At 42.8% G+C, this 60,948-nt stretch overlaps 5 protein-coding genes across 10 annotated transcripts; 4 read left to right on the top strand and 1 right to left on the bottom strand.

Annotated features, from left to right (window-relative positions):
• The first annotated feature begins 2,110 nt into the window (after positions 1-2,110).
• On the top strand, positions 2,111-3,699 carry arf6b (ADP-ribosylation factor 6b). Its single transcript, XM_079230758.1, has one exon. It carries the CDS (start codon positions 2,132-2,134, stop codon positions 2,657-2,659), a length of 528 nt encoding a protein of 175 aa, XP_079086884.1. The 5' UTR covers positions 2,111-2,131; the 3' UTR covers positions 2,660-3,699.
• A 7,657-nt stretch (positions 3,700-11,356) lies between these two features.
• vcpkmt (valosin containing protein lysine (K) methyltransferase) lies at positions 11,357-12,800 on the bottom strand. Its single transcript, XM_079218969.1, has 5 exons — positions 12,508-12,800; positions 12,166-12,279; positions 11,986-12,058; positions 11,730-11,849; positions 11,357-11,607 (listed from the first exon to the last, which is right to left on the bottom strand). The coding sequence occupies exons 1-5, from the start codon at positions 12,762-12,764 to the stop codon at positions 11,503-11,505; spliced, it is 669 nt and encodes a 222-aa protein (XP_079075095.1). The 5' UTR covers positions 12,765-12,800; the 3' UTR covers positions 11,357-11,502.
• A 2,018-nt stretch (positions 12,801-14,818) lies between these two features.
• On the top strand, positions 14,819-20,160 carry msh4 (mutS homolog 4). Its single transcript, XM_079230260.1, has 18 exons — positions 14,819-14,905; positions 15,004-15,114; positions 15,214-15,329; positions 15,413-15,586; positions 15,676-15,848; positions 15,939-16,006; positions 16,136-16,210; positions 16,339-16,403; positions 16,491-16,660; positions 16,759-16,895; positions 17,045-17,148; positions 17,624-17,748; positions 18,391-18,591; positions 18,701-18,819; positions 18,936-19,064; positions 19,283-19,457; positions 19,540-19,628; positions 19,918-20,160. Exons 1-18 carry the CDS (start codon positions 14,834-14,836, stop codon positions 20,113-20,115), a joined length of 2,301 nt encoding a protein of 766 aa, XP_079086386.1. The 5' UTR covers positions 14,819-14,833; the 3' UTR covers positions 20,116-20,160.
• A 423-nt stretch (positions 20,161-20,583) lies between these two features.
• Positions 20,584-40,156, top strand: ktn1 (kinectin 1). Of its 6 annotated transcripts, none has more exons than XM_079214994.1 (35): positions 20,584-20,725; positions 24,550-25,253; positions 25,347-25,511; positions 25,635-25,748; positions 25,862-25,992; positions 26,120-26,224; positions 26,361-26,501; positions 26,650-26,756; positions 27,106-27,250; positions 27,926-28,022; positions 28,147-28,331; positions 28,490-28,579; positions 28,680-28,717; positions 28,827-28,917; positions 29,223-29,291; positions 29,395-29,432; positions 29,567-29,657; positions 29,798-29,866; positions 29,967-30,007; positions 30,417-30,507; positions 30,616-30,728; positions 31,550-31,646; positions 31,903-31,943; positions 32,046-32,136; positions 34,499-34,588; positions 34,712-34,798; positions 34,895-34,984; positions 35,065-35,157; positions 35,269-35,337; positions 36,044-36,127; positions 36,537-36,620; positions 38,096-38,179; positions 38,723-38,818; positions 38,931-39,041; positions 39,128-40,156. In XM_079214994.1, exons 2-35 carry the CDS (start codon positions 24,551-24,553, stop codon positions 39,155-39,157), a joined length of 3,771 nt encoding a protein of 1,256 aa, XP_079071120.1. In that variant the 5' UTR covers positions 20,584-20,725; position 24,550; the 3' UTR covers positions 39,158-40,156. The 6 variants fall into 6 exon arrangements, with proteins under 6 accessions (XP_079071120.1, XP_079071119.1, XP_079071117.1 ...); XM_079214993.1 differs by having other exon boundaries at positions 25,632-25,748; XM_079214991.1 differs by having other exon boundaries at positions 25,341-25,511.
• Positions 40,157-43,574: 3,418 nt separating this feature from the next.
• peli2 (pellino E3 ubiquitin protein ligase family member 2) lies at positions 43,575-54,714 on the top strand (the record flags this gene model as incomplete). Its single annotated transcript, XM_079224857.1, has 6 exons — positions 43,575-43,678; positions 47,966-48,095; positions 50,403-50,504; positions 51,190-51,387; positions 51,554-51,742; positions 51,928-54,714. 6 exons carry the CDS (start codon positions 43,575-43,577, stop codon positions 52,504-52,506), a joined length of 1,302 nt encoding a protein of 433 aa, XP_079080983.1. The 3' UTR covers positions 52,507-54,714.
• Positions 54,715-60,948: the final 6,234 nt, after the last annotated feature.

Below are 60,948 nucleotides of genomic sequence, written 5' to 3'. Positions count from 1 at the left end.
ATACAAATCAAGGTAAAAAAAACAAAAACATGTAGTGTGCATGCAGGGCAATACAAGACAGTGTCTTTAAGATATTTAAAAAATATATAGATATAAATGGGAGTATAAAAATAAGCGTTAGTCAGTCAGTCGCTGTTTGTGGTTGCCTGAGGATATGTAGAAGTCAGAGAGGCTAGTGGCCTTTCAATTGTTTCAATTATATTGGAATATTGTTTTTGAATTATATTATTATATTGTTTTTCCATGGTACCAAGAGTATTCCAATGATATCAGTTAAATAGATGATTGATTTGAGAAAATTATTCTATATTTTGTTAAAATTAAAATCATTGTTAGGCCCACGAGCAAATACGGTTAGGATTGGTTAAACAGATTAGAACATTTAAATGCTGAATACAGATGATCAAACATCCCCTGTGACAGCCTGACTGACTTGTTTCTCTTTATCTCTGCATACTCATGTGCCTTCGTCTATCTGTTCACTGCCTATGCACAAGCAAATAGTTGAAATATACACAGTATCTCAAATTTGATGACTACATTTGTCATTCAGTAGTAAACTTTACCAATAAAAACACCAGTGGGTTTATTTTTAATATGAATATTTAAAAAAAACACACCAGATTGACAACCTCTCGCCACTACAAAACAGACAAAACTAAATGCACAAAATGATTTGTTCATGGATTGAATGTATAAAGCCTGTAATTACCACCAGGGGGCGGTGTTACCCTTTACATGCATATACAATCACTCTAATCAGATGACAACATTAGATATTGAAACATTACCAACGCTATATTCAATATTATCATGTAGCGAAACTAAACCTGTTCATATTTAATTTCTTTACTTCAAAGAAACCTGAAATAAGACAGTGACGTCGTTAGCGGGCACCGGTTTAAAATACGTTACACCGTTACATACTGATTAGAGTTAACTAATAACTAGATACGTGGCGTACACATAAATAACGCTACATTTGATTTAATGCAAGTTTTAGTAATAATGTCATAGTTGACGCGGGGAATCGTGGATTCCCTAGACAGCGTGAGCGGCGCGAGGCGGCAGCAGCCGGTGAGCGAGCTGAATGAAGTCGACGGGAGGAAGTGGCGGTTGATGCAGCTCCACACCTTTCCGGTGTAGCAGCACTGCGACCAGCTCGACTTACAGGAGAAAGACGAGAGCTGGCTGTATTTATCGAGACAGGAGGGGGAGATAGGAGGTAAAACGCTTATATTTCAACGTTGAACTCAGAAGGCTTGCTAGTCAAACCGTTTGTCGCTGTCGCATATATCTTGTATCCATATATTCTTAGTTTGCGACAGCTAAGAGCCGTTTTCTAGTTAGCCCTGGGTTAGCTTGCTAGGCAACAAGCTAGCTAACGTAGCTCGCTAGCCCTCTTTAGCAGCCATGAGCGATAGCCTGCTCATTTGGCATGTCTGACCCTCCTCCTAAATCTCTTTTTCAGGGGGACAAGAAGTGGAGTTGCATGAGTGGACACATGTGTTGCTGAGTCACCGAGGATTTGTTTTCATAGACGCCGGCTGCAGGGTGAAGTTACCCGGCGCGACGCTTTATGGACTAGCCGCTGAAAGCTGCTTTTCTCCCCCGGTAGCGGTGAAGAGAACAAGGGCGCACCCGATGTGGAGGACCGGACACCAGAAGGAACTCACAAGTACCGCGGCCTTCTCGGGGCCTTATCTACACACGGCGTCTGCTCTCTGCACATTTTAATCGCCACGGCCTGTCTTTGTCACACAGCTTTTTGTCGATTTGGGCAACAAAATGAACGTCCAGCAACAGCTGCTGCCAAGTTCTTAGTCTAACCGTGCCATGTTGCGTGTAGGGCCTGCAAACAGGGTGATACTTTGAACATACACGTCCCAGCACTTCACTGGACGCACATACTTTCAAGCAAAAAGCCATTAAGTACCGTTTGTTAGGTTTTACCATGAGTGTGCATTTTTGACTTTTTTTTTCTTCTTTCCCCCACCACATATGCTCTTCACTGAGTCATGTTTTCTGAAGTAAGCCCATAAACGAAAGCTGTAAAAATTGAATAATCATCAGCTCGGGTATCAGACTTTGTTTTCTCGTTAGTCGAAGTATATATGCACAAGAGTTCAAAATGGGGAAAGTGCTGTCTAAAATATTCGGCAACAAGGAGATGAGAATATTAATGCTTGGACTTGATGCTGCAGGAAAGACAACAATCCTTTACAAACTGAAACTCGGACAGTCTGTCACCACAATCCCCACAGTCGGCTTCAATGTGGAGACCGTCACCTACAAAAATGTCAAGTTCAACGTCTGGGACGTTGGGGGGCAAGATAAGATTCGCCCTCTGTGGCGACACTACTACACAGGCACCCAAGGGTTAATTTTCGTGGTGGATTGCGCGGACAGGGATCGCATCGACGAGGCAAGACAGGAACTCCACCGCATTATTAATGACCGGGAGATGAGGGATGCCATCATCTTGATATTCGCCAATAAGCAAGACCTTCCGGATGCCATGAAGCCACACGAAATCCAAGAGAAGCTCGGATTGACCCGAATCAGAGATAGGAATTGGTATGTTCAGCCCTCCTGTGCGACCACAGGTGATGGACTGTATGAGGGCTTGACATGGCTAACCTCGAATTACAAATCTTAATGATTGAGTGCTGACTGTTTTAGGTCAAAACTATAATAAAGTTACAAGTAACAAATAACTTGTCAAAAATGAATATGGTTAAGAAGTTGATTATCTCCCATTTATTTTTAATACTATGTTTACCCCATGACTAATTTATCTTTAACTGGGTTTGCTGGCTTAAAGTTTGCTTGTACTCTGTAGCAGGCCTATATCACATTCATTATCTTGGGGTTTGCTTGATGAATATTGAGTTAATTGGTCCTATTGTTAAAGCCAGAGAGATCACCGCCTTTGCCTATTCTTTGCCCTGTTTGTATGATTTTCTAATGAAGCTTTTGTCTTCATTCTTGGACTAAAACTTTATTCAAGGTTCTTAAGTCTTTGTCGCATTGAACTTCGTTTTTTTTTTCTTTCCTCTGATGTGAGATCTTTAATGTCACAGTATACTTGAAGGACTTTGACATCTGTTTGAACACAGTACTGTGATGAAAAGTATTTCTTAATGGTATTGACTGCTGCAAGGGGGGAAAACTAAAATAAATCACCATTTCTTACATTACATTGTCATCAGTCTTGACATCAGAGAAACAAAACTACATGAGACATGTTTTAATACCCCTTCCAGTCCTCCTCTGTGGGCTATATATTTTACTGATTGACCTTCCGTGTCATGTCTTCATACCTAATTGTGCTGAATATTCAACAAATAGGCCTCCAATAACTCTTAAACATGCTTGTTGGAATGCATTTTTGATTTTGGGTAGCACGTAGTAAGTTGCCTCAATTTTTCCAAAGGAATGTCATTCAGCTCTGAGCGCTCTAAATCTGATACCACAGTTGATTAGTCTCAGTATTGGGACATTATATGATAGCCTATATCTGTAGCATGAGTACGAAAGTACAGTTACCCTACATCAGAGTCCATCTGTCGTGCAGTCGGAGGGAGCTGTTTACTGGTGGAATGTTGAAGACACCCTGTGGTGCAGCTCTTACTCTTATTTTGACTGGGGTACCATGTACAGAGCAATGTCATTGTAATGTCTTATTAAAAAAGTGATTTTAAATCTGCTATGTCTGATTGTTTGTTCTTTCAAAGATTAAAGGCAGTTAGTTCAATAGGCCTGTGCGTGATCAACATTTTTATTCATTGAAGTTATTCGTTAGTTGTTCAATATATAAACAGCGGTTTTGAAAACTGTGGGAAAGTTTCAAGAATGCTCATAGTTAAAAGTGAAAGTCTGTATTGTTAAAATTCTCTAGGGTTTTAGTGCTATTGGGCAGATTCTTCATAAAGGGTTTATGTCCAGGCCTTAGTTCCCTTGCCAGTAAATGGGGGGGGGAGAATGTACAAAACAGGAAGTCCAACTGCTGGTCTTTTTGGAGCAACAACAGAGCCACATGATAGTTTGCATGAGAGTCGGAGGGGCAGCGGAGATATACAGCTGATTTATGAATTCTTCTTGAATGTTGCGTCTTGGTTGCGAGGCATAGTTGAGCTGTCAGCTGTGACTTGATTAGTTTGCTTTTGGGTGGGACTGGCATTAAGAAGCGAGTCTCAGTTGTTTTTATTCAGTGGGAATGATGTGTGTTCAAGTTGACTAATGCAGAGCTGGTGTTAAGAAATGAAAATGAAATGTAAATAAGATAAACACTTGATTTAGGAGTTGCCTATGAACAGATGTTGGTTGCTAATGAGCCCATTTATTGCACCGTTTTAAACATGGGAGCCACTCAATTATGTGTTGCACCCTTTCCACATAATTAGGAGCATAATGTGTGTGTAATACATAATCTGTGCTTATATAGTCTCTCAAAAGTGAGTGTGATATCTGTCCAATCTTAAGAATGTTTCCAACATGTTAGGAAGAGGAGGCCCACGTCCTTAGGTGTCTGTTTTACTCCCCTTTTCTACTAAAATGCTGACCTCATTTCATTCCTGCTCCTGCTGAATAATCATTTCAGTTGAACTATTTTCGTAAAATGTTCCTTTTAAAAGTTGAATTTGCGAGTTCAAATAGTAATTCTGACACAGATGCCACTGAGGCAGTGGAAGAACGTTTTAGTTTCCATTCAAGCTGATCAACAAGTGTGTTTTCACTCTGGACAAAGACAGGATTCATGGTGACAAATAGTCTGACTACTATGTTTAGGGCTACAGAAGATTAGTCCGTATTATTCCACAGATTTTGGGGATTTTTACACTCCTGTTTTTTTTACATTCACATAAAAACGGGCACTGTAAGCTGCTCAAAAAGCAAAGAGTCCGCATTTTTTTTGTTTGGCATTTACAAGAATAGGAAGCACAGTGTGTCAGTTTGACACTGTATCCTCCACGTGTTTGCATATACCAGCAATTGGCTGTATAAGCATGGTGGCAGATTTGCTGCGTGGAGAACCTGGTGCTTAGCAAGTTGCTGTAGAGGCCTCAGGATGTTTGCTTTAGCACCACAGAGGTTTCCGTCACACAGGTCAGGTGACAAAGATAGAAATGACGCTAAGATGTTTCGCACAACGCTTACAGCCGTGATATAAATCCTCCCATCAGAAAAAGGGATCTATAATCCGAATGATAAACAAAAAGTCCAGAAAGTATCCAAGCTTCTCAGGGTATTTGTAAATACTTGCCTTCTGTAAGGTCTTGGTCAAGGGCCTCCATTAGATGCTGATGGCAGTTTAATTGGGCTGTAATGGCCGCTTTGGTTCCCACCACTTCATTACAACCATATGAGCCTCACAGCTTTATTGGTAACACTGGGGCCCCAGGGGCAAGGACAGAGACTGTAAGCAATGTTTTACGACCTCCCCTCTGTAAAGATGAGACCTCCTGGCCCTTATGTCAACTCCCTCTGTGCTCGGCTAGAATTCCATACACGTTCTGAGAGGAAAGGTCAGAGGAAAGCTCTGTAATAGGTGCTTGGTATAATAGGCATCATTCCTCTTGCTTAATGAAGTCTTCGACCGGTCAGTTTTTACAAAGGTGGTGTTGAATAGACGTGTGTTCCTCACAGCACAGCAACATGTTCATTCAGCATCTCACCAATGGAAACGGATTATTTCAGATTTATAACTCACTGGTGGTATAATTCCGAAAGTAAAAAGGTAAATGACTTAAATACCTTCACTAGTTTGACAGATTTATCTCAGGCCACAACGCCTGTTTGTTGGGGAAGTTCCTATGACAACGACCTGATGAGATCTCTGCCCGTGTGGCGTGGTGTTTTTGGTACTGTAACGTGACTGACTGACTGTGCTACAAGTTCCCTGTCAGTTCCTCTATTCTACATAGAAAGAGGAAGAGTGGGGAGAAACTGAAAGAGACCCTCTCTGTGAGCAAAGTTCTGCATTATTGGAACACCCTCCCCATTTCCCCCCATTTGACGCAACGACAGCTCGCCTGTCATTGGTCAACTTGACAAAGATTTAAAACAGCTCAGGAATAACTATGGTGAGTGGTATTACAGCTGCACGCCTGATACTGTATGCCTCATAAACCCAGCCTGAATTATGCTTGTGGTTTTCAGGGGTGTGGTTTGTCTTCCTCACTGTGCTCACTTCCTCATAACACCAGCTGCAGTGTAACATTTGCGCAGGTAGAACTAATGTAATACTCCTTTCTGACTGAGTTGTGAATAAAGTCATCGTGGCTTAACATTGGCCTACAGTTCCAACAGCCACACCCAGCTGGATAATAGCTGTAGGAATTGAGAGGCCTGCAGTGACATATTCTTGTGCACATTGGCAAACACCGTTATTAAAGCGGTTTATTTATCTTCCAAATAGGAGGGAACACCTACTCTGAGCCACAGCTCACACAGCTTGGTTCAGTGGCTGCTTATCCTCCAGGACAGGCACAATAATAAAAAACCTTTAAACTGCTCTCCCTCTGTCTGCTACTTAAGTTCTCTGCACCTTCAGTAGCCTCTTGGAGTGAGCTGTTGAATAATGAACTCACGCAGAGCAAAGTGTCAAACAAGTCCGGAAGTGGCTGAAAGTTGTTTCAGGTTTCCTGCTGAGGTTAGCGCTCTTGAATGCCACGCTGCATGCAAACCCCTAGTTGCCTTTACGCAGACGCACTCTGCTGTTTATATTGTAGGTGTTGGTTTGGATTCCAGGTGTGTCACTGCAGGTTTTACTCTGAAACAATCTAAAAAACGTCCTGTAGTTTTAGTCGGGGCTATGCTGTGGTATAGGCCAGCGAAATAAGGTTGAAAATGTGAGGCTGGGAAGTCCAAGGTGCACGCTGGGCATTGGTCCAAAATACATTCCATTCATATCTGCAACTGAAGGTTACTTGCTGTGGTGAAATTACAAATTCAGAGAACCATACAATTATTATTAAGTGCTGGGGCTCCACACGTCAGAACCAATTGTTTTTTTTAATGGATAGACGAAGTGCTCATACAAGCATTAACTACATAATTTAAGCCACTAACCATACAATTTTGTTTGTAGAGTCTGACTGGCCTATAATCATATTGTTTTTACACTTTCAACACTATCCAATCTAAGACTTCCATTAAATTTGTTAAGCCTCATGGCCTCTATTTATATTCCATTATGTGAAAACTCTGATAATTGTCCACATGGTTCCTCCTGAGAATTCCAGGATGTTTGACACAGCTGTGTGAGTGTGAACCAGTTTGTCTCTGGACTCATATGCTGTGTTTTCCCAGCTGTAACAGACGGAGGAAAGAGGATCATAGCTGAGTGTTAACCATCTTCAGATGTAAGCAGTGCTATGTATAAGAAGGGGAGGTCATGCATTATAGGTGGTGTTGCAGCTTGAGGTTTCTTGAGGAAAGAAAATCTAAGTGCATCTGTTGCTGAAGCATAATGAAATCAATTCGATGTTTTTGAGATTCTTCTTCTTCATAGAGTATGCAGAGCATGAACGGACCTTTGCCATGTGGCATCTGTAATTTGGATTTACGTAACCTCCTCAGCATGCACAGAAACACTTCAATACCTAAGTATACAGTACTATACAGGAGTCATTTACCCGGCAGCAGCATCCACCAACCACACATATTCACTCAGCCCTCACACACTGACCGACAATGCAAAGCAACCTCAAAGTCAGGCCTCCTTTGGCAGCTTGCCGCCACACTGCCAAGCTCCATGACTACATAAGTATATCTGACACAATCCCTGTTAATTACTGAGGAGACAGTGTTTAGAGTGACACTGCATCCGGATTGGACAACAGTTCGGGCTTGGGAAGAAATCTCCGTTTGAAGGTCAGGTGCTACTACCCACACACAGTCCAGAGAGGCACTGGCTTAGGGAAATGTTACACACTGCACCCATCCTTCTGCAGTTATTCCCTTGGTCCTGTACCACCGCACATTCTAAGGATGACAAATACATCATTGCACTAGAATGCCGTAGGGGCAGCAGTCACAGGCAGTCAAGTCTCCTCAAAACCTGTGGTTTTTCCAAGCAAGGAATCCATACACTATTCCACTTTTACTGATACCATGTTGGAGCCACACTGAACCTATATCACTAATATTATACGCAGTGTTTATTATAACCTAACACTGTCTACAAAGACTAATAGGAGTTGAGCTCGTTTAATTTCGATATGGACAATCACTGTTGCGCCGTAGTGCTAATATGCCTGTACTTAGTCCTGGAGGAGGGGGGCGAGTGTGCACTATATTCTCACAGTACTGGATTTGTGTCCCCTCTCAACTGCAGCACAGCTGTCTTAACAGCACCCCCGCCCTCCCCCTGTTCCCCTGCAGGTTGAGTTGGTGTGAGGGGGGTTAAGTCAGCATTGTGTTTCTTTAAGATAGTTGTCCGGTCGGGATTTGCGTCACTGGCACCATACCGCCTCCTGCTTTTAAATCCAGTTAACAAGAGCGCCAGAGATAATTAGCATTGTGGCATCTGATGGAGATAGAGAGCTGTGAAGGGGAAAAAAACTGATCACATGCTCTGTTTTGGAATGGAGCTCTGGCCCAATGTCTCTTTGTGGAGCATAAAGTGAAGCACAAAGAGAAAAGGGTGATCTCTGTGTGTGTGTGTGTGTGTGTGTGTGTGTGTGTGTGTGTGTGTGTGTGTGTGTGTGTGTGTGTGTGTGTGTGTGTGGAAAGTGGAGGTGGAGGGTTAGACACCTTTGCATGATCAGAGGAGTCACACATTTATGCAGCTGTCTTCTATTTTTAATCAGCCCAGTTTGATGTCTATTCTTGAGCCACTCCCTAATAGTTAGCGAGAAAATGAGTCTTCCTTTCTGGAACAGTGTCTCTTGGCTCCAGGCAGCGTGATGATGGTGACACAAAGGCTCTTCTGTGTCACTTGGCCGTGATGCAGCAGAGTGGTGCGCGCCACACTGGCTGCATGGAGTCAGACTCTCCTCCACCCATCTGGTTTGGAGGGGAGCTGCACTGCTCCCTCATGTTTTCTTGTTTTAAAAGAACAGGGGGGAGGGGGAGTGTGTGGGGGGGGCATGTGAATCTCAGGGACAACAGTACGACTAATTGCAAAAACTAATTTTGTCACCATGCCATAATCAATAAATGGCCTGTGTTAAAGCAGAGCACTGTGTGGCCTATTTCTGAGGACATGAACTGTGTTGTTCTTACTGCAGGCTTTCCACACAGGTAAGAGTTATTTCTACTAATAGCACCATCTGTTGGCAGAAAATGCCCCCATTCTGTCTTGGTGCATGCCACATGTTCAGTACTGAATTTCTACAGCCACTGGAATCGACTGTTCTGAGTTTATGATAACAGATTAGAGACACCACTGCTTCACTGTGGGCTGTCCTCATTTACTCCGAACCTCCCCGATTCCCCTGTAGTGCCAGCCTAATTAGCCAACCACAAGCCTATAACTACATTATATGAATTATTTTTGGGTTAACGTTTAAGGGGGAGAGAACACCAGAGAGACTGTAAAATAAATGATTTGACTTGACAGAGCTATGGGTGGACAGGAGGAGGACACAATAGTGGAGCTCGCCGCTACCCGTCTAATCTCCCAATAACCCCTCTGGGCCCCGTCCTCGCCACACATGGGGACGTGGTCTTATTATCAGCTGTGAGTCAAATTAATTAGCTGCACATATCCTGGTCAAAGCCAAATTAAATCTCAACAGTAAGCTAACTGGGATTGTAGCCTTCCAGCTGCCCCAGGCAGAAGTGAGAGTTCAGAGGAGGACTATAGGGAGAGATTATTGGAAATGATCCGATGTAGTCATTTAAGTAGCTGTAAAAAATAAAAAAAACATTCCTCTTCTGATAGGCCACATCATCAACAAAGACTTATCGAGGGGTCAGATTGTTAAATTATGATATTCAACTACACCTCTATCATAAATACATCTGAACATTCACAGTTGGAATAATTAATCTATGAGTTTGGACAAGAAGGGATTTATCGGTTAAAGTATGTGTTTCCTCAGATGTGCAAACTGTTAATGTTGTATTTAAAAGATGATTTGGCATTAATTAACTTTTATAAAGCGTTGCTTGTTTTTTGTCAAAATAAAAAATAAAAATCATTAAATTCAGAAATGAATTGACCGAGAAGCACTAAGTCTCCACAGACGCACATTTCAGGCAAGGTTAGCTTTGCACTCCTGGATCCATATAGAGAAAACAATTAGGATGAGCATGAGGAGCATCTTGTTGATGCATAATCAAAATCAGCTCCTACTGCATTCTTCTAAAAAGTGATTAGATTATTTTAATGGGACAGTCAGTGTTAACCCCATCCTGTCAACATCAGCATTTTTATTTGGCCTGAGCATTGGAGGCCATCCTGCTCATTACACTACAGCCCCACTGTGTAAACAGAGAGCGGCATGAAAGGCCGCGAGGGGCCCCTGCATGCCTGTGGGAGTACGGGCGTGCTTCATGGTTTATGCTGGAAAAAGAGCCATAATCTTCCAGCTAATCTGGGGCTTGTGGTGGAATTCCCCTTGCACGGAGGGCGCATAGAAACTAGCATAAACAATGATGGCCTCGGTTTTAAAAAAGATGGGTAAACTACATAAACATAAACTATGGATTGAGAAATGTAGTCATTATTTCTTTTCTCACCTCTCTTAACTAATGTGATTCTAATAATGCGACAACAATGGCTTCGCAATTTAAATATTTAAAAAAAGCACAGACTAAACATTGAGACACATCCGAATACTTTTTGGGGGAATTAAGCAACCATTGCCCCCTAGTGCTCCAAATGTGCAATGTCTGAATGGACATACCTCATTCACAACGAGAAGAAATCCTTTAGGTTCCAGTGAAAACCACTCTAACAGCAAGATGGCCATCAGTAGCTACTCATTTCAGGGGGGAAGGTCAACTATTTAAATCTTACATGTGACTGAGTATTATCCTAACTTAATGACCTGCAACAATGTTTATTTAATCATGCACAGCAGAAAAAGGGCAGTGCTCAGAAGCAAACGCAATAGTAAGTCTCGTCTTTGTATTTTCCTGCAGTTTACTCTGGACTTTCACTGTGTTTTGAATAAGAAAACAAAAGATCACAGACATTTGCAAGAATAATCCTCAACCTTAAACATACAAATGAACACCAAAAAAAACAAGGTTCAGTCCCTTACTGGTCTGTTTGTGAACCCTCCCGCTGAGACACATTTTACTAAAGATAAGCAGGTTCTGTCATGTCTGTGCCTGCACATGCCTGCCATCTACCGTCACAGCCCTACAACTGCACAGACCAATGAAACTGATATTATATAAACTTGGTTTAATAGTGTATTAAAAAATGTTTTACAATAGTTTACATTTTCAGTTTTACTTGTATACGTCATATATAAAAGCCTATTTTTTTTCCAACCACAAAACTGTTCAAGAGTGCAGAAATTAACATACATTGACATAACATCAGACTTTTCTCCAGATGTGCAGGATGTGGATGTCTGAACTACTAAACACTGGGTCTTGCTTGTCTGAAGGGATCTCTTCACAGTTGAAGTTTTGTTGCAGCAACTAAAAGATAAACAGAAAAACCCACATACGTACTAAGGGATGATGCCATATATCTCAGCTTCTTAATATGTATTTACCCATTTATCAGTATTAACAAATGGAACACGCAGTTGGACTCTCACCTCAAAGAACCGCCTTTCCACTTTTGGGTTAACACCCTGTGTGCGCTTCTCATGGCAGCAGATAATGCAGGTCTCTGATCCAGAGAGCAGCTTCAAGCTCTCCACCAGTGGAGCAATAGACTGTGTGGACATAAATGACAGTGATTACAACGAGAAATACAGCGCTATCCCCCAGGTTTTATTCGGATTTACAATGATGACACAATTTGCAAAGGGTCAAGTTTAGATTAAAAAGAAGAAAACTCTTGTAAATTACCTGCTCATAATAGATGCAGTCTGCCATAAGGACATAATGTGGGGGAGGCAAGAAGTCAGACACATCTTCACCCCTGGAGTAGAAATCCCACAGTTAGCATGTGGACATGTCTTGCCATATGTTGAACACGTGGCTTGGATATATAAATGTAATCCAAAAAACAAAAACACAAGTACAAACCATTTCAGTACCTTGGCAGTTACTGATCCACTACTGACGAGTGCCTGATTTTCCTGGATGTTCACTCTTAGCAGGGTCTGCAAGTCCTCCAGGTCTGTCACAGTAACTTCAGCTCTATGGGATTCAGTGCACAGCAATGAAAACGGCCCTCTGGCTTTCTGTGTGTTGTTAATTTAATCCTTCTCATATACAGTCTGTGGTTTTAATCAATACAAGACTGTCATGGCTGAAATAGCAAGGGAGATCCTTTAAACTGATTCACGTTGATGATACACGCACATGTATACCAATACTTCAAGGACAGAGTGACACGTAAACACACACACGAAGCGGTCATCTCACCCCAGTGTTGCTGCCATCAGACCAACGGCTCCTGTCCCAGCTCCTAACTCCACAACTCTCTTGCCAGCCCAGACGTTGACTGCTGAGGACGGGTCATAAAATTGTTTCGTCTCTAAATATTTTGCCAGGACGATGGCCGCATCCCACACAACACAGCCAACGTCTCCCAAGTAGCACTGCTTCACCTTCAGGGTGCTGCCGTCGTTTTTCTCAATTTCTCTCACAAAATAATCACCCTCACCTGGGTCCGCCGCCATGTTGGCCGCGGGAGGAACGAGTAGAGGACTTCCGGTTTGATTTTTCCAGAATAAAAGAGCAAACTCTTTATAGCAAGTGCACTGAATGAACACTAATTAATTATTTTTTTGACACATGAACAAATTATTAGTAAAATGCTGCTATTCATTTTGTAAAGTACTGGATGTGGTAATCATTATTCTAATAAAAGTGCCCTTCAGCAGCACTGTCAACCTTTCTGAGATATAAAGTGATGTACAACTCTTTTTCTAATTGATAGAGATGACATAAGGTGTGTCCTAATACACACATACTAAATCACTCATCCAAATTAAAAACTATCATATAATCAATTTAACTGTGTATACTTTTGAAGACCATTTCCCTTTCATGGTCTATGTGCCTCCTATTGGCAGTTTTCTACAATTAGGGTGCTTTCGTTTCAGTTTCAGATGTAAACTAGTTTAAATAGATCTTTAAAAGTTCAATACTAATCTGTGCTGTTTCAGTAGGTTCCCAAAAATTAAACAAAGTTAAACCCGGTAAATCTAAATAAATTAAGACTATCATGTGACTTTTAATATGATATATCTGAGCTCTTCTTTGTGTATAAACTCATTATCAGAGACCATATATACTATAGTCTATCACAACAAATGTTTCCTTTTAATATCCTTCGTTTTCCTTTTACTGTATTATTTTTTATCTCCAATATTTGGTGAATTAAATTGAGTTGTTGAGGCTTTGAGCAATAAGGTGAACACTGTGTAGCCCACTTGAGGGAAAGTGGTAACCTGCATGCACCATAACCAAAGGTGTTGTCAATCAATCAATCAACCAATCGTCTTGGTTTAATAATGTCACGTGACGGATTTGCGCAGACACGGCATTGCATGATCGCGCGCGAAACGAACAGAGGAGCTTTGGTAGCTAAAGCTAGCTAACAGTTAGCGTTAGTTCTTTACGTTCCTCACAGGCGTCCTGGTTTCTCCCAAATCAGGGTTCAGCTGACCGCAGGCGTCTTTTCTCTTTGTTACTATCATTCTCAATGAGAAATGTATTAATTAGTTTGGTGATATTCCTCTGACTGAAATGTTTGGTAGCAGCACAGAAGAGGTAGGCGACACCTCGGAATGTGGGCAGACATGTAGGGCGTCCCCAACGGACCGAAGCCGACAACATGAAAGCACCTCCTACGGTCCCGCGTCAGCTTCCTCCAGTTCATCCCACCAAAGTTTAGGGGAAGGCAGCCCGAGCTCCAGCCACGGTCCGTCTCTGCCCCTAGTGGCCTCAGGTGATCTTCAAGACAGCCAGAGTCGTTTAAGCTAACACCTGCATTAGCATCTTTCACTGTCACACAACAAAATGAGATGAGAGGAAATATATATATGAGTTTATTCAATTGTTTTTGTAGTGGGCTATAAAATAACAACGGGGCCACTTTTGTAATACTTAAGATAAGATATAAGGGAAATTGCAGGTTTACAGCAGCATACGGGGAAAGTGCATACATGGTAAAAGCAAAAACAAGTAATATAAAGAAACAGTGAAGAATCCACAATAGCAATATTACTTACATATATATATATATATATATATATATATATATATATATATATATATATATATATATACACACACACACAGGGTGAATAAAACAATATTTATATTGCACTAGTTAAAGTGATTAAAGCCATGTCTTTGGGCAGGGCAGTAATAACATGACACATGACCCTCTCATTTGTCTCTACATAGGTCAGTTCCATCAAAGCTCAGGCAGGATAAAATCATCCATCCTCGTGTCTACCTCGGACAGCTCCTCCCTCCGCAGCCGTGGAGGAACACCGAAACTCAGGAGGACACCAGGGTTTGCTGGGGCCGCTGGCACGCACCCAGCACGCACACCATTGACTGATCACACTGGTATGTCAGCCCTACGTCACTGTTTGACCATGACTGAAGCTGTGTTTCTAATGCAGATTTCTGTGTTTTTGCAGCAACAAGTTGCTCCTCTGCGACCACAACCTCTGGTGCCTCTGTGATTGTGGCGGTGGTCGAAGGGCGCGGTTTGGCTCGGGGAGAGATTGGCATGGCCAGTCTCAATTTGAAATGTCCAGAGCTTATACTCTCGCAGTTTGCAGACACCGGGACGTACACCAAGGTAAACAATTCATGGTGCAAAATCTACAGTGCTTGATTGGCTGTTAATCATGGCTACACTCAGCAGAGACCCCTGTCTCATTCATATTTACTTTTAAGGTCATAACCAAGATTCACATCTTGGTGCCACTCGAAATACTTATGCCAGACACAGCCAGTGACAAGGGGAAAGGGACAAAGCTGTTCAGCCTCATCACAGAGAACTTCCCGGTACCAATGCAGCATAGGAGTTATAAGCAAAACACACAGGTCATTGAAACAAATGCCTACTTTCAAAGAAGGTATTATTATGTTGTTGTTTTTTGTCAGGGAGTAGCTTTCACTGCTATCCAAAGGAAGTATTTTAATGAGAGGAAAGGGCTGGAGTACATTCAGCAGCTGTGTGCTCCTGAATTTGGCACAGTCCTCATGGAAGTGCAAGCTAAGTACGGCACTGAGTACAATAACGTATACAAATAGATCTACTGTAACACAAAACTTTTATTACAAATGATGATGATTTGTCCAGGTATTATTGCCTAGCAGCAGCTGCTGCTTTGCTGAAATATTTAGAATTCATCCAGAACTCCGTCTACGCTGGCAAGTCTCTCAAAGTGAGCTTTAAAGGGAGTGAGCAGACCGCAATGATTGACTCGACATCTGCCGTTAACTTGGAGTTGGTTGTCAATAACAGAAACCACAGGTAAGAGGGCAAGGGTATGACGGCGTTGTCTTATGTGTAGTGCTTGTATACTCGTGTACAGTAAGTGTTCAGTCGGTCTGTCTCTACAGGAGTGAGCATACTCTTTTAGGGGTACTTAACTACACCAAAACACCTGGTGGTGCGAGAAGGTTGCGCTCCAATATTCTGGAGCCTCTTGTTGATGTGGACGCCATCAACATACGCTTAGACACCGTACAAGAGCTGCTGCGGGACGAGGAGCTCTTCTTTGGCCTGAAGAACGGTCAGGAGTTTATCACACATTAAATAAAGTGCATGCTGGAGATGGGAGCAAAACGCAGTAGTTGACGAGCTGCTCTTTTGCACTCCTTAGCCATAGCTCATTTCCTCGACATTGACCAGCTGCTCTCTGTTCTTGTCCAAATTCCAAAGCAGGAGACGGTATGTACAGTTTTTTTCAGGACTCACAATTGCATAATATGATGTCATTGCAGGGGAATGTCTTGGGGTGTGTGTGTTTTTTCTTTCCCTTTTCATGCACTTTTCATTACTGTTGCTTTGTTTTTACAGGTTCAGGTTGCTGAAGCAAAAATTACACATGTCATTCAGCTGAAACACACATTGGACCTGCTGCCACAGTTGCGGGTCTGTGACATTTATTCAACATCATCCTAGAGCCACGGATAGAATGAGGAAAAAAAGCTTTGTACTAGTTGTTATTTAATTGGAATGTGAATTGCAAGTCCTTTTTAAACATTGTATGTTATGAACAGATGGTGTTGAAGAACTGCAATACAGCTCTGCTCAAGGCATACAGCACATCATTGGAGGACAACAGGTACCAAGCCTTGTGCCTATGTTAGATATCAATGTAATATCATGCACCGTCTACAGACTTCTTCCACCGTATTTGTGTCCTCATCAGGTTTCACGTGATCCTAGAGCAGATCAAGACTGTGATTAATGAGGACGTTACCTACCTGAAGGGGAGCCTGAACATGCGCACTCAGAAGTGTTACGCTGTCCGCCCCGACATCAATGAGTTCCTCGACATTGCACGCAGAGCTTACACTGAGATAGTGGACGACATTGCAGGTGTTCAGTCTGGCCGTTCAGTTGATATCTTTTGGTTTACGATGTTTGTGTATATTATTGCTACATCCAAGCTTATTGAATGTCATTGTGTTGCACAGGGCTAGTGAGCCAGATGGCGGAGACGCATGGTTTGCCAATGCGTACCAGCTACAGCGCAGCTCGAGGTTTCTTCATTCAAATGAAACTCGAAGGAGTGGTCTTGCCTGAAGGGAAACTCCCATCTGAGTTTATCAAGGTATGGTTCACTAGAGGCAGGGATAATGGACTAACTAGGAACAGAAAACAATGAATAAATCAGCTGGGAGTGAAGGAAGACAAATTGCCCCTATGGGGACAATAAAGTTAAATGAAACTAATGAACACTAAAAACCTATGCCACCGCAGGTAACTAAACACAAGAACAACTATAGCTTCACCATTGCGGACCTGGTGAAGATGAATGACCGCTGTGATGAGGCCCTGAGGGAGATCTTTCATATGTCCTATGTGTAAGGAGATCATGATCCTATCGCTTACAAACTTCCACAGAAATGTATTGTAGTCCCTTAATGGCACCGTAATGAATATTGAAAGTAATAATGATTTTTGTGCAAGGACTTTCCTTTACTAGATAACGTCTTAGCTAATTAACCATATAATTTGAAATGTTCCTAAGTTCAAAGATCATCTTTAAATATTGATTCCAAAGATGTGACTATTATTGTGCTGTGATGACTGACAATCCTTTGATAAATGGACACAAGAATAATTTATTAGCTGACAAATACTTTAACAATCAATGAGTAAAGTCATTAACTAAATGAGGGCACTGTAGGTTTCTACATTTTTACTATCTATCAAGTTTTCAATTTAACAGTGGATCTGTTTCATCAATTCTACTTTATGTCCACCAGAGGGTGCTACTTGTGAGCTAATTTTCCTCCTGAGCAATGCCCCTGTAGCGTGTAACTTGTCTCCATGCAGGGTGATATGTCAACTGCTTAGCACTATCCACCAGCACATTCACTGCCTTTACAAGCTCTCGGATACTGTGTCCATGCTGGACATGTTGCTGTCACTAGCCAATGTATGCACCATCTCAGACTATGGTAAGTATGACTCACTGTTGATTTCCAAGTCAGGCAATCTGTCGCATTAACCTTGAAGAAGACTGATATGTTGTCTGAGGGAGTGCTGTGTGCACACAAGGCAGCACCCATCCAACGTCACACATGACAAACTACTCCTCTGAGCTGGCAGTTCTGCTGGCTTTAGTTTTTTTTGTAGGTCATGGGCAACACCAGCCCGATCAGCCACGTGGGTGGTGAGCACTGGCCCTCAGCTGTCTGAAAGCATATCTCCACAGACATGTGCTGACTGCCTGCCCCCCTCTATCCCAGCCAGCTTGTACTCAGATTACCCTTGTTACATAAGTGTGCACTGATGTGCTGTATTTACAGAGACAAATCTCCTCAACAGAAGAGCTAGCTGGCTGTTACAACTGCACACACCTCTGTTAGAAATAAGCTTTTATTATATTGTGACACACTTTTTAGTAAGGCGACTACCAATTACGAATTTAATAAGACGAGTTGGTTTGTGACCAAATACTAACTTGCACTGTGTAGCTGTATTTTAATGCATTTTGATCATTCCAAGGAAATGCATGAAATAATAATAATTACATAAACAAAATATCAACGGATCAATGCATTTTTGATCATTGCTTTTTTTTCTGCTGTGTCTGCCAGTGCGCCCTGAGTTCACAGACACACTGGCCATCAAGCAGGGTCGTCACCCCATCCTGGAGCGGATTGTTGGACAGCAGCCTGTATCGAACAACAGCTACATCTCCGAGTGCAGCAACTTTGTCATCATCACTGGACCCAACATGAGCGGCAAATCCACTTACCTCAAACAGGTGGCGCTGTGTCAGATCATGGCTCAGATGGGTCAGCTGCAAACCTTTCAGCCTCTCATGACTTTGGAGCGCAACGCTGCACAGTACTAGGCATGTACTTGGCTTGATTTTTGAGTAACGCCCTTACATTATCATTCCAGGCTCTTTTGTTCCTGCTGAGTATGCTGCTTTTCGTGTTGCTGATCAGATTTTCACCAGAATAGGTGTGGATGATGATTTTGAAACTAATTCCTCCACCTTCATGTTGGAAATGAAGGAGGTATGTTTGTGTGTGCGTGTGTGCCTTCTTAAAATTAGGTCTGCTGACCTTCTTTAATTACATATGAGGGAACTAAATAGCAAAATTATGATTGACTGCACATCTACTCCCCAAAGATCTCTTACATAATCCACAATGTAAGTGACAGGTCCCTGATCATCATAGACGAGTTGGGGCGGGGTACCAGTGCGGAGGAGGGCATCGGCATTTGTCACTCTGTTTGTGAGTTCCTCCTTAGCCGCAAGGTAGAGTTTGCACTTGTACATCCCTGCACTGACATTCCTTTCTCTGAGATGAAAACCAGTTAAATCAGATTCCTACGCTCCATTCGAATCATTTAACATATTGTCTATTGTGTTACACCTTTTAGGTCAACATCAAAGTAGTAAAGTCAATACAGGAATAGCTCGTATTTTTTGTTTTTTTAAGGCGTGTGCTTTTTAAGGTGTCTGACTGTTTGCAGGCGTTCACCCTGTTTGCCACACATTTTCTTGAGCTGTGCCAACTAGAGTCTCTTTATCCCAACGCGGAGAACCAGCACATGGAGGTTCAGCACACACGCAGTGGTGACACTGGTGCAGAGAGTGTGGTGTATACATACTTGCTGAGTCGAGGATGCTCTGAAGAAAGCCACTATGGTACAGAAGCAGTGAAATCTAACTACAATCCTGTTGAAAGTGGTCATGAAAAATGTTACAGGGCTTGTTTTTGCCCTTCTAGGTCTGAGAGCAGCAGAAATGACGGCACTTCCCTCAAACATAATCCAAGAGGCAAAGATGATTGCCTCCAAAGTTAGCCAGCAATTTTTGGTATGATTCCTGAAGATCAGCTTTTAGTACCGTAACCTGTTCTGTGTGCCTTTTTTTTTTTTTCTTTCTTTTTTTACAGTTCATTTTAGCTTATGCTTTTATGCCATGCCCCACATTTGTGTATCAGTAAAATAAGCTTTAATTGACTAAATAAGCATATTGGACCCAGTGTTAAATGCTGTAAGTTGACAGATGTATACAGTTTATCCATGTACAATCCTGCTTCATAAGTGTATAGTAGTGCATAGTAAAGAGACGGTTATCATGGTGTGGTTTATTATTGCTCTAGGCCAAACATCACAGTGATCCAGGAACACAGAGGCAGATAGTCGTGTACAAGCTGGCCACCCGCCTCCTGCAGGCTGCCAGCAACTCCAAACTGGACCATGACAGCTTGCGTATGTATCTGAAGGGCTTGAAGAAGCAGTATGAGGCAGAGCTGCTGGCAGCAGGGCAGCCAGCGTCCATGGACACAGAAGAGGAATGACTGATTCAGCCTGAGGAAGACTGACGATGAATGTCTAAATATCATTACTGGGCTTATTGTGCTTATATTGACATATTTGATATTAAATGTATTTCTTTGAATTGCAGTGTTCATGAGTTTCTTTTTGGACAGTCTTATAAAGAAGATTATACCACATGTTAATTTGGAAAATGTGTGTTGCATCCCTAAAGTAACACTGTTCTAATACCGTAACAAATTTAAATACACTTAAGGTGGCTAGATCACAAGATACAACAGATAGTGGACGTTTACATATAATGTGCTTAAGGACTTTGGAGAAGTGCAATCACCACTCCCCTCTTTGATTTCCCCGATTTCCCCGATTTATGAGCCAAGGTTGTCTCGAAGAGGCGGGGCTATCTCTCGTGTCTCCTTGCGTAATAACGGCTCCTGACGGTGTACCCGTAGTCACAAAACAAGCAGCCTGACTATGACCCGCCCCCGCGTACCAGAAACGGCAGAGAGTCTGACGGATAGCGCAGAAGAAAGCCAGGCTGGAGCTGCCCTGGGAAGTCGGAAGTCTGCAAGAGTCAACGCAGAACAACGCCATTTAACCACCGGTTAAGGGAACAACGAACTGAAGCTACAGGTATGCCGCGTTTCTCGGCGATATGTTGTTTATTACTCGTATAAAGGCCGCTCATTCCGGTCTTAGCACAGCTAAGCTCTTCCCCGGGCCTGGGAACGGCCCTCAGGACTTGAACGGAAGAATGAAGCAGCAGACCGGGTCAGAGATTTCAGGAGAGAGGGAGGCTGGGTCAGCAGCAAGACGAGGCCCGTGGGGGCAGATGTCCACGCCTCCATACGGGGCTGACTGTTAAGTGAAAGAAATCTACTCCGGTGTTCCGTTCAGGTCTTTGCTGGTCAGTTTGGTCCCTGAACACTTCCTCTGTCACGTTACTTTAGTTGGTTTGGTAGGCACACGGTAGTACGTGGCGGCCGGTAGTTGGCTAGCTTTCACGTTAGCTAGCTCATTCATAATGCTGAGCTCGAGACTAACTTGGGTGGCGACGAGCCTTTCCCCCCGTTTGGATATATCCTTAACGAGAACTGGTGTCGCAAATACTTTTACCTCGAGCTCCTCGTGCCACGTTTAAGCCTGCACTGTTTCAATAAACATGTTTTCCCCTCGTCATGACGGTGAAGTGAGCTTGTCGTCGACATGTGTGCCTCTTCTTTCGCTTTCATGGTTCATTTGATTATAACGTTAATGTGTGACCTGAGAGTTAGCTGTGCTAACCTAGCAAGGGAGATTAACGCTATAGCTGGTGTTGGATCAGATCTACCATATCTGTGATTACAGGCTGTATGATCAAGCTGTCTTTTCTTGGTGTAAGAACAGCTGCCATTACGTATCTTGGTTCAATAGTGTGCACAAGGCCGGCGATTAGACGTGACTGAACATGCTGGGACATTTTGGTGCTCGACCATTGTGAACTGCCCTGGTTGAATTTGAGGAGGCTTGCTGGACATTAAAAAAAACGAGTCGATGTGTTGTAACTCATTTATGGTACTTGAAATGACTGAAACTTGTGTTGGTCACCCTACTAGATCTGCAATAAGGTGCCGTCTAAAGATATGACCGTCACACTGTGTCCAAATCTGTCAAGCGCCCATTGAGCCCACTTTTAGAAACTTTGTCTTAACTTAGTCTGGAAAGGTATTTCTGAGCTTATAGGTATCTTTGTCTATTTCCTTGACGTCTATCTGTAGATAAGCTCTTATCTAGGGTGTCTTGGTTGCACTTGATTCTTTTAGTACACCACACTATCACGTTTACTTGTTGCGGCCTGAACAGGAAGAATAGACTATATAGTCTACTCCCTTTCATCAGATCTGTGTACTTTGCTACTTTCTGTTTAGTTTATTACTGCGATACTGAGATTATTTTTGTTACACATATGACCTTTACATGCAGAACAGATAAAGTTTTTTGTCTACAGATTATTATTTGATATGCCATTTTTGTATAATTATAAACTTTTGAGTTATTTTCCAAAGCACTGGAGCAAGGAGTGCTGCATGGACTTGTTCTCAAGTACTGTCTGAACTGCTTTCTGGGCCCAATAGTTATCAGGAGTGTCCTCATCTGCCAAATCAGGAGGCTTGGCCAGCCAAGTGGCTAGATTCCGGGGAGCCAACAGCCCGAGAGGGCTTTGTCCTCGAGGCTCATTTTGATGCTGGGACAGGGCTCCGGCTGCACAAGGGAACTCATGCACCTTCCACTCTGAGGCCTGGGACTGAAAGAAAGCATGCAGGCTTCAAATATTTACACCATGTCCCTCCACCCATACTTAATATGTCAAGAAGCAATGTTGCTTTAATACTTATTTCTGTTTAATTTCGTCTGACATGGGAGTTTCCTGGAACATACAATGAATGTGACGTAAGTTACAAAGAACTTCCTGATTCAGTAGTCACTGAAAGGTAGCAGTTAAAACCTTGTTACCCAGTTCACCACATGTATGGATGTGCACAATGTCCTATGGCTTTGATCCTTTTTTTTAATAAATGTTTTAGACATTTTAGCTTGGTACATTTTAGTCATGTTCTCCAGGCCACTGAACTACATGTTTGTTCTTGGCATGCTGCTCATTAGCCAGAGTGTGTTGTTTCTGTATTGTCATTGTAATACAACACATCTTCCCATGAACTAACGGGTAAGAAAACTACAGAAGATAAGAAAAGGGAAAAAACTCAACGTCCAATATTTTCATCATGTATACGTTTTGACTCTGCTGAGTTTCCACTGTGCTCGCTAAACCAACATATTTCTAGTCACATATTTTTGTATGCGTTTACCCCCGGCTATAGCCTATGGAATGCATGCTCTTTGCTACAGATGCCATACCTCAGAGGGGCTGTATAAGCATGGAATGTACAAGGCAAAAACATTCAATAAGCTAGAAAAATCCGCCAATCCAATGTGTTCATGAAGTCAGCATCACAGCTCTTTAAAAATTCTTGGAGGATAAACTTGGTACTTAAAAGGCTTAATATTTTTTCAGAATAAAATGTGTCAAATATTAAACGTTAAAACAGGCCTGGCACATTTTTGTATGCTGTGGAAGATGTAATTAGAGTTTTTTTTGTGATGGGAGTGAAACAGGGTCAACAATACACTATAAGGCTGAGTCTGTCAGTCCTCAGGAAGCCCTGCAGTGGAAAGTTATTCTTAAATGTATTATCATGGGTAATCTTCTTAATCCAAATTACTAACGAGGTCTGGTCTACGACGCTGACTCCTACACTATATTACTGCCACAGATCCTAGGTATAGGATGGGATTGTGCAGCACTTCAGGTCACTCTCTGTCGTTGCCACTCTGTATTGTTGACAACACAGCGCTGCTGTCGTAACCCAGGGCTTAAATTGTCCCAGTTTTTCAAAACAGTGCTTTTATTTTTGTAATAAGTGCATACATTTGCTCAAGGCATTGCTGTTTGTAAGTTTACAAGACGTACTCCCCAGATGCAATAATGTTTTGGAAAGATCTATTTATTTTTACAATAATTGTTAGCTCTATTATTGACTTTGCCATCATGCAGCTATCTCCTCAGGGTCATTTATACCAGGGAATGATAACAATGCTTACAGTTGGTTTGGTTTAGTGGCTTCTAGTGATTCAGTGTGTCTCTTACGTTCTTACTGCGCAGCATTGAAAAGACAAAAAATAGCTTTGGTAGATGCTAAATTTATGAAGTCTCAGGACCTCTTACTCCGTTTGCCTGTAATGGAAGAAGAGCCCCCTTTCCTTTTGGCTTGAAGCAGGCAGGGGTTAAACTGCAGCTGCAGCAGACCTCATCGGGTGACACTTACATGTGGGTGTATTTTTGCCACTTGCAAATCCATCTTGATAGGAGTTTTGAATACCACCATATCGTCTTTGTGGGGGCTTAAGGAGGGGAGGGAAATAAGACAGTCAGTCATCTTCCTTTTAGACTAGTTGTCTCTCTGATGTTCTTGACCTATTTTGTCCTCTGTTAAACCATAAGTAAAGTTTTCTGTCTGGCTCTCACCAAGCTGTACAAGTACATACAAGTTATTGTCCATGACTATATAAAGATGGGGATTTAAGCTGTGTAGTTGGGGTGGTGTTATCTAATTGGATCATATCACTAAGAGAGGACAGGGTGTCAGAGTCCTTTCATTCACACCCTCTCAACATCATTGGTGGACTAACGCTTCCCCCTCTCATATGTCATACTTTCACCAGTTCATCTATAGCAAATCACAGGTTTTGGGACATCATGTTATTGTGATCTATGGATTTGAGCAGCCTTTGCCAGTTGCCTTTGTTGGTAGAAAGCCATTACTTTAATGTCCTACATTAATTATGTGGAAAATATTGACGGACTGTGTGGACTGTTTGCCAAGTGACCTAAAATGTTGTGTCTTTCTCCTTCTCTTCAGAATGGCGCTGGATATCTACGACTCTCAGTACCTGCTCATCCTGGCCCCTTCCCTGGTCATCGCCCTCATGTTCCTCTTCTTCTGGCTCTTCATGAAGGAAACCTCTTACGATGAGGTTCTGGCCAGGCAGAAACGCGACCTCAAGCTACCACCATCCAAGCCAGAAACCCGAAAGAAGAATGAAAAGAAGAAGAGCAAGAAGAAGGAAAGTGCCAGCGGAGGAGGGGGTGGTGGAGGTGGAGGAGAGTCGGAAGAGGATCTTCGTGATTTTGATGTTGCTGATGGTGCCAACAGCTCCACTCCGGAGGTAGAGGAGGAACCTGCACCAGTAGCTACACCAGATCCTGCTCCACCATCACCAATTCCCAATGTGCCTGTTTCAGTGTCACCTGAGGCCCCTACTGGTTTGAGGGAGAGAAAGAAGAAGGAGAAAAAGGCTGCCAAGGCGGCAGCGGCAGCTGCTGCTGCCGCTGCCGCTGCCGCTACTGCAGCAGCTCCTTCTGAGCGGCCGGAAGTGAATGGCTCACAGCCGGTCAGTCGCAAAGCAGAGCAACCTCTGGCTGCATGCAAAAAGTCCAGCCCTCCCTCCCCCCAGCTTGAGGTTCAGGTCCAGGTCCAAGCTGTTCAGGCTCCTGTTCAGGCTCAGACACCTCCCCAGATCTCTGGAAAGAAGAAGGAGAAGAAGAAACAAAAAGCAGAGCCTGGTGAGTAGCTAAGAGCGCAGTTCAAAGTTGGTGTGTCACTTAGTTTCTTACGGAAAAGATTGAACAATTCAATGGATTTCTCCTAAGTTACAGTGAATGACCAGCAGCCGGAGGTTGTAGCTGAGCGGCATCCAGCTCCAGCTAAGAAGGAGGCTCCTATTTTGGCTGAAACCAGAGTTCTGGATGGTGTAACCCCAGTTGCTACCAGTGGCAAGAAGAAGAACTCTGCCAAGAAGCAGAAAACCGAGCCTACTAATGGTGATGCAATGGTCCCACATGCTAAATTATTTTGTCAGTTTCTTTCAAATATGAGGACTTGCACACAAACCAAAGCTGTACTTGTCACCTTGTAATCAACCAGTTTTTCCTCAAATCCAGTAGATGAAGTCCATGTTCTGCCGGACTCTGCAACTCCTGCCAACCACCAAGCGGGCCATAACGATGATGTACCATCCAAAGGGAGTGGCAAGAAGCAGAAGAATGAGACTGACAAAGGCAAGAAAAAAAACAAGACTGGTCCAGTATTTGGTACTTTTTTTCTATCCCATATATACTCTCCAGCCATATAGTAATGTGCTAAATTGCATTCTGTATCTTATGTTTAACAGAGAACAAGGAGGTGAAGCTGAAGGAGCTGCTGTCTGGTCTGTCCAGCCTGCCTCTGTCAGAGGCTGAGGCTGTCAGTGTGATGGTTCTCCTCCGGGAAAAGAGCCCTAATGCCATGGATGCCTGGCACAAAGTGAGAGATTAATACATGTTACATTTAAATGTGGTGTTATGACATATCGCACTATTTGACAGGAGAGTTGGTATTTGTAATTGGACTTGCTATGTCTGCTTTTTTTGACGTTGTGTCTCCCCACCAGTCTGCAGCTAGGCCTGACCCAGCGGCACAGGAACGAGAGAGATTTCTTACAACTCTGCAGGAGGAGGCTTCCATTGCAAAGGACAAAGTGAAACATCTTAGCCAGGTCTGAATTCCTATGTTTCACTTAATTAATTATGTGTTATGATAATGGATTTAATTCCCAATGTATTGTTTGTATAGAGTAATTGCATATTGTTTCAGCGAAGCGCTTCATATGCCCTCTTACTTCTGTGCTTTAGGAGCTGCAGGTTGAGAAGCAAAAGACAGGCCGAGCGGAGGCAATGATAAGAGAGCAACGTGCAGTCATGGAAAAAGAACTGGGTAGCATGCAAGGCAAAGCACAAGGCAGCTACCAGGAGCTTCAGGGCATGCAGATAAAGGTTTCCCATTTTGTTGTTTTATTAACAGTACAGTTATTACGTTATATTAGACAACACTCTCTTCTATCAATACTTTGGGGGAAATTGTGACGGAACATGGACCTCTTTGGCGTTCTTCTCAAGGTTTAAACCTCTTTTGTATATGTAGTTCCAGCAGGTGAGGGAGCAGCTGGAAAGCCAGATCACTCGACTGCAGCAGGAGAACGGCATCTTGAGGGACGCAGTCAGCTCTGCCACCAACCAGATGGAGAGCAAGTTAGTGTTACACTACGATGGATAATACCCTACTGGTCATGCTCTGTAGAGCATCATAAATTACTCATCTGCTCATCTTGGTGAAACAATCCTCGTGATCATATTCATGTTAGCATTTCGGATCATCGTCTTTGCATTTAAGCTCAGACGTCCTATCTCGACATTATCCTCCATCTCTTCTGCCTGTGTGGCTCACATTAAGAGATCCATCTGTGTGCACAGTTACAGCATGTTAAATGCCCCATAAAGGCTATTTGTAGTTTTATTTATCAACGACTTCCCACAATAATGCCCTTCAAACCGTCTTCATATAACTCATCTATGCTTGTTTGCGTGTACTTCTTGATAGGAATTCAGCAGAGCTAAACCAGCTGCGTTCTGAGTACACCGGTCTGATGAAAGAGCTGTCGGACAACAACAGCAAGCTGCAGCAGGAGGAGCACCAGAGGAAGTCACTGGAGGTCAACTACAAGCAGAATGTGTCCCAGCTGGAGGTACACTAATCCAGATGCACAATGTGTTTATTTAGCCTGTACTTGAGTTTCCCCAGCCGAGGGAAAAAAAATGAACTGAGCTGTGCAAAACCTGGGCCATGCCGCACAGCATCAAATGTGGTTAGCGTGTGGAAGCATTACCAAGGAAATGGGAGGAGGTTGTAGTTGAAGTCCTAGGGTGGGAGTGGTGTGGGAAATAGAACCTAGGTTGGGAGGATTGTGTTGGCTTGGGAAGCTGGAACGTTTGAGGCTTTTGTGCTGTGTATGAACACTTTCCTGTGAGACACCGAGAGCAGCTTTTCCTGTCGTTTCATTGTCCACAGTCGGAGACGGAAATTTAAGTGACACAGAAGAGTCTCGGCAAAGAACCTCAGTTTAGGACGGAAAACTGTTTTTCTTTATTGCACAGACTAGAGAATACCATTAAAACATTTAGAAGATGTTTAGTAATTTGGACTTGCCATTAACTTTGTTTGGACTCGTAGAAAGTGAGATGGCCTTATTGCAAATCAACCTCCGTCTTTGACCCTACAGTTATGTGTTGAAAGTGAGAGGGAAGAAGTTTGATGGATGTCATTTGTTAGTTTACCTGGTGCTGTTTGACGGCACAGAACTTGTCTATTATAATTGTTGGAGAATAGTAATTATCAAATTTGGATATCTCTCTATCCCAAGGCCCAACTGCAGGATGCTAAGCGACGTTGGGAAGAACTGCAGAACTTCCTCCACAGTGTCAATGCTGAGAGAGAGAAACTTCAGGACTCAAAGCAAGGTGATCAAATATATCAAACAAAAAATGTGATCCCTTAACTTAATGCTTCTACTACATTAAAGTGAATTGACAGCTACTTTCAGCAGCTGATTGTCTGTCTGTCTGTCTGTATGTGTGGGTGTAGAGATTCATAGCCAGCTTTTGTCGGTGGAGACTGAGATGAATAACAAGAACAAGGAGATCCAGGCACTACACATCAATCTGACTGAAGCCATGGTTTCCAAGGAGCGGCTGGAGCAGAGAGTGATGGAGCTCATGGAGATGTCCCAGCACAGTATGCCTGATGACTCAATACAAGCCCGCGTTCAGGTGAGCCACCGCGCGTGTTGTTAGCTGTCATATGGTTTTACATTCATAGATTATTGAAATGCATATTGGTAAATATTGGCAATGCAGTAGGAATTTCTCTGTGAAGCATAGCCACACACCACTTATACGTATACACTAATGCGGACTGTGTTTAACAGGACCTTATGAATGAAAGCAACGGTCTTCAGATGCAAAATGAGACCCTGCAAGTCCAAAATGAGACCCTGCAGGCCCAGATCTCTTCACAGGTATATAGGTCAACCTTGTTTACTGATGTTTAAAAAAGATGCCAGCCTGCCTTACTGTATGTATGTAGGCTAATAAGATTTGTTTTTTTCTCTCATTTAGGTCACCCATGTCTCTCACATTGAGGAGCTTCAGAAGCTGTGAGAAACATTGTTGATGTTTTCAGACCTAGTGATTACATTACATTACAAGGGGAAATATTAAGCCATTAATCATGTGCTCTCCCAACTCTTCCCCGGCTCTTTTCAGATTGGCTGATAAGGAGTTGCAGAGGAAGAGTCTGGATGATTCTCTCAATGCTGAGAGGAGCAGTGGGGCCAGTAGAGAAACTAGCATGCAGGTATAGTCACTTGAGCACACCAGCTTCCTACACTAACATGGCGTTGGTTCATTAGTCAGCTGGATTTTTGGTAAACGTGTTTGAGGCCTCTCATTGTGGTGAGAGGGAATATGGGTTGAAGACAATGTGCAGCATCCTGTCAGAAAAAGGGCCTGTTGGTTCCATTTACAGATATTTTGAGTTAAATTACCAAACGGATATAATTTATTTCACAGCTTTATCAACTTAAGACAGACTTGTAGAGTGCAATGTCATTGCTCTAACTATTGCACTGTCGTCTCACTTTCCTGTTTTTTCACCTGTAGGCTTTGCACAATGACAACATGTCACTAAAGGCTGATGTTCTCAATCTACAGGCACAGCTTTCTGATCAGGTTAGCCATGTACCTTGACTGTTTTTCCAAATGTAAAAGGTTGGTATGTGGTTGTGCATTCTTCTGGTTGACGCACCCTCTCTGTTTGACTCGCCCCTTGCAGACTGCCTCCAAACTGGCTTTGGACCAGTTCCAGATGAGGTGTGTGTGTGTGTGTGTGTGTGTGTGTGTGAACACTGGAACATATTTTGAATGCTTTAGCTTTTATTGACATATTACTAATAAGTCATAATGAATATCTGAATGACCTTTTTAAAACATTGCTTCCCACTCAGCTTTCAAGAGAAGGATGACAACATGAAAACCATAGAGGACCTGCTAGAGAAGGGGCTGATTGAAGTGGCCAACAAGGAAGAAGAGCTCAAGGTGTTTGTTTTCTCTTGTGCTGCCTCACACACATTTGACTGACATCAGCGTGCTTTAAGTGACTCTGCATTCCACTTATTGCCTTGTAATCACAAACCCTAATGGGAAAAATCTTTAAATAATTTCTCTCCCTGATGCAGGCTGTAAGAAAAGAAAATGAGGCACTAAAACAAGAAACAGAGGCCCTTCAGAGAAAGACAGCAGAACAGGCGAGTTGTCTAAAATCCTTTACTAAAAAGAGTTGCTGTTTTCCCCCCACCTTATTCTGTACTCATTTACTTTTTTAATTGTTGTCTCCGCTCATCACAGGCATCATCAGAAGAGTCCGTAGTGGAAGAACTCCAGTTAACGTAAGATCAATCAAGTTGACTTTGATATTTTGGGATCATGCCAATGTAATGGTACATAATTGTATGATCACGTATCCATAACACGCAAAGGCACACGCAAAGACACACAGACTAACAATTAACTTTAGTTTCCTTAACATCAGCCAGCGAGTGGCGACAGCTTTGCCAACTAGCTGATACTCTCAAGTCACAAGTACATGTTATGAGGCCAATGGCAATTACTTTCTCTACTGTAGGCATTTCAGAACACTTTAGGCCACTCCTTATACACACCCCTGATAGTAATTCTCCACGAGCATGACAGGCTGTGTATTGTTAAATGTCCATGGCATTTAAATACGTAATCAACAGATTCTGTATGATGTCAAACTGTTTTGTATGATGGACTGTTGCTCACTTTGCTCTATAGGATCAAAGAGAAGGATGTGAAGCTCAAATCAATGGAGGAGAGTCTACAGGCAGCACAAGAAAGGGAGAATACCAGAGAGAATACAGTTGAGGTGAGGCCTTTTCTGTATTAATAAAGTACTGGCTTTGCCTTTTTTGAAGTGTTTTCCTTATATTGTTCATGTTGTATTGTCTTGCCTAATGTGTTATTTGTCTCTCAGGCTCTGGAGCAGCAGTTGGCTGCCCAGCAGGCGGAGATGGAGCAGCTGAGACAGAGGGAGACGCCAGAGGAGATGACCAGTTCTGCTACCCAGCTCCAAGAACTCCAGACTCAGTAAGTTAAGCCCCACACTTCAACATGTAGTCCTCTAGCGTTGCCTCACAAATCAGACTACTAATCGGTAGTGATGGCGAGATGAAGCTTCCTGAAGCATTGAAGCTTTCCATCCAATTGGTTCGCTCATGTCCCGACGCTTCACGGAGCTTCATTTGCTCTACTGCGCCACCAAGTGGACAATACATGTAAAACAAGCAGAGTGATCATAACGACACCATGGCTTTGGTGTGTGAAGCTTTAAATGGAATAAATTATGTTTGTGACGCCAATATATCAATTATTAACTTATTAATATTGTGTCTATCTTTATGATATAATGGCGGGGTCAAAATCAAAACTCAAAACCAATTGGGAGAGGGTTGTGATGTGACTGTGGGTCAGTGGTTAGAATATCCCACTTTCAGTCAGAGCATCGGTGTTTCGAGCCTCAGCTCCGCTAGTCCATGTTGATGTGTCCAATTTTTTTTAAGTAAAAATAAGAACTTTTCCAAAGTGCTGGGCTTTTTGAGACTATTTCACCTGCTTTATAAAATACCCTTTCACAGGCACACATGAAGCTGGGTACAGAGAGGAAGGGGGGAAATCCATTGAGTTTCGCTGCCCCTTTATATTTCTAATCGCACAGCAAACCCACAAACCATGTTCTGAATCAGTCACGTGGTACGGCCGGCTCGCGAGGCTTCGAACGTCACCGCATACGTCATCGACACGAGCCTCGATACGCGCTTCACCAAAATCTACCTGGATTACTCGACACGCGCATCGAAGCCTCGACACGAAAGGACACATCACTACTAATCGGCACATCTGACCCACAGACTAGCAGCAAAGGACCATGACATCCAGATGGTGCAGGCTGAGCTGGAGGCAAGAACTAAGGAGCTGAGTGAGAAGGTGGAGCAGGTTCATCAACAGGTGAGGAACAATCTCAAAGAACGGCTCACTAATTGGAAGTGTGACACATTTTATGGTTTTAAGCAGGAAGATTTGTACGACTATAAAAGGTTTTGCGAAGTTTACATAGTAGAACAAATTAGGTTGGCTTTGGTCTTTTCTGAGTGACTAGCCAAAACAGTTTATATTTGAATTGTTATTAATTTCCTCTTTTTTTTTTTTTTTTCTGAGTTTCATTCATTCATTGTTTAATTGAGTCTTTTCTCCTCCCAAATAGCAGTCTCACACTGCAGTGCCAAGCCCAGAGCTTCTTACAGCGTGAGTAATGTTAAATTGCCGAATTATAACATGCATAATATCTACACCCTTATCGACACTAATCCATAATGAGTGGTTAAGAATGTGGTTGTTGTCTATCAGGTTGTCAGAGAAGGAGAAGCACGTCTCAGATCTGCAGGGTGAGCTGGCCGAGCTGAAGGACTCCCTGGAGCTTCATAAGAAGAAGAACAACGTAGGTTTCAGACGGCGTTTACCTGAACTGTACAACACCAGTAGCTGCTCTGGTCTAACCCTGCAAGACATCACCCCCTCCTTTTGTGTGGTACCCCAAAACACTCCCTTCACACTGGAGTTGCACACAGCACACATGCGCCCATACTCCCTTGTTTCCACTGCCACTTAGTCACAATTGTTTTGCTTTTTGTTTCATTTAATAAGAAATCAAAGGCTTTCTTTGGCTCAGGTTGTGTTCTCAATGTGATTGTGCACATTTGTACAGATGTCTATTTTGATCTGTATTGCTGAAGCCGAATGTTGCATAACGGGGCTTCTAGCCTACTCTTGTTATGTTCTCTATTGGCCTTGACTGTTTCGGCAAGCTTGTCGGTGCTTGTTGGTGATTCAGAGCATTGGAAACTTGCATACCTTTTTATTTTCGAGTCATGTTTTATTTGACAAGCCTATATACTTTGTTTTAAAATGTTTGTATCTACCGTATATATATTCAGACATTACCTTATTTTGAATTGAAAGTACTCACAGAACATTGTTACAATACATATCTTAGGTATTGTGCATGTTGCTTTTACCCACACGAGGTCCGAGACTGGGACTCTGGAGGCTCTTTGCATACTTATTCTTAGCTGTTGGAACATCGGTGAAAAGCAGAGTGTAGCAATCTCAAAATGAGAACTGCATCCGGTTTGTTCTGTTACTCTACCAGTGTTATTTGAAGGGTCACTGAATGCATTTTTCCTGAGGCTGAACTGAAGGTAGTATCTCTCTGGAACTGACCAAAACAGGAGCTTCGGGAGAAAAACTGGAGTGCAATGGAAGCTCTGTCAGCCACCGAGTCCATACTTCAAGGGAAACTCAGCAAAGCTGTCAAGGTTCGACACCCCACCGCAGTCTCCTTCACTCTAGTTCCAATCTGATGCATCCCCCCCAAAAATCTGTTGTTTGCCATACTTGACCCAGTGAGATTTCTTTTTTAACCATAACCATAACAAAGCTGCATACTCATTTACCTCACTGTTCCCTCTGTTGTTTGCCCTCGATTGGCTTTGTATTTGTATCTAAGCTACTCCTCTTTACAAATCTCAGACTTTATAAATTATAGGCTTTAAGCTCTGAATCTTATAAAATATTTCACCCTGCCCAAAGCTCAGACTGATGCTTGGAAATGAGTGTGCAGTGACCTAGAGATTGTTTCACTAGATGTCATTAGATTGAGATTCATGGTCATATTTTTTTGCTTTTGCTTTTCTTTCTGTCATGTGACCCATTTCTAGCATGTTTCCCCCCCCGTTCTGCTTTCTGACATCCGTGTTGTCAATATGACCCGTTAATTGGTCAATGAAAATCTGTTTAATTCACTTTGATTTGAATGCAGTTTATACTTTTTGAAGGAAATGTAATCATGCAAAACTGTTAATGAATATGCAACAGTGACGTTATGTGTTTCACTGCTCCGTACTCACGACCTTTTGTAAGAACGTCAAGTGTAATCTACAGTGTATTCCTTGTAGCTGCAGATCCCTCCGTGTCGACATGGAGTTGGCTACCAGATAGCTGGTCTATTACCAGTTACAGTGAGTGTATATTTTTGCCCTCCTCCCCCTGCATTAGGGAGGGTACATGCTGAACCGTCAGCACAGCAGCTGCTCTTCTGCTATTTGAGTACAGTAGAAAGGACCTTCTCAGAGCTGAGCCAGGGAGTTCCTTGGCAGCTGTTGTGTACCATCAGTGCACGACGGTTGTATTCAACTCTATACAGTTGTCTCAGAGCTGCCTTTGACACGTTAATGTGAATAGTGGTTAGAGTGCCAGCTGGCTTGTGCTTGGCATACGTTCTCCCTTCAGGCCTCAGAGTGACAGTGCATGATGCTTGCTTATTGTGCGAGGACTGATAGCTACCTTTTTTATTCATTGAGGAGTTTCAACGTACTTTGTGCAATTTCATGAACGCAGATTGATGTGGTTTGTGGTTGCAGGAGGACTGAAGCACGAGACATGCTCTGAATCTGAGGTTGCTGACACTTGGTGTGGCCTGTTGAACAATGCTGCCGTTTTCTTGGGATAATTGAAAGTAGGAGTGAGACAGCGTTTATCCTAATGCTGTAGAATTATAGCTTCAGATTACGTTAAGTGAATCATTCTGACTGTGATTGGAGCGGGTCGATGGATGTCTTGATGACTGGTTTTAAAACAATATCATGGAGAGTAGAAGGGGAAGAAGGAAAAGCGGTGGTCATATCTGACCTGATGACCACTGGACCTTGTCTTCGAAGTGACTGAACTATTTGAACAGTCGGTGCTCAATCTCTCCTCTCTCTTTGTCATTTTCCTCTTCGCCCCCGCCTCTTGCCTTGTAGGAGAACCAGACAGCACTGGCAATGTGTCAGACCGAGTGTCGAGAGGTTCTGCACAGACTTCTGCCCCATGTGCCTCTTTCCAGTGAGCAGGTATGGGTGGTATTCGATTTTTACCTCCATGCAAATTGTGTTTGAATACCCATTGTACTCCGTGTTACTTCTCATCCTGTGTTAGGCTGTCTCTCTTTACTCTTGATCTCTTCTTTTCACTAGAACCACCAGGAGTGGCTCCATAGGTTTGAGGGGGCAGTAGCTGAATACTCAGCTGCACAACCCACCCCTGCATCAGGGGAGTCTAAGGTAAATAAAGTGGACATGTAAATTTGAACATCTTTCCTCTTAAACTGAAGAAATCTTTGGCAACAAATACTTATCTTGCTCTATCTCTCACACTAGGAACTGGTTGAGAAGATGAAAGAAGCTGAGGAAACCCAAAGGATTCTACAGAAAGACTGTGAGACGTACAAGAAGGTGTTGGCAGAGACGGTGAGATGAGGTTTTAACATTTGTGCTTCTGTGGTGCTGTCTCTTGCCAAGCTGAGCTGTCATTCCTGCTGCATCCACAGGAGGGCATCCTGCAGCGCCTCCAGAACAGCGTGGAGCAGGAGGAGTCTCGCTGGAAGGTCAAGCTGGAGCTATCACAGGGAGAGTTCAAAGAGGTATGTGTTCAAGTTCAGCAGGAACCAACTCCCAAGATTAAATACCAAATCACTGAATATTGCATAGTGTGTGTGCAATTAATTGAATCGTTCTTCTGTCTCCTTCCTTAGATGAGCCTGAAAGTCACCGCTCTGGAGCAAGAGATTGAGAGACTAACTGATGGAGCAGAGTTGGAAAATGTTAGTGCACACAAAACACATATCTCATATCAATCTGTTTTGTTTTGTTTAGGAAGATTTCTCATTGAGTGAAATGACATGGCAGTATTAAGTGGCTAAAGGAAAAGGTGCTTCAGCGCTTCCTTCCTTATCCCCTTTAGCTTAGGGTAAGCTGCACCATCCTTTTCGAAAGGAAAGGAAATAATGCCGTCCCACAATTCCTTGCAGCAGCAACATTTAAATGAAGCAACATTCAGCCATCAATAACATCTGCAGTCGCTGTTTACTTGTACATTATGCATGAATTTAAAACATCTTTCTTTGGAGGTGTGCCCATTTTGGATAATAATCCTTAATTGAATGGTACAGCAGTAAGTTTGTCACTTTAATCATATTATGTGTTATTTATAAAGTGTCTTTAAAAAAAAAAAAGTCCATCGTTGCATAGTGTGAGTGCAGTTGGATTTTCTGAGCACTGCAGTTGTCGTTTCCTAAGCCCTTATAAATTCTCCTTTATACCTTTCCTCGCCCTCTTGATGTGTTGGTCCATCGAGGTCAAGGAAAAGTGTTTGGGAAAAGACATGGGATGTAATTTTTTGTGGACAATTTGTCTGCCGCTTAACACACTCTCATTTCTTCTAAGACTTACTGTAATTCAAACATTCTGCTGTTTTAACCTGTGTTGTCTCGGTCTTAATTAACTCTGAATCTCTGTTGTGCTTTTTAGCTGAGAAGAGAAAAGCAGCATTTGGAGTCTGAGTTGGAAAGAGCGGAGCGTGAGAGTGCCACCTATGTAACGGAAGTCAGAGAGGTGAGCAGAAACATTATCTCATAAAATGTCATAAACTCCTGTGGCAAAATATCGAACTCTGTTGTGTCCCTTTCATGTTCGTGTTGTGATTTCGTAACATCCTGTTTATTTGGGGCATTAGATATCCACACAACACAGACATTAAACATTGTTGAACTGAAAGCACACACAATCTTTACATAGTCAGTTCTTGCAGCGACTTCGTTACTTAACAGACTGCCTTCGGTGATTTACAGTCATGCACAATAGGATGCTGTGCTTTAATTATCACTACTTATTAGTAAGAGCGTTCATTTTGTGTAGATGTCTCATGGCCTGATCAGCTCGTATCCCTGCGTGTGCTGGTAGTGCTGTCCTGGACGACGTTCACAGACTCCCAATAAACACGTCATCTCAAACTTAATTTCAGCTCAAAGATCTGTTGACTGAATTGCAGACCAGACTTGATGGCTCATATACTGAGGCTATCAGACAGAATGAGGAGCTGACTTTGGTAAGCGTCGCTCACCCTCCAGCTAGAGCTCCTTTTTAAACCTATCCCTCATTGCTCTCGGTGGTGGCGCTACACTGACTGCTACCAGATGGGGCTTTCCGTCTTCTGCTTGTCATCATCCATGAACTCAGTGAACTTACTCAACCCTTAACTTCAAGAATATTTCCTCTTGCCAGAACATGTGGCTTTGTAAAGTAGCAACAATTAGAGATTGAGATTGATGACTCACCTTCACACTCTGACACTTTCAAGAATACCTCTTCCTTCTCTACACTGGCTCTCCACTTCATCTCACTTTGACTTGTCAGGGATCTAACAAATGGCTTACTAGTCAACTTACCTTCCTTCTGCGGAGTCCAAAGATACGCTTAATTTTGTCAAGTTTCTGCTATTTTTACTCCACACCTTGAACTGCACACTATTAAATCCTCTTCGGCTTCCTCACAAACCTTGTCTGTCTGTTCGTCTTCGGCCCTTCAATGTGCCATAATGTCCCTTGACAATTGTCTGTGGTCTCTGAAGTGTTAGTAGTCAGTAGATTATTGACGATATATTGGCTGTGTTCAGACCGACTATAGCACTCACAAATGTAGCCTCCTGATTAACTACAATGAGGACTTAAAAAAAGAAACGACACAGGATTGTCAAGCTTTTGCTTTCTACAGCATAACAATGCATTGGCCTATTGGGTATGCATGAATGGGTAACTATGAGGTTTAACTGTCAGGTGAATGATGTAATAAACTCTTTATTTTGCAATCACAATGACTGCAGTGGTGATAGCTTTACAGAGTTATAATCCTGTTTTATGACCTTGATGTTGCATCTGAAATGCCTTAAAACATGAACGTATTACTCAAACTGGATTTCCGGGATGGTGATTCATCCGCTCACCTAAACCTTTTAGCAACATGCCCACACCAATGCAGCCACTTGCACTCTTTTTATACAGTGCTATTCTTGGTTTGAACTTTGTTTCAGTAGGACAAGCAAAAACTGATAAATCTGCGCAAATGTTGAGCACTTTAATGTATGCATTTAAAGGGACAGTTCACCCCCAAATCAAAAAAGACTAATTTTCCTCCTACCTGTAGTGCTATTTATCAATCTAGGCTATTTTGCTTTGTTTTGGAGATATTGATGTAGACGTCTGCCTTCTCCCAAATATAATAGAACTATATGATACTTGGCTTGTTGTGCTCAAAGCTTCAAAAAGATATATTTGAACTCAACAGCAATGTCTCTTTTCAGAAATCCTGATCCAGTTACTACTTATTTACATAGACCTTGTTGAAACTGCTCACACTGACGTGTATTTTTTTATTTTGGGGTGACCTGTCCCTTTAGGACTCCTGCCTCCTGAATAAATGTTCTTTGTACATAGGAAATTGGAAATAGAAATGGGATTCACGGGTGTGACTGGGAAGCTATAATGTGCTCTACAGCATGTGCTAAGTGTCTGTTTTTGATTCCAGCTGAAAACCCAGCTCGCCGAGACTCTGTCCAAGCTGGAGACGGAAGAGAATGAGAAGCAGAAGGTGGCTGGTGACCTGTATACGGTAAGAATGCTTTGGTTATACACTGCTGATATGGGTCCAACCGCAGGCCACATTGTAAACAACAGGGTTCTTACGGTCATGGGAAAACCTGGAAAAGTCGTGGAATTTTAAAATGTTTATTTCCAGGCCTGGAAAAGTCCTTGAAAAAAATAAAATCCCCAAAGTTTTGGAAAAGTCATGGAAATGTGTTATGTTCATGTGTTCATGATGTTCATTTACGCCGAGTTTGAAATAATGAATATGCTATTAAAAGAAAGACATTCAAAATATAAGCAGGCGTACATACAGGCATCTATATAAATGTTTATTATTTTAGTCAAACTATTGTCTCTCATTCATTTGTGTCATTTAAAGTTTACTGTATGCTTTGGAATTCTCATTGTTACTTTAAATACTACATTTTCTCACTTTCATGTATACACCGAGATTTCACAAAATGTTTGGTCATGGAAATTTGGTTTAAAGTCATGGAAATCCATTGGTCAGAATGTGTATGAACCCTGAAACAAGTCATCAAGGTTATCAGTGTGGTCCTTTTCCCAGGCCCAGCAGTCTCTTGATCTGATCCAGGGGGAGCTCTCCAAAGTGACGGACAACGCTGGTGACCTGATAGAGAATAGCAGCCTGTCGTCACAGAGAGTAAGAACCTGGGGCAGTATGGGTGTTGTAGCAGTTGGTGGTGTATGTCTATACGTATATGGTAATTAAGTGGTTTCACTGAGCCCTAAACCAGCAATTCTGTCTCTGACAGGAAGAGATTGACAGAAAGGAGAAAATGGCCGCAAGACTGAACCAAACAGTCAAAGAACTGCAGCAGCTGCTACAAGGCGTCAGCCAGCAACTCATCAAGAGACAGAAAGGGGTAAGACCTGTTACTGGGCTGTTCCCACTCACAGCAGTGTAGTTGAATGTGGAGTCTGAACAACATATATGTGTGCTTTCCTCCAGGAGGCTGACAAAGAGCTGCCCAAGGTATAGTGAGAGGAGAACAGACCCCCGTGCAGCCACCCTGACTGCACTACAGAGACCACCTTTGACCTTTGGTCTCATCACTACCACCGTCACACATACTGTCACACCCAGCCATCCCCTTTCCCCAACCTCAGTCACCTCACCTGTACTGGAGGCAGCCGCCATCTGACTCTGGCAAAGGCGCTGGCAAACCATTCGTAGTCTCATTGTTGGCCGTGAGGGAGCAAGTAGAGGTTACTGTTAATTTCCAAATACTCCAGACACTGTACCAAAACACACTACTCCACTCCCACCACATTCCTCTTTTTCAGCAGCATCGCCAGTTAATTTTTATTCTTAACTTAAAAGTGACATCCAGTATAATTTTAAACTGTGTGGCAACCATTCCTCTGTTTAAAAACACCTGTATTTTTTCAATGAAATCCTTTTAAATACTACAATAATATTTGTTATTTGTCAAGAGAGGGCAGTGATACAAATTTCCAACTTGTTGAAACAAACTTTGGGTTTTCAGTCCTTTTTTTTCTTAACTTAAAGATATGTATTGTTTAAATGTATCAGTTAGGACCTGCTGAAATACACTATGTCGTTGCTCTGTTTGTCTCCTGACCAGAGAACTATCTCAAACTGTGGATCATTGTGCATTGAATTCATAGCTACATGCATACCTTGGCTCAGTATTTGGTGGGAGAGGGGAGATTTAAAAGGGGTCTTGGCATATCAGAAGGGTCACTACGTGACTAACTATGGAGATGCATGGACATATTGTATTCAAGTCTATACTGCAGCTCCAAAGAGAAGTAAGCCTGTGACCCTGGCTGTGGAAAGAGAAGGCCAAGTCAACAGTGTAGAGGTTTTTAATCCTTCTGCAACTACACTAGGAATAAGCGTCTCATATCATTTGTAATCAGCACTCGCTATATTGTTGCTAAGTTCATTAACACTGAAGATTTTGTTCTTTTTGTAACGGGCGATGTTAATAAAAGGGATGCTTGACGAATCTGACCAGCATCCTGTTTTTCATCTTTCTCCTCCTCTGCACTTCTCTCCCCCTACCACTGTGGGGCAGCATGCAACCTTAGTTGACGTTTCAAACTGATTTAATTCATAACCTCAAAAAACCTGAACATGCAAAGGAAAATTACAAAGCGTCAGCTGTGAATCTTGCTTTGCAAAACATTCGTCTGATTTCCCTGTCAACGATAAACAGGTTTGTCATGTACTGGTAAGTGCTTTGTATAACAGGAGAGAAGGCGACGCAATGTGCAGCATAAATCATGGAACGTTTGGGGTGTGACCAGTTTCCCGTAATGATGGCAAGCTGTACAATCTCTCAGAAGAGGAGGTGTTTTTTACAAAATGTTTGCCAACAGTAAGAAGATGTGAAAGGAAGATTCAAGTGGTAGCTGAAATAATCAAAAGCTTAGCAAGAACCATGTGTGACTGGACTGTAATGTTGGGGGACGCACTTGTTTGTGGTCACTTGTTGATGCTGTGAGTGTGAAAGTGTATTGTAAACCAGATGTGCCATGAGCGGGATTTTTCCCTTTTTAGTGTTTTAGATTCTACACTACCAGCTTTCTATTTTTATTGAAGAATAAATACAGGTTCCTAACTTGACTTTGGGTATCTGTACAGAAAGCTCTTGCTCTCATCTTTTGCATGTTAAAAGGCCTTTTGAAACAACAGGACTATTGTGCTGTCTGGGGGGTCAGGTCAGAGGCGTGAGCAACATGGGATCAGCACATTCCTCTCATTCTCCCACACGTCATGCTGCAGTCAGCTGATTGAAGATCTGGCTTTTACCCTCATGGAAACCTCGCGACAAAATAGGCATCTCTATATCTTCAACATACTTGTCATTAATATATATATATATATGACTCCTAATATACAGGCAAGAGCTTACATGTCTTGATCTCACTGGATAAAATAAACAAGCTGTTTACAATTCATTTCATTGTATGATCTCTAAAATTACAAATGTATGATGTTATATAGTTCTGTCACTTTTATCCCATATATTATGTCTCCAGTTCTTGGAAAAGCATATTTTATTATGTATGTAGATGAAAAAAGATTTAAAATTATGGGAAAATAGCAATAAATCTGCCTGAGGTTACATTTTCTGATCAAGCCTCATGACTTCCATAGAAAGCCTGACATGTAAAGCCTGCCGAGGAGCACTAAGGAAGTTAATAGGGGCTTTGTCTTTGCTGTGTCATCATTGCTCATACTGTTAATCTCAATTGCGCATTTAGGCGTGTTGCAGTCGGCCTCTGCTCTTCATGCTTCTTGCCTGGTAACATTTAACTCCTCCTCCTAAACATAGATTTGCACCCAGCACAACTTCAGAAAAGGAGCCCACTCCCTGCATCTGCTCTCCATCAGTGTGGTATGTGCTAGAGAGCCTTTGATTCCCCCCCACCCCCAACTATACTGTGTGTGCATGTGCATGTGTATGCGGGAGGGTGAGTCAGACAGACATAGAAAAGACTGTAGCGCTCGTTTACACAGACAATGCCCAATGGATGAAAGCAAGCGGAAAGACAGTGATACAAAAGAGCAGTAAACATTCATTATACCCACAGTTTTAAGTCCAGCCTCCAGGCCTGTAGTTAAAAGCCTAATGCAGCTTGATCCTTGTGCACAACTGCTAAATAAGCTGAAGTTCACTCCTCTGTACTATTAATGGACAAGTATGCGCAGACATGAACAAAACCAACAAATGCCACAGTTAAATCTGAGTTGTATTGCTTACAAATGGAATGACACAATGTATCTTTTTGTATTGCAGAACTTCAGTACATAAGGGTGGGGAGGCTCGAGCGGCCTTCCTTTATGGGACCCAGTGACCCCCTACTACCTTTTTGTTTTTGTGTCAAGTGATATTGCTCTTTGAAACCGAACACCAGTTCAAACAGGAGGCCATAATTGCACAGGCAATAGGACCACTGGAGGGGTCTGAAGCAGTAAAGGCACCTCCAGCCATGAAGTTTCTTGTGAAAACAAAACCGAGGCAGTAAAATGTTGATGAGAATGCCAGCCAAAAGTGGAGAAGTGGCACATTCATCAGAAAGGCGTGAGAACAACTGGCATTGTGAGATATTGGAAGGTTGAGAGGTTCTCGACATCCTCTCATAAGATGTGGACATTTAGTTACACGAGTCATTCTCAGAAGAAGCAATTAAGCAGATTACTAGGCCATGGTGTTATTATTAGACTGATTTGCATCTTCTCACATGAAGCCAGGTGAATAATAAGATAGTACAGGAAGAAATGAGCATATGCCTGTAGGCCAGCAACCAATAAAAGGAATGAGAATAGGAAGCTAGACGACTGAATAAAATGATAAAAAGGAGCAATAGTAATGTCAAAATAAAACTTCCAGGCATACAGATAAAAAGTCACGTCATTAGGTTGCATAAACACTCGCATGCATAAGCCAACTGCAATAAAGTCATAATCAAATAAAGTTCTTGAAAGGGCCCAAGGGGTCAACAATAAAATAAGCAAACCTGATTTCAACATCCGCTCGCTCTCTACATGATATCACAATCAGGAAATGTACCCGGGCGATTATTTTCACCATGTGTTTCCCACAATTACTGTAGGCTCACATAGGATTGTGCAACTTTATACAAAAGCAGTCATATCTAATACAAGTATGGGATCCTTGATACATTTGTACGGAAAAAGAAGTCACATGATGCTAATATTCAAAGGATATTATGACGAAAACGTGCGTAAACCCTTATTCTCGTTATACCATTACTGTTTACTTGCCTTTTATCACGTCACATGTCACATAATTGTCCTTGTACCTTTTTGCCTTTTAAAAATACTTCATCTAAATGCGTGTAAATATCAGAGGTATGTCAGAGATGTGGAAAACTGGAAAAAAAAAGTGTGATCCCTTTAAGAATTCCCAGATTGTACTCTTTGTTTACATAACACAGGGTGCGACCCATGGACGATGGTGAGGTGGCAAAAGTGGAGAGTTTTGCTCCAAATACTAGAACGTGTTTTTACCCAACAATAAAGTACACAAAAAGTGCTTCCATCTATTCTAATTAAGTACTTGTAGAACCTCACAGAGCACACTTGGGTCAAAAACACAATTTAAACAAATATTCGGGTTGGAGCCCCCCCCCCACACAAAGTAAAGAACAGCGGAATGGTACATTCCGGCCCTGCTGCTCGATGTTTTTGTATCTGCTTCAGAGCGGATTCAACCGCCAAGTAAGTTACATTTTGCCATGTCACGCTAAAGTAGTTTGAGACCAGTTTATTCATAGCAAATTGGATTGGCGTGGACACAGATACGTATGCAGCTGGATATATAATCTGAAATGAGAGCCCGTCGTGTTTTTTGAAGATAATTCCCGGTGATTTGTGAGCCGCTGTTATTACTGTATAGCTAATGTTAGTCAGCGAAGCCAGAAGCCTCATGTTTTCGTCAAGCCAAGAGGAGCACTGCGCCCCGTCCAAAGACCCAGTGAAATACGGGGAGCTGGTGGTGCTGGGGTAAGTTTAGCCTTGTTCATATATAGATATATAGATATGTGTATATATATATTGGGATAGCATAACCAGTACGATAACGTGAAGGCGGGTATGTATCTTGAGGAAGTTTCACAAGAGGGCACTCGCATTGGTGACGTAGCGACGTGAGTGCAAGTTGGTAAAATAAGGTGTGAACTTTATTACCGTGTTTTATTTCAGACAAACGTCGACTTGCACGCGGCTATCTTTCCATTTCTATTCAGGAAAAAACATCAAGCCCAGTTTAGATTCACGCGCTCACGTTACTCCACTAATCAGACACGTGCGCAATCAGAAATGTGTACATGTACGTCTCCCCGAGTGGGTGGCGGTGTTTCAATCGCTGACAATTTGGGAAGAAGAATGGAAAAAAAACAACCCAGCTACATTTGTAGCAACGGAAGTCCTCCAAGATTGGTTCAGGGCAACTTCAGCAACCCGGACTCAGTCAGCAACTCTGACCAGGGCGCTCGTGCCTATCTTAAAAGTTGGATTCGTGGGGTTTTAGGAATTCGGAAGTGGTGGTGGTCCCCTCCCCCAGCCCCCAGGCTTCTTCCTATTTTCTAAACTATTCCGCAGCTCAGACTGCTACACTTTCTGTGATCGTGCGCATGCACTACAAGGCCGGGGTTTGTACGATGTCCATGATGCTAAAACGGGCCTATGGATCAGTGTTGCGTTCAATAGTTTAAAATCACTCACTTGCTGACTCCAGCACACAGAGGATGTCTTTACATTCACTAAGGTCTCCTGTCCACATGGTCAGGTAGGGGACCTTAACTGCTGCCAGGCGTTTCCACCATAAGCCCAACATCAGCTAGAAGTGGGGCATATGGATGCCGTCCTTTATCACAATATACAGTTTTAAATCACAATATCCATGTTAATCGTGACATTATAAAAAGGAGAAAGTGGAGTAACTGCATGGATAACATTTGATATTTGATCAGATAACCTAGATCTTGATCAAAACGATAGACAGCATTTTACATGCCAGTTATTGGGCACCTCTTGTTAAATACAAAATAAACTTTTGTAGAAGGAACACGTTTTTTCATTGACACTGAAACTATCATTATTACATTATGACATTTCATATCATATTGGCAATAATATTGCAACATTTCAATAATACCCCTCCATAATCTGTTGCTGTAAAAAAACAAATACGGTAATTATAGCGACATTAGTGTACGTGTCTCATCCTGCCACTTTTGTGTCCGATCTTGTTCAAAAGCATCGCGGTTTCCCCCCCAGGATTTGTTCTGGAGACTGTGACCAATTATCATTCTGAACAATCATGTTTATATTGATAATCTGTCAGGGCCAACGGCTGCCACAGATAACAGAAAACACCTGCTGTGTCATCAGTGATTGGAATTTGTACGGCAACTGACTTAAAATGAGCTTTTTTAGGTGTCTGTGCTCAACATGCTGGAGAGATTACATGTATACAGCGTTTGTTTGAAGCACCTAACATGAGATCCATATAAAGGTTATTTATGCAGAGCATGGTTGAGTGTGGTTTTGTCCCTTGCCCTGCACCCATACTCTCACAGACATACTGCTTATTATAGGGGGACCAAAAGCGCTGACTGCTTATTACCCCAGGCTGAACGCATGGCATGTTTGTAGCTGATACTTTTGTTCTCTCCTCTGACATAAAGACACATATTTGAATCAGATGTGACGGGTGTATAATCACTGCCATGACATCACATCCCACTGATAAAACTGATGGTAGACAAGATAGCTGACAGCATGGAACAAAGCTTGTTTGAGCAGCACTTCCCTCAGTGGTTTGTTGCCATGACCGTGGTGGCTCTTATTACTTGCATGGCTGCCCCCCCATCTCTGCCTGGACGGATTGGCTTGGTGCTGGTCAGTGAGGAGGGGGTGGCTGTGTGGGTATCCTGGAAATGAAAGGATGGATTGATCAGGACTCAGCCGTCGCCTCTTCTCAGCTTCCTCTGTCCATTGTGACTGGGAGACTGGGCCTATTGATTGAACCTTGTACATTTCTCCCTAAAGAACCACTCGGTAAAGGAAGTGTACAAATCAACTTGGGGACATCTTTGGTATAAAAAACAAAACGGCACCGCTTGTTCAGATGCCATACTTTTTTGAGAAGGCTTCTGCTTTTGCCATCCTCAGCTCCACAACAAGGTCAGGGAGTAGGTGGAACTGATGTGGTGTCAGTGTCTTGTGCAAGGTTATATTAGTCAGATGGATACTTGTGGCCATGGCGGCTTAAATCTGAGTCAGTTGACTGATGCTCTTCTCACTCACTGTGCTATCTGGCTGCCTCCCATGTAGTGATGATGCACTGTTGATGTATTTGCACAGTTTAGATTGACCTATCTGAAGCACTAATGGCCTGTAGTCCTACTTTGTAGCAGCATCTTGCCTACGTGCCGTTCTCTGTGAGCCTCCTCCTTCAGCGAACACTAGCCTTTCATTTCGCATTAGAGGTAGGAGGTGCTGTTGGCTCCTTGGTGACGCCCGGGAGGATAGGTGATGCGCCAGAGTCTTCTAATCCCTGCTCCTAAAGATCGGAAGGTAAAGCTGCTGTCTGTCTGGCACAGGTCAAAAGGGATGGTTAGAGGGCAGCTTTAAAAAGCCTCTCCAATCTGATGTGACGGTTCCTAAATGACAGAACATTGTTCCTCAATGTAATGGTGAATAATAGAAGGCATGTGGGACTTTTTTTTTTTTTAAAGAGCCAGGATTATATTCTGTGGTTGGAATTCATCATGGAAAAATGCTAAACTGCATATCATCTTATTGTGTGCTGTGTATGTGGGAGACGTCAAGGCAGGTATCCAACTAAAACATATATGCCGAGTTGATCTTTATTTAGGTGGGTGAGTTTCTAGGACGGGTCGAATAAAATTGGAGTACAGAGTCAGGATTGTGTTAATTTAGCTTCAGAAGTGTGTTTATTAATAATAGATCAACAGTATTCCCTTTCTACATGGATCTTTTTTTAGGATCAAGACCATATTGGACCATTTAATGTGGTTTCTTCTCTCTAATTATCTTTATATCTTATAAAAAGATAGGGTTAGGGTTACATATATTGATATTTATATATATATTATATCTTCTCCACTATCAATAATCAACATTCGAATTAAAAGCTGATCAGTCTTTGCATTAGTGAAAAGTACAAACACTAATACAATTATTTATCCACTAATATTTTGCCATATCCCCCTGCTGTTTGTGTATTGTTGTACTTCTGTCCACAGTATCATTCGGTGCCTCTCTAGCTCTCTGGGTGGCTTGTCCTACAGGCCAGCTTTGTGCACTGTGCTGACTGGGACCATGTGTTTCCATGCCCGGCCAGCCGTGAGGAGACATGGGACAGGTGGACGAGCTTTGCAGGGACGTAGAGAGGAGCAGAAAATGACTCTTGTTGCAACTGTTGCTTTTGTGTTGCAACAAAGATGGCAGATTATGTAGTGGTTGAAGAGTTCACTCCCTCATAATATACATTGTTATGCCAACATGAGGTTTTTAAAAGCGATATTTGCGTTGTGCAAAGTGTCTGTTCAGCACACTGTGGTTCCATGTGAGTGTGTGGCAGAAGGTCTGTGTGTTGGATGGGAGTAGAGCATGGGGCGTCCCAGCTGTAGGAAGCAGCTGGTGGATGGGGAGTGGGGCAGTCCCAACGGAAGGGGCTTCTTCATTCAGAAAGGTGCCTCACAGCAGACCGAGGGGCAAAGTCAGGATTTGAGATGTGAAAACAGAGGATTCTCTTCTGGTGTTGCCGAAGCTTTGACATTGAGATCTTAGAACTTCATGCATCAGTGTAAAAATAAAATCCAACTATGAGAAAACGTGTTTCAGTCGCGTGAGCCAGCTTTCCACCCAGACTGCGCGTTCCCAAAGTGACAGCAAACCTGACGTGCATCTTAAAAGCGGCTCCTGCCTGTGACACAGCAAAAGAACAGCTGCAGTTAACAGAGTTGGCTCACTGAGATCACAAGTACCAGAGTGCATTATGTAATGAGAGACATTATCCAAGGTAACGCTTAGATTGCTAATAGGGGCCCTTAGATTGCCAATGATGTAATGCATGACAAAGCTCCTCTAAGAAACACGGAAATGTTTCTAATTCTCCCCGTTTACTTGTTATATGATTACACAAATGTAGCCTTTATCTCACTGGACACATCTTTTTGCAGCTACCCATGAGGGGGTGAATTTTCCTCACATTTTTGAATGCTAATTTGCTGTCCTTCCCTTCCCCCCCTCCCTCAACAGGTACAATGGCTCTCTGCCCAATGGAGATCGGGGGAGACGGAAAAGCAGATTTGCGCTGTACAGGAGGACCAAAGCCAACGGTGTTAAGCCGAGCACTGTGCACATCCTCAACACACCCCAGGCCAGCAAGGTGCAGATCAGAGGATGAATGAGTGATTCATTGAACAGACTCTGTCAGAATGAGCAGCTGTCTGCTTGTTTGTTTTATTGCATGTTAGTGAATAACTTAGACCGATTGGTGAGTCATTTTGTCTACGTACTGGTGCAGTTTTTAATTCATATTGTAATTGGCATCTCAGCAGATTGAAAAACACAACAGACTTTTTTCAGAGCAGCAGATTTTTCAGTAGCTTATAAAACTTGCAGTGAGCTCCGTTACATTATTGTTGGCCGCCCTAAATGTTGACATTTCCAGTACAATAACTGTACTTCCTACTTGGGCCTCATAGCTTTTCTTTGCACTGGAGTGCCTGCCAGAAACTGCCTCGTCCAGTCTAACACGTCGGCCTTCCTGCATTCCTGCTTTTGGTTCCCAAGCAAAACTGCTAAACAAGCGAGAGGAACTGCTTACCTCGGCACCTCTTGGAGGCCATTTTTTCCAGACATTTGTTGGGAGTTTAGATCGCTGGCAAAAGGCCCTCAGGTTCATGTTACTCTCACCTTGTGGAACTCGACTCCTGGTATCTGCTCCGAGGTTTTTCTGTGACAGGCTTTTTCATTGCAGAGATTGTGCATCATTCCGGCTGAGTTTGAGCTGGATGTTGTTGTGCCGCAGTGGCCTGTGAGGTATGGCAACGTGTTTCTGCTGCTCCATCCTACAAGTTGTTTCCCAGTTAGAAAACAATGTCGCACTGGACCTGAGCGTTTTTACTGCAAAGCTCAACTTAGCGAAGAGTGGCCTTTACACAATTAGTCTGCTGTGACCTCCTTCACCTTTCACTGCTCCTCTCGGCCACCTTGGTAGCAGGCCTCGGACTAGGAGGGTGAACGGAGGAGGAAGTTGCTGCAGTTGCCTGACCCTGCACTCTCAGCTGTACACAATGCCATATATAGCCATTCCTTAAGAAACTAGCAGGGTGGTGAGCTTCCTTTTAGGAGAGCCTTCTTTTTGATTGAGGAGTAGTAAAGTGAACCAAGCCATCTCCTGTTTTTTAAGAAATGATTTTCTTTTCTACAGCAGACCACCAACTCACTCCAGCTCCCTCACAGTGTGGCAGTCTCAGACGAATGCACTGAGAGGGCTCTGTGGCTCAGAAGCGGAGAGGGAAAGCTCACGTGTCTGTGCACACTCTGGTGTTCATGACCGATAATGAGGAGCTCCCACGATGCCGCTGCCAGCCTGCTACTCAAATCCTGCCCCTGCTTTCTCACCTCCCCATTTGATCTCAATTATTGCATTTGTGAAAGTGTGATTGTTTACACGGGCCTTCCTTTGGGGACTGGATGACCAGTGGCTGTGTTTTTTATTTTCAATCCTTCGACTGAGACATTTTGGGGGATGGGTGTTGTGCTTATACAAATACATGTTTTTGTTTGGAGTTTGCATGAACTCCTTTTAGGCGCCGGACAGGTGGAGCGCCATTTGTTTGTAGCGGCGCAGTCGAGACCAGACTGCATGCGATGATGACATTTGTCCCCGTCTGTCTCTGACGTTACGGTGTGGAAGCGCTGATGACCCACTTTCTCTCTCCCTCTTGGAGCGGGGTTGTTTTGGGAAATGGAATTTGCAGATTAGAGCGCGATGATAGTGGCACATGTGGCAAAGTGTTGGTGCCTGAGTGGCTCTAACCCACCCGGCCTCACTGGAGAGTTCAGCTGGTAGGCAAGCTTGTGCTAAGTGAGGCCAGTGGGCAGTTTATGGTCACTGTCATGGGAGTGTGACTTATCGTGCTCTTCCCTGTTCCTCTACCAGAAAGTCTTATCACAGATCTTTGCTTGTAGGTAATGCAATGAAGAAATGTTCTGGCTTTACTGATTGTTATTTTTTTTTTTCAATCCAAGTTATAAAATGCCTGACAATGTTTTGTTGTTGTCAATAACAGGGTGGAAATGGAGACAAATATATATTATCTCCCAACAAGCACTCTGGTCTTCTGAATCTTAGGATGTGACTCATCAATTGAGTGCATTTTAATAGTGGAGTTTGTTTTGCACTGATCTATAATTTAACCTCAGCAGCGATGCAATGATTGCATAAGGCATATGGCAGTGAAGCAGCTCCAGTTTGTGAACCTTTGGCACGCTCCGATCTGGTGTTAAAGCCACAAACTGAGACATCAAAGGGTTTTCTACTGACTTCACTATGACACAAAACCGTTAAACACTCCCTTGTTGCTGGTGTGCGAAGTGCTTGAACTCACATTGCTAGAATATATATTTGTGAATGTGATATCACAATGGGTAGCATGTTTGTAATGAGTTGATTGTTATATTTCAGGCTGTGAACTGTAAAGGCCAACACAGCATCTCCTACACACTGTCCAGGAACCATACGGTAGTGGTGGAGTACAGCCATGACAATGACACAGACATGTTTCAGGTAAGAACCCGTTGAGTCCATGGAGATGTTTTCGGATTTCTTGTTCTATATGACTTGCTTGTTTTACTTTACTTATATAATGTCCAAAGAAGAAAAAGAGAAAGAAGAAAAGCATGAAACCCTTACATTAAAGAAGGTGTAATCAATTGTTTGGCCTCTTTGGATAATAAAAGAATGATGAAAAAGCTGCCGTTTAGTTCTGTCGATTGAGTAATGGTGTAATTGACATTTTAATTAAGAATATTTGCAGCGACGCCGTAAACATATTTGCACATTGTGTTATTTTGTTCCCTTCCTGAACCTAACACTGCCCCAGATTGTGCATGTGTGCTGTCCGCTGTCTGTAGCATTAATCTGAATGTACAGCGAGGAGATGATGACCAGAGGGAAGTCAGAACTGCGTGTATGTGCTTCACATTCAGCTCTGTTTTGTGTCCATGTGTCTTTAAACAACGCTGAAGCAGCAGAGAAGTGGAAACTAAGGAAGGAAGAAGGACAATTTTTAGATAAAAAAAAAAAAAAGAGGAAGTTCTCTACTTGTTATGCTTAAGATGTGTTTTAGACATTTTTCAATGTTGATCTCCGTGGTCTGCTTAAAATACGCCTGGTATATTTTTTATGATATCACATGAAAGAATATAATAATAAGAGCATGAAATTCATGAATTTCTATGTTGCTTTGTAGATTGGGCGTTCCACTGAGAGTCCCATAGACTTTGTGGTGACTGACACAATAGCAGGAGGCCAGGAGGGAGAGGAGACTCCCATTACACAAAGCACCATCTCCCGCTTTGCCTGCCGAGTTGTCTGCGAGCGCAACCCTCCTTACACTGCTCGCATCTACGCAGCTGGTTTTGATTCTTCCAAAAACATCTTCCTTGGGGTAATGACCATTTAGTGTACCATATACGGTACCTCTCCTTACACTGCTGTCTTCGTGGAGGGTTGGATGTGCAGCTTGTTTCTCTCCATGTAGTTCCAGCTGAGTTCTAATCAGATAAACAAATGCAATTTATTTCACTGTCATCTGCACTCCGCCTTGCCGACAGGAAAAAGCAGCAAAATGGAAGAACCCTGACGGTCACATGGACGGACTAACAACCAATGGTGTGCTGGTAATGCACCCCAGGGGTGGGTTCACGGAGGAGTCAAAGCCTGGCGTATGGAGAGAGATCTCTGTTTGTGGGGATGTTTACACGCTGAGAGAGACCCGCTCAGCCCAGACCCCAGGCAAACTGGTCAGTAGCTTCATACACGCCGTACACGTACGTATACAGCAGAAGGGTCACTGGTACTTAAGTGAAGCAGCGGCAGTATTTATGTTTCTTCAATTCACAAACAGAATATTTCTACGATGGTAACACACACGACCAAAGCATCCTCTCTGAAACTAAAGGTGCGTCTGCTGCATCCCCCTCTGCAGGTGGAGCATGAGAATAATATACTGCAGGACGGCTCTCTGGTGGATCTCTGTGGAGCCACTTTGCTGTGGCGTACTGCAGAAGGCCTCTTTCACACTCCCACCCAAAAGCATCTGGAGGCTCTCAGGCAGGAGATCAACGCAGCGCGCCCCCAGTGCCCCGTGGGTCTCAACACGCTCGCCTTCCCCAGCATGCAACGCAGCCGCGCCCTCTCCTCTCTGGAGGACAAGCAGCCTTGGGTCTACTTGGCCTGTGGCCACGTGCACGGCCACCACAACTGGGGCCACCGCTCGGAGCAGGAGGCCACCGCTCAGCGAGAGTGTCCCATGTGCCGGGTGGTCGGGCCCTACGTACCACTGTGGCTGGGCTGCGAGCCGGCCTTCTACGTGGACACAGGTGCACCCACTCATGCCTTCGTGCCATGCGGACACGTGTGCTCGGAGAAGTCGGTCAAGTACTGGGCCGAGATCCCTCTGCCCCACGGCACCCACGCCTTCCACTCTGCCTGCCCCTTCTGTGCCACCCAGCTCAGCCTCACTCAGGGCTGTTCCAAGCTAATCTTCCAGGGCCCGGTGGACTGAGCTGAAGGGTCCTGCTCTGGCAGAGAAGATTAGACAGAAATGCCAACATGCTGTGAAACTGTTCCGATTATTTTGTGCTTTCTTTTGTTCATGTAAACCAGCTGTGGAAAGGAGTAAGTCTTCTCAAGTTCTGGTCAGATACTGTGGATTCTGCACAACGGAGAGCCATTACAGATTGTTCAGGGCCTCGTGTGGCTAAGTGGATGGCCACTGTGGGAGACGTGAAGCACACTGGACCACAGATGCCTTGCTCCTCCGAAATGAAATACTGTTTCAGCTGTCCTGCAAACAAACCGCTTTCCACAAGGCTGTTTTAAACGACAACGACTGCTGCTTTTCCATCCGTGGGCTGGAGAATTAAGGTGGTTGAAGGAATAAATTGAGAATAATTTAAAGTTTTTACAGAGCCAGACAGCTGGACTGTTGGCTGGGAGAAAAGCCAGGAGGAACTTTGGGCCTCACTAGTTAAGTGCTCCCCATTGCCCGGTCGGCCCTGAACCCCTAATGGCATCTAGATCATGTAGTTCTCCGGATCTGGGCTTCCATTTGCTGAACTAACTTAAAGGCGGGGGAAAAGACTTAATGTACAGAGATATAATCCAGTGCCTCAAATCCCATTAAACGGTGGGAGTATTTTTAATAAATGAGAAAAGATGGCAAAGGAGAGATAGTTTTGCATACATATGGAAATGACAGCCCACATGGATTCTGCAGCACATTTCTATCTGACAGAAGAGGTATTTTACTACACTGAGGCCCTTGTACTGTTTTGTAATGCAAATGTTAATATATTTTTCTTCCGCATAAATAACGTGTGTGAGAATGTTTGAGAGTGTGTGTGAGTGTGTGTATGTGGGTTGGACCGTGTGGGCACCCTTGGGCTTTGTTTGAGTCGACCTGCATCATTTCACCACAATCCCCTTCCTATGATCTCGCCCACCTTCCAAAACACTCCCAGAGAGAGCAGGAATTAAACCGACCTCGCAGGTTTTTGACAATGAATGTACTGAAATACATTGACTCTCCTCACTGGTGGTACTTTAATTATACAACTTACCTTCTCAATGGCTGTGCTGTTAAAGGCGCAGTGAAAGACAATGTGAGAACTGTGCTACCACACCGCACCTGTCTGCTAGCCTGCTAGCCGTGCCTCTGCCCCACACACACACACGTACTGTATTCAATCTGCACTGTTGTTAGCTTTATCCCATGCTGGGTCTGATCCAATGATTTGTACGCTGTTAAACCTGGGCACAGTCTCAGCAGCATCCAGAGATTATACCAAATATAAGGAGGAGCGTTTTTTTCTCCACATGCAAGATGTAACGACCACTCTCTCCGATCCAAAGTGTTTCTGTAAACAATCCTAAACCCAAACTGCTGCTATGGTGGAATGTTGACAGCTCTGGATTATAGTCGAGGCTGTTCAGCTGCTCGCAACCAGCTCCAAGGGAATAATGATATTATCACACACCATGCCAAATTTGGTAAGTTCTATTGTGTGCGGATGAGTCAAGTTGTCCAAAACAAAGTAGCAGATCAATTGAAACTAAAGAATCTGGGACGAATTGTGCATTCTTCTGTGATGTTAGCTTACCAGACTGTGCCCATATGTAGAGGGTAGTTGGAGGCATTCTTTCTGCCCCTTGTTTATAAAGTACAATATTGAGCATTACAATTGTGAGATGTTGAGGGTAGTGTTGCTATTAGAGCGTTAACATTTTCTTCAGGTTGCATTATGATGAATTGAATTGAGAGAGGGGCAGAATCCACCTTGATTAAGGGCTTGTTGACGTCACAAACAATCTGATCACAGTAGCAGTGGTGGACTGCTGGAGGATTTTTCTGTCTTAAAAGAGCATTTTGATAAGTAACGTTAGCATTACGCTTCACTCAGACCACAGAGCGTTTCTGAATCCCTTGATTCTTCCGATTTTTACGTAACTGCCGAGCAGGTTCAAGCGCTAAGCCACATATTGTACGGTAGCATTCCTCTCCAACACTTTCAGCCCAAACACTGTGCCCATTGCTTAAGACCGTGTTCTGTAACAGCTGCAGAGTAGCTGCCCCAAACATTCCTCCTTGGTAAACATGGGTGGGGCTCTCGGTTCACCCAAGGCCTTGTTCCATGATTTTTGTCTGTACACAAGCCATAGAACACACCGATGCTCCCAATGCCTCCTTTGCAAAGAATAAAATGTCTTTTTAAAAATGTCCTAAAGTGAGTTGTTTCTGATTTTAGCCCTTGGTAAGATCTGACAGTCTGGTAAGGTTGTGATATTGATTCAGTTTCAAAAGGTATGTGCAGTTGATGCAGCGACTTGTGTGACGTCTCTGCCGTGTGCGCACAACATAGCAGTACTGTTTAATCACAGTTACATACATGTTTCATCATTCCTCAGGATAAGCATTTCCCTGCTATCTTGGTTGACAAAAAGGCCCTGGAGTTTGATAGCTCTATCAAACAGCGTACTTTGTGAGATAAGGGACACATTTTTCTTGAAGTCTGTTTCATTCATATTTCACGTTACATCTTATCAGCTTCATCTTAATATTTACCATAGAATAAACTGCATGAGCAACCTTTGCTGGTGTTCAGTGCTGAGTGTAGTTTCCCTCTGAAGCCACAAGAGGGCACTATTTCCTCAACAATAGAGAAGTTGGCACTATGCCCACCAAACCACTGAGCCTGCGGCACTGAATAGCCACAAACACAGAGCAAAGAAATGGAAGTTTCATGTGCATGATGAAACAGACTATAAATACATTACACATTTAAAACAAAAGAAAATGAACTGACTAAATGTGCATGGCCATAGATGCCTGACAATCCTCTATATAATTACGCTACAGGAGATATAGGCGATACATTTATAGTTGGACATTTACTGATTCATCTTTAATATTACACGCATCTTTGTTTTTCTATATATATATTTTTGTTAATTATACTGTTCTTAGATTTATGCATGGATTTAAATCCTGGCATCATGCATAATACATGGCTGACAAACAGTAGTGAGTAATCTTTAGCTTTTTATTTTTATGTGAATGCAAAAATATTGTACGACGATGATGATGATGACATTTTCCATCATTCGCATGTGACTTCATCTCCTCTATAATAAGGGCACATGGAAGGGATTTAAATACATAACGTGTCAGTTAGGCGTTTGGAGAGGAATGGAGCAGTGGGATGCCATGCTTCCTAATTAACATTGCTGCAGTAGATGTGAGATGGGTTCATATGTCTGCACACTTGCCTGTTTTTCTGAATGACAGAAGGGACTCTGAAGGTGACATCATGCTAATTTTGAGATCACTCGGTGACTCCCCTGCCTTAAGCAGGGCAGGGTTATGCAAATAAAGTGGAATGATACAATATTCTTTCTTGAACCAGCTTCCTGGATGAGAAAGTGAGGTTCCTGTGCTACACTGACGCTGGTCTTTGTCTCAGTACTTCTATCATAACCTCTTTAAACCTAATTCACTTTTAACACTTGTTGCAGCCGCACAACTCAATTTTACGTGATCATTATTTTCAGCTGCATCAGATGCATTACAATTTTACAAAAAGGTTCCTCTTTGGATCAGTAACACACATTCACATTCATTGTTATTTAGCCTGACAAAGTAATGGAATAAGTGAAGCGCTGAGACATGTCAATGAATACAGTGAGTACACTTTTGATTTTAAAGGGATACTGCAGCATTTCAATTGTGCAATTCCATAAAGTTGAGGAACTCACAAGAGAGAGATTAAAAAATAAATACAAATCAAAGCTGGAAAGGCAGACATATACTAACGTTTAAGATAAGATAAAATAATCCTTTATTAGTCCCTCAGTGGGGAAATTACAGGATTTTTTGTTCCAGAATGGGCAAAACATGCTGAATCCTACGTTTCCCATAATGCAACTCCATAAGCGCCTTTTGCAAGACAAGGCTTCAAAATATTGTTGCTATCTAGTCCAGTCCAGTTACCCCAAAACTGCTGTTTTAATCTCAAACTCCAGTCTGCTCTACGAGATGAGACAAATCTATCAGACTTGCATTTAAGAAACATTTCAATGGCAACATTTTAATAATGATCAAGCTATTTAGTTGGGTAAGCATTTAAAATAAACATACATTTTTTCCCTGACAACAGGCAGCAATAGATTGGATTATAGTGTTCAACAGCTGTCCATCAACCAGCTGCCAGAGGAAACCTTCAACTGCAGTTTGAAAGAGTCCGGCCTCAGTTCTGTTTCCTATAAGGTGTGAAATCCCTCAGGTGTCTGCAGGCTGTGAGCCAAGTTATCAGCAAGATACCTTAAATGGCAAGTTGAAGGCTGCAATATTTACTCCAATTACCCAGCATGCAACGGGGGCAAATTATATGCAGATCATCATCTGTAAATAAGAGATAGTGCTCTTCCTCTTGTTTAAATTAAGTAGCAGCCCTCAGAAGCAAACACAAGACACATTTGTCTCTCTGGTTTTTAATATAGTAAAGTTGGCGGCCATCTTTTTTGTAATCTCTCAACAAATTAGACCGTCATGGTACGGTGGAATACATTGGACAATTTTGTTAATGTCTCGCTATTTCTATCTTTGTATCTTTTTGGTGAGTCACCATTTGTGATGGAGACGTTTTTTCCCGCCAACACTGCACTGATATTTTGCGTAAATTGGGTTCACCTTTCTTTATCCGTGCCCAAGGTCAAACACCTCACACTTTTTCATGCAACTTGATCTCGTCAAATGAAGTTGCATCACTTTTTCAGAGGTATTCTTTAGCTTTCAGCAAGCTTTGTAGCGCCAACATTACACAATTCAAGCGGTATGCAGTGCAGTTTGAAGAGGATTATGATGATATCAGGCCTATTTACTATTGCATGTGGCTCTTGATGATACTTTGTACTCAGCCTACTCAGCTTATTACTTTCTCAATGAATAACAAATGAGTTGTCAAATAAAAGGCAAATAAACACAGGCTGAAGAGAAGCTGGAACAAACATTGTATTATAACATATGAGGGGGAAATAGGTTTAGAAAATTAAGTGATGAATTCAAACATTCCGAGTGTACCTCTTTGAGCCTCTTTCTCTCATGTGCTCTTATAGAGGCATATGGCGTCTCATCCAAACAAGGGGACAAATGACTTTAATTATGGAGTAATTGCAGAGTCATGTGTTAATTAAATCTTTATCAGTTCAAGTAAGTGGATTTCTCCCACATGGAAACCATGCAGAGGCGTGCTGTCTACCCCCCTGCTCTGTCAAAATGTTCCACCCACGCCACAGTCTGAGACCAAATTTATTCCCAGTCTCACCCGACTCTCCCTCTCTCGCTCACCCCTGGGTCTTGAAATGATTGGGATTAGCATCATTTGGGGAAGGGGGTTGTTTTACTGACTCTGTCAGTAGCCAGCTGTTTCTTCAAAATACCATAACAAACATGATAGCACCGGCGTGAGGCGGTGTCCTCCGCTGGAAAATGAGATACAAGATTTATCTTAGGTTCCCGGTGTTTGACAAAATTGAATCCTCTCATTTTAATTGCTCTCGACTAGGTGTGCTGCTCCAGGCGATGGAAACAGGAGCTCTGTATGTTGTCCCTTGTTCTCTTCAGACTATTATGTTCCATTGTGCAAAATGCCGATTATGATTTGCTTTATCCTTGTCATCTATCTTATTTAGGATCATTTAGGTAGCCACATGTTACAAAGGAACAGCAGTCAGCCCTGTTATTACGTGTTTGACTTCCCTGCTTCTTGTAATGAGAACAGGATCACAGAGGAGAATTAATCCCTCTGAAGACTTATTCACTGGAGAAGATTTAGGAAAATTGACTTGTTTTGTTGATTTTGGTCGGCCCAGCATTTGATCCATAAGGTTTGGAATATTAATACAACCACTTGTCATGTGTCTTGCAGCTTTTGCTTGACAGTTCTTGCCCAGAATATTGCCCCATGGTTCTCTGAGTAAAAGGAGAGGGTGACAGTTTTGCATGACAGGAAGTAGTGAGTCACCAGAGTGACTTGACTAACTCTCTACAGTATCATATTGGGCCTAAAATCTATGTGTTGTGATATCGCTGATTGGTGTAACCTTTTTACTAATAATTGATCTTTTAACATCTACAGTATGTGCATTTTGACACTCAGTGAGCTACTGTTTAGCAGTGCAAATGTTTATGGGACTATGAATGGGTGTAATATGGCTGTGAAGCCGATTCAAAAGGGCTTAACTGGATTACAACTCATTTCAAGGATGCTTAAGGTAAGATTAAAACAGATATGTGGTAAGTGAGGAAAATACAAAATCAAATAGATTGAATTTTACTCTTGTAAGCTACTTGCTCATGCATGGCTTTCCTGTGTGTTTTGTGAGGCGCTGAGCTAAAAAATCAGATGCCTTTCTATGTGAGACAATATGTAGATTGTTCATGTAAAAGCGATTCAGCAAAGGAAACATATGCACATTTCAAACAACAGTTTTGCTCTATTGGGCCGTCACAATTCACCATTAATGCCCTTTCTTATCTCATGCTACAAATCCCCAGAGCTGGAACATTAGAAGTCTCTAATCACACACACTGGCACACATTGAGTGTGTGTTCATGGAGTCCAGCACCACACACACACACCTCACATAGAAAAGATAATGAATTTAATACCACTGCTAATACAGTCAACTAATGTTTGTTATTAGTCTGGTGCCATATGGAACGAGGGCCTCAACCATGTGGGTAATTCCTCTTTTTGGTCAAGCTGTCAATAAAAAGGCCTTGCATTTTGTGGATGCATGTGGTCGAGAGAAGGGGAGGCTGGGCTTAATCCAGCAGACTGTCTAATGATTCCTCTGTGCCTCGAATGGGAGCTGCAGGCCTCTGTGAATGTGCTCGCGTCACAGCTGTGTTTTATCTTTCCTATCAGGGCTGTAATACGTGTTCATATTAACACTCCATTGAGCCTTTGTCAGTGCATATGCCATTCAGTTTGGCTGGGTGCAAGACTTTGGTTGTGGTGGGGGCTAATGGAAGGGGTGGTTTTAGCAAGAAAACTTTATGACGTCCCCCCCCCTCCTCTCCGCCACCTCCCCAAATTCACTCCATCTCCTGCCCATATCCCTCTGGCAGCACTGCAGCCCAGCGGATAACCAAGCGTGGATTAGTAGTGACATCACACTGAAAAGATGGCTGAGCCCGAGTGTGAGGAAGGGTGAGTACTTGGGTGCGTTGTGTGTGTGTCAGATGGGTGTGAGCGTTATGTGTGTGTTCAAGACTGATTAGACGATGAGGGTGGTGGTGAGAGGGAAGCGAGGATTAGAGAGCCATCTGAGAGTTGGCTAGGTGCTGACACCACTCCACCTCACCAAGGGCTCAATTTACTGAGGGATCAGACTCATTTATGGTGGGCTGGGATTATTATCAGTTCAACAGGGCAATTTCTTTATTACAGTCACCCTTCAACCTGTGAAATATGGACACTTGTGAGACATTTATGGGTCCACGTATCTTGTTTCAGGTATAATCTACTGCTGTCCTGCTACAATTAACTGTGTATTTGCAGCAGGTAAAGTGACAGCTGTAGGATAGTGGTTTGAATGAAGTAGTATTACTCTTACTACAAGGTAACGTTTGCAAGGGTTATCAAAGTGTCTGTGTGATGGCAGTGTTCCACCCAAGGAAATGCATTTTCTTTCTTTTTAGAAAAGACTGGTAATAATAAAACATATATTCGCAATTTCAGACAAATCCATCCATCATACTTATACTCCAAGGAATTTAAGCACAGCACCAGTGACGATGACGTGGAGCTTCTTTTTTTTTTTAAAGGCACCAAATCAGGTGAGGCAGGCAGCTATGTTTGAGTTTACCTGGAATATCAACACTCTTAAACTGGCCCTCTTTATCGAACCCCTTGTATTGCATTGAGCATCATTTACCCGATTCTTTGACAGCACCACAGTCCACTGAAGAAAGAAAATATTTTGACTGCATCTACAACAACAGAACATTAGTGAAGAAGAATGAAGCACACATTTAGTTGAAGCCTTAAATGAAATTGGGGTTTCACCACTGTAACGAACACAGACATGTTATTTATTCAGGTTCAATAAAAATCACTGCTTCTATGATCGCGTCAGGTAGTATCGCGAGGTTATCGTTGGCGTGATTTGAGTCGCTTCTTCCCGGTAGCAGAAGCGTTTCATTTGAGCTAACGCTAACTGTGAAACCGCCACACATATACCCGTACAATTAAGTCAGGTCTTTACTTGGTGTTACGTTAACTTAACTTCAGCTCTCGACTAATGTCAGGGTTCGGGTAACCGGTAGCTGACAGCTCTTTTTACAGCCCCAGCGCCCTAAATGTATGGAGGCTAACCATTCAATGGATAATGCTAACGCTACCATGATAGCTAACGTTAGATAGTCGACATTAGCAGTGGTTTG

The sequence above is a fragment of the Taurulus bubalis genome (assembly GCF_910589615.1).
Source record: "Taurulus bubalis genome assembly, chromosome: 1".
Lineage (NCBI taxonomy): Eukaryota > Metazoa > Chordata > Actinopteri > Perciformes > Cottidae > Taurulus > Taurulus bubalis.
Note: the sequence above shows the minus strand (reverse complement) of the source record. Positions and strands in the feature narration are given on the sequence as shown.

What these genes read in the sequence shown, in the direction of transcription:
- arf6b (XM_079230758.1), top strand. Translation starts at nt 2,132, where the DNA reads ATGGGGAAAGTGCTGTCTAAAATATTCGGCAACAAGGAGATGAGAATA.
- msh4 (XM_079230260.1), top strand. Translation starts at nt 14,834, where the DNA reads ATGGCCAGTCTCAATTTGAAATGTCCAGAGCTTATACTCTCGCAGTTT. An exon ending in GTCAATAACAGAAACCACAG is followed by an intron (nt 15,587 to 15,675) that starts GTAAGAGGGCAA and finishes CTGTCTCTACAG; the next exon opens with GAGTGAGCATACTCTTTTAG. An exon ending in CTTCTTTGGCCTGAAGAACG is followed by an intron (nt 15,849 to 15,938) that starts GTCAGGAGTTTA and finishes TGCACTCCTTAG; the next exon opens with CCATAGCTCATTTCCTCGAC.
- vcpkmt (XM_079218969.1), bottom strand. Translation starts at nt 12,764, where the DNA reads ATGGCGGCGGACCCAGGTGAGGGTGATTATTTTGTGAGAGAAATTGAG. An exon ending in ACTGCATCTATTATGAGCAG is followed by an intron (nt 11,850 to 11,985) that starts GTAATTTACAAG and finishes ATGTCCACACAG; the next exon opens with TCTATTGCTCCACTGGTGGA. An exon ending in TGGAAAGGCGGTTCTTTGAG is followed by an intron (nt 11,608 to 11,729) that starts GTGAGAGTCCAA and finishes TTTATCTTTTAG; the next exon opens with TTGCTGCAACAAAACTTCAA.
- ktn1 (XM_079214990.1), top strand. Translation starts at nt 24,551, where the DNA reads ATGGCGCTGGATATCTACGACTCTCAGTACCTGCTCATCCTGGCCCCT. An exon ending in ATTGAGGAGCTTCAGAAGCT is followed by an intron (nt 28,718 to 28,826) that starts GTGAGAAACATT and finishes GGCTCTTTTCAG; the next exon opens with ATTGGCTGATAAGGAGTTGC. An exon ending in TTCATAAGAAGAAGAACAAC is followed by an intron (nt 32,137 to 34,498) that starts GTAGGTTTCAGA and finishes CTTGCCTTGTAG; the next exon opens with GAGAACCAGACAGCACTGGC.